General features: G+C 41.4%; 1 protein-coding gene across 1 annotated transcript; it reads right to left on the minus strand.

Annotated features, from left to right (window-relative positions):
- Positions 1–46,056: 46,056 nt before the first annotated feature.
- LOC137545995 (transmembrane protease serine 13-like) lies at positions 46,057–60,014 on the minus strand. Its single transcript, XM_068267874.1, has 10 exons — positions 59,994–60,014; positions 54,843–54,890; positions 54,701–54,760; positions 52,460–52,546; positions 51,974–52,075; positions 51,488–51,589; positions 51,078–51,137; positions 48,480–48,581; positions 47,253–47,316; positions 46,057–46,517 (listed from the first exon to the last, which is right to left on the minus strand). The coding sequence occupies exons 2-9, from the start codon at positions 54,881–54,883 to the stop codon at positions 47,253–47,255; spliced, it is 618 nt and encodes a 205-aa protein (XP_068123975.1). The 5' UTR covers positions 54,884–54,890; positions 59,994–60,014; the 3' UTR covers positions 46,057–46,517.
- Positions 60,015–60,948: the final 934 nt, after the last annotated feature.

A 60,948-nucleotide genomic window follows, 5' to 3' on the forward strand; every position in this document is an offset into this window, starting at 1 on the left:
CAAAAAGCGTGCGGATATAGCAGCAATGCTTTTTGCCGCCATGCAGTCATAAATGTAATACAGATGAGAGGTTCAATAAACAGGGACCGGAAACGCTACACCATCCCAGATGTTCATTGGTCATGTTACTTGGTTGGGGTCCTGGAGTGTTGCGTAGTCATTTCCAATCCAGGATTGATTCATTTTAATTTGAGTCAGACGGTCTGCATTTTCTGTGGAGAGGCGGATACGCCGATCTGTGACGATGCCTCCGGCAGCACTGAAACAGCGTTCCGACATAACGCTGGCTGCCGGGCAAGCCAGGACCTCTATTGCGTACATTGCCAGTTCGTGCCAGGTGTCTAGCTTCGATACCCAATAGTTGAAGGGTGCAGATGGATTGTTCGACACAGCTACGTCATCTGACATGTAGTCCTTGACCATCTTCTCCAGGCGATCGGTGTTGGAGGTGGATCTGCACGCTTGCTGTTCAGTGGGCTGCTGCTGCATGGGTGTCAGAAAATTTTCCCACTCCAAGGACACTGCCGATACCATTCCCTTTTGGGCACTAGCTGCGGCTTGCGTTGTTTGCTGCCCTCCTGGTCGTCCTGGGTTTGCGGAAGTCAGTCTGTCGGCGTACAACTGGCTAGAGGAGGGGGAGGATGTCAATCTCCTCTCTAAAGTCTCCACAAGGGCCTGCTGGTATTCTTCCATTTTGACCTGTCTGACTCTTTCTTCAAGCAGTTTTGGAACATTGTGTTTGTACCGTGGATTCAGAAGGGTATAAACCCAGTAATTGGTGTTGTCCAGAATGCGCACAATGCGTGGGTCACGTTCAATGCAGTCTAGCATAAATTGAGCCATGTGTGCCAGAGTCCTACCAGAATCCTCATCATCCTCTTGTGAGCGTTGTGATAGTTGTTGTGATGCATCATAGTCGTCACCTTCCTCCTGGTCTGCTTCTGCTGACCATTCGCGCTGAATTGTGGAAGTCCAACGTGCACCGCTCTGGCCCTCGTCAGTGGTGGCATGAAATTCCTGCTCCAACTCCAGCTGTTCCTCCTCCTCTTCTTCGTCATAGCTGCTGGGGCCAGCGTTCCCTGAGGCGGATGGCCTGATGTTGGTACCATCACGCTGATCGTTTTCTCCTTCAGATTCCCCCAGTTGCATCATGACAGCTGTTTCCTTGATTTTCAACATTGACCTCTTCAGTAAACACAGCAGTGGTATGGTAATGCTGACTGAAGAGTTGTCACTGCTCACAAGCAACGTGGATTGCTCAAAATTTTGGAGGACTTGGCAGAGGTCCAACATGTTGGCCCAATCGGATCCACAGAAGCTTGGCAGCTGTCCGGATGCGCCTCGGTACTGCGCCGTCATGTACTGGACCACTGCACTCTTCTGCTCACAAAAGCGGGCTAGCATGTGCAGCGTAGAATTCCAGCGCGTAGGGACATCACACAGCAAGCGATGGTGGGGGAGATTGAAGCGCTCCTGCATCTTGGCGAGTGCCCCCGAAGCAGTACTGGAATTTCTACAATGTTTGGCCACTCGACGCACCTTCAACAGAAGATCGGCCACGCCTGGGTATGTCCTCAGGAACCGCTGAACTACTAGGTTCATCACGTGCGCCAGGCAAGGGATGTGTGTCAGCTTAGCCAACCTTAAAGCGCGAATGAGATTACTCCCATTATCACACACAACCATGCCCGGTTTCAGGTCCAGCGGTGCCAGCCACAAATCCGTCTGTTCCTTTATTCCCTTCCAAATTTCCTCCCCTGTGTGCTGCTTATCCCCAAGGCAGATCAGCTTCAGCAACGCTTGCTGACGCATGCCAACAGCTGTGCTGCACTGCTTCCACGATCCTACTGATGCTGGGTTAGCGTTTCCGGATGAGGTACAGCTTTGAGATGCGTTGGAGGAGAAGGAGTCAGAGAGGTAGGTGCTGCTGTTGTTATCCAGTGGGAGGGACGGCGGTGCAGCTGTTTGCGGCGTGGGCAACACCCGCGCCGTAGCAGGTGAGGAATCACTGCCAGGCTCCACAAGGTTCACCCAGTGCGTGGTAAGGGAGATGTATCGACCCTGGCCGAACGCACTCGTCCAGGTGTCAGTGGTGAGGTGAACCTTGCAGGCAACGGCATTCTTCAAGCTTCGGGTTATTTTGCTGACCACGTGCTCATGCAACTCAGGCACTGCAGAGCGTGCAAAGTGGTAGCGGCTGGGAACCACGTAACGTGGGATGGCCACTGACATCATGCCCTTGAAGCTGTTTGTCTCCACCACTCGATATGGCAGCATTTCGCAGGCCAGAAGCTTGGCTATGCTGGCTGTTACTGCCACGGCCCGGGGGTCATTTGCTGGCAATTTCCTCTTGCGCTCAAACATCTCCGACACAGACAACTGAACCGTAGCGCTGCACACGGAAGGGCTGTTGGTTGTTGTGTTTGATGAACACTGGGAGACCTCAAGAGCACTACTCCGGAAAGTGACAGTGTCAGCGTCGTCTGATGTTTGTGAATGTTGTGAACCACGCAATGGCTGGGCTACTGCTGCTGCTGAGGCGGGTCTGGTGGTGAGTCTGGTGAACCCAAGGGAGGCAGTGTTGCTGGTACCCTGTCCTGCCGCGTTTGCCCACAGAGTGGGATGTTTGGATAGCATGTGGCGGCTCATGCTGGTGGTGGAGAGGTTGTTAATACTTTTCCCCCTGCTCAGGCGGGTCTTGCACACCTTGCAAATCGCCATGGTAACATCCTCAGTGCAGTCTTCAAAGAAAGCCCAGACTTTGGAGCACCTGCCTTGCTGGCGATTTCTGTTTGCTCCTCTTTTGCCTCTCACTTGAACTGCCTGAAATTGCGCGCCGCCTACCTTGTGACACAAGGCGAACTCGTGCAGCAGTGGGTTCTTCAACAGACTCATCTGTGCTGCTGCTACGACGGCGATGTTCTCGTTCACAAACAAAATCTGGGTCTCTGTCCACATTGTCCATACCCTCCTCTTCCATCTCCTGAAACTCGTCATATGTCATTGTGGGGGGCCGCCGCCGTGGAGTAGAGCTCCCCAGAACAACCTCTGCGCAGCTCACTCCAACGTCGTCTTCCAGATCTTGTCGGCCGACCTCCTGCAATTGCAACCCCTCCTGCCCAACTTGCTCTGGGATTTGGGTTTCCGAGTCCTCCTCGGACTCGCCTTGTATTTCAGTGCGCGGTGCATTTCCCACAGTTAATGGTTGTGAATCCGGGCACAACATTTCTGGCTGTTCCTCCATTGACCTTTGAAAGGTGGAAGTTTGTTGGGCTGGGAATAGCTCCTGCGAATACCCCATTGTGTCCTGAGGTAATTCATCGGACTGGTTATCTGGCAGTTGTGTGCGTGGTGTCGCTGCCGGTTGTGTCAGCTTTGTGCCCACTGGCTCCTTGTAACTGGCTGAGGACTCGGACCTCGTGCGTGATGTGCTGGTGCTGCTTAACCCACTGCTGGACGCTTGAGAGGTCATCCAAGTAATTATCTGGTCCTGTTCTTTTGGATTTGTGAGGGTTGTTGTCCTGGACAACATGGGCGGTATTGAGTGGGTTTTCTTGGGTGCTCCCCTGTGGCCTGTACATGAACAGTCAGGGGAAACACCTCTTCCCTTGCCCCTCCCTCTTTCACCAGATTTCGTCCTCATTTCACTTATCCTTACAGTACACGCTGACTGGCAGCAGTACAGTGGCAGTACAGAAATGCTATACAGTACCACTATTCCCAGCAGCGACACAGAGCACAATGCTATACAGTGGCGGGTGAGCGGTGTACCACTATTCCCAGCAGCGACACAGAGCACAATGCTATACAGTGGCGGGTGAGCGGTGTACCACTATTCCCAGCAGCGACACAGAGCACAATGCTATACAGTGGCGGGTGAGCGGTGTACTACTATTCCCAGCAGACACAGAGTGGCAGTAAACAGAATGCTATATAGTGTGGCTGAGCGAGGTACACGGAGTGGCAGTAAACAGAATGCTATATAGTGTGGCTGAGCGAGCGGTGTACTACTATTCCCAGCAGACACAGAACAGTAAACAGAATGCTATATAGTGTGGCTGAGCGAGGTACACAGAGTGGCAGTAAACAGAATGCTATATAGTGTGGCTGAGCGAGCGGTGTACTACTATTCCCAGCAGACACAGAACAGTAAACAGAATGCTATATAGTGTGGCTGAGCGAGGTACACAGAGTGGCAGTAAACAGAATACTATATAGTGTGGCTGAGCGAGCGGTGTACTACTATTCCCAGCAGACACAGAACAGTAAACAGAATGCTAAATAGTGTGGCTGAGCGGTGTACCACTATTCCCAGCAGCGACACAGAGCACAATGCTATACAGTGGCGGGTGAGCGGTGGACCACTATTCCCAGCAGCGACACAGAGCACAATGCTATACAGTGGCGGGTGAGCGGTGTACTACTATTCCCAGAAGACACAGAGTGGCAGTAAACAGAATGCTATATAGTGTGGCTGAGCGAGGTACACAGAGTGGCAGTAAACAGAATGCTATATAGTGTGGCTGAGCAAGCGGTGTACTACTATTCCCAGCAGACACAGAACAGTAAACAGAATGCTATATAGTGTGGCTGAGCGGTGTACCACTATTCCCAGCAGCGACACAGAGCACAATGCTATACAGTGGCGGGTGAGCGGTGTACTACTATTCCCAGAAGACACAGAGTGGCAGTAAACAGAATGCTATATAGTGTGGCTGAGCGACGTACACAGAGTGGCAGTAAACAGAATGCTATATAGTGTGGCTGAGCGAGCGGTGTACTACTATTCCCAGCAGACACAGAACAGTAAACAGAATGCTATATAGTGTGGCTGAGCGAGGTACACAGAGTGGCAGTAAACAGAATGCTATATAGTGTGGCTGAGCGAGCGGTGTACTACTATTCCCAGCAGACACAGAACAGTAAACAGAATGCTATATAGTGTGGCTGAGCGAGGTACACAGAGTGGCAGTAAACAGAATGCTATATAGTGTGGCTGAGCGAGCGGTGTACTACTATTCCCAGCAGACACAGAACAGTAAACAGAATGCTATATAGTGTGGCTGAGCGGTGTACCACTATTCCCAGCAGCGACACACAGCACAATGCTATACAGTGGCGGGTGAGCGGTGGACCACTATTCCCAGCAGCGACACAGAGCACAATGCTATACAGTGGCGGGTGAGCGGTGTACTACTATTCCCAGAAGACACAGAGTGGCAGTAAACAGAATGCTATATAGTGTGGCTGAGCGAGGTACACAGAGTGGCAGTAAACAGAATGCTATATAGTGTGGCTGAGCGAGCGGTGTACTACTATTCCCAGCAGACACAGAACAGTAAACAGAATGCTATATAGTGTGGCTGAGCGAGGTACACAGAGTGGCAGTAAACAGAATGCTATATAGTGTGGCTGAGCGAGCGGTGTACTACTATTCCCAGCAGACACAGAACAGTAAACAGAATGCTATATAGTGTGGCTGAGCGAGGTACACAGAGTGGCAGTAAACAGAATGCTATATAGTGTGGCTGAGCGAGCGGTGTACTACTATTCCCAGCAGACACAGAACAGTAAACAGAATGCTATATAGTGTGGCTGAGCGGTGTACCACTATTCCCAGCAGCGACACACAGCACAATGCTATACAGTGGCGGGTGAGCGGTGTACCACTATTCCCAGCAGCGACACAGAGCACAATGCTATACAGTGGCGGGTGAGCGGTGTACTACTATTCCCAGAAGACACAGAGTGGCAGTAAACAGAATGCTATATAGTGTGGCTGAGCGAGGTACACAGAGTGGCAGTAAACAGAATGCTATATAGTGTGGCTGAGCGAGCGGTGTACTACTATTCCCAGCAGACACAGAACAGTAAACAGAATGCTATATAGTGTGGCTGAGCGGTGTACCACTATTCCCAGCAGCGACACAGAGCACAATGCTATACAGTGGCGGGTGAGCGGTGTACCACTATTCCCAGCAGCGACACAGAGCACAATGCTATACAGTGGCGGGTGAGCGGTGTACCACTATTCCCAGCAGCGACACAGAGCACAATGCTATACAGTGGCGGGTGAGCGGTGTACCACTATTCCCAGAAGACACAGAGTGGCAGTAAACAGAATGCTATATAGTGTGGCTGAGCGAGCGGTGTACTACTATTCCCAGCATACACAGAACAGTAAACAGAATGCTATATAGTGTGGCTGAGCGAGGTACACAGAGTGGCAGTAAACAGAATGCTGAGCGAGCGGTGTACTACTATTCCCAGCAGCGACACAATGACTGGGGGGACCCTGGCTAGCGTGGCTGGAGCGCGAACTACCCTGCCTGCCTACCCAAAGCTAAACAAATAATAAAGACAAATGGCGGAAATATGACGTGGTTCGGGTATTTATTTACCCGAACCACGTGACAGTTCGGCCAATCAGAGCTCGTTCGGGTCCGAACCACGTGACCCGTTCGGCCAATCACAGCGCTAGCCGAACGTTCGGGGAACGTTCGGCCATGCGCTCTTAGTTCGGCCATGCGGCCGAACGGTTTGGCCGAACACCATCAGGTGTTCGGCCGAACTCGAACATCACCCGAACAGGGTGATGTTCTGCAGAACCCGAACAGTGGCGAACACTGTTCGCCCAACACTAGTTACAGGTTGTCTTTTAACAAAATGTGTATGATATAGCAAGATATTTCTTAACAGTTGTGTGAACAATGCATGCATGAAAAAGAAGGAAGTAAATAGACTACAAAAGCACTTTTTGAGTCTTTTTCATGAATTGATCATTTGCATGTGTACAGCATCTTTAGAATGATCAGTCATTCATACCTTCCTGACAATGGGGCCTGCTTGTCCTCCCCGACGTTGCCCTCCTGAATAAAGCAAAGTGGGGAAGATTAGAGGCAGCACACAAACACTCACCTCCTACTGGCTCCAGGTGCTGGAGGTCCTGTCTGTCAGCCCTGCACCACCGCTGCTCCGTACCTCCTGCTTCTCAGTTTGGGCTCTAATGCCGGTCTGAGAAGAAGGAAGTATGGAGCAGCGGTGGTGCAAAGAAGAAAGACAAATGGGACCTCCAGTGCCTGGAACCTGTAAAAGGTGAGAGGTGAGGTGTGTATATGCTGCCTCTAATCTTCCCTGTAATGCTCCAGTGGGAATGGGGGGGGGAAAGAAAGGGACACATCTAGCTACCATACTGGGGTGGACTGGGAGGGGTGAGGGAGTGGGGCACATCTAGCTACCATACTGGGGTGGGCGGGGAGGGGGGTGAGGGAGTGGGGAACATCTAGCTACCATACTGGGGTGGACGGGGAGGGGGGTGAGGGAGTGGGGAACATCTAGCTACCATACTGGGGTGGATGGGGAGGGGGGTGAGGGAGTGGGGCACATCTAGCTAGACTGGGGTGGACGGGGAGGGGGTTGAGGGAGTGGGGCACATCTAGCTACCATACTGGGGTGGACGGGGAGGGGGGTGAGGGAGTGGGGCACATCTAGCTAGACTGGGGTGGACGGGGAAGGGGTGAGGGAGTGGGCAGGGCCGGTTTAAGCAACAATGGGGCCCCAGGGCAAAATAAACCTGGGGGGCCCCCCCAACAGATACCCCGGAGCAAAAATTGGCATTAAGGGACCTTTTTTGCAGCTGGTATAGTCAGGGTTTGAAGCCCCAATCGGTCGGAGCTCCACATTCTGGCTAACCCAGCCTGCATGGGGGACAAGGGGTTAAAAAGTTTCAGGAGGGGGGACCCCACATAATTTAAAAAAAAAATTCCCACACTCTAAACATAAAAAAAAAAATTGGGAAAATAGGAAAAAAATGCCAGGGATCTTTATACAGCCATATTGCGGCTGTATAGCGATCCCTGGCCAAAGCGCTGCGGCTGCGTATGGACCCCCTGGAAACCCCATCAGTAAATTTATTGCTCTTTCTTTTGACACATGTAAAATTACACTACCGTTAGGTACTAAAAGTGACATTTACCGCACTTAAAAGTATACTTTTTTCCTTCGAAACTTTAAAATCGATTTTCTCAAAAACTATAAGGTCTTTTTGAAAAATTGTTTTTTCCTCTTATTGATTCCAATGATCTCCTTAACATATCGTGCAAATTGGTATGGTAGCACATCTGGCTACCATACTGGGGCGGGAGGAAGTACATCTGGCTACCATACTGGGTGGGGGGAAGGGGAAGCACATCTGGCTACCATACTGGGTGGGAGGGAGGGGGGCACATCTGGCTACCATACTGGGGTGGGAGGAAGGGGGAGCACATCTGGCTACCATACTGGGTAGGAGGGAGGGGGAGCACATCTGGCTACCATACTAGGTGGGAGGGAAGGGGCACATCTAGCTACCATACTGGGTGGGAGGGAAGGGGGGGGCACACCTGGCTACCATACTGGGTGGGAGGGAGGGGAAGCACATCTGGCTACCATACTGGGAGGGAGGGGGGAGCACATCTGGCTACCATACTGGGTGGAAGGGAGGGGGGAGCACATCTGGCTACCATACTGGGTGGGAGGGAGGGGGGAGCACATCTGGCTACCATACTTTGGTGAAAGGGAGCACATTTTTTAATGTAGGAATGAAAGAATGTGGGGGCCTGATCCAAATTCCGCATCGGGGCCCCATCTAGCTACCAGACTGGGCTGGACGGGGAGGGGGTGAGGGAGTGGGGCACATCTAGGTACCATACTGGGGTGGACGGGGAGGGGGTGAGGGAGTGGTGCACATCTAGCTACCAGACTGGGGTGGACGGGGAGTGGGGTGAGGGAGTGAGGCACATCTAGCTACCAGACCGGAGTGGGAGAAGAAGGCGGGTGAGGGGTTGAGGCACATCTAGCCACAATACTGGGGTGAAAGGGGAGCAGGGTGAAGGAGTGGAGCCCATCTGGTTATCATACTGGGGTGGGAGAGAGGGTGAGCCCATCTGGCTACCATTCTGGGATGGGAAGAAGGGGGGAGCCCATCTGGCTACCATACTTGGGTGGGAGGGAAGGGGAAGCACATCTGGCTACCATCCTAGGGTGGGAGGGAGGGGGGAGCACATCTGGCTACCATACTGGGGCGGGAGGGAGCACATCTGGCTTCCATACTGGATGGGAGGGAGGGGGAGCACATCTGGCTACCATACTGGGGTGGGAGGAAGGGGGAGCACATCTGGCTACCATACTGGGTGGGAGGGAGGGGGAGCACATCTGGCTACCATACTAGGTGGGAGGGAGGGGGAGCACATCTGGCTACCATACTTTGGTGAAAGGAAGCACATTTTTTAATGTAGGAATGGAAGGATATGGGGGCCCAATCCAAATTCCGCATCGGGGCCCCACGGTCTGTAGCTATGCCACTGCATCCTAACCTATGTGGCAGATTGATTCCTCGTTTTCCAAAGATTTATATCTGATGTGAGTACCCAGCTTAACTAATTCCAGAAGAGTGAACTGTGACAGCCTAACATATGTAAGGACCTGCAATTCTGCCTTATTCTGCACTGGCCCGGGAAAAGAAAGCCAAAAATGATCACCACTTCCTGTCAATCAGTTAGCCGTCAGCTGTGTTACCTGAAGCAAACGGTGAATAGGAGACAGTGCCATTAGTAATATGATGTTAATATTTGATGCGGTCATTCCAGAGAAGTTATTTTTGAAAAAAAAAAAGAATCACATGACCAAAGTATCTCTTCAGAAACAGAGATCAACAGACCCCACCCACCTCCTCCCTCTACTATCTGTTGCTGAGAGTTTCACTTTTTGTGGCAAGCACTGAAGCTACATGTCAGCAAAGTGTTATCTCCCTGTCCATTTCCCCTTGCTCAGCGTAATAAACCATGAAGGCCTTCTCACCACCTCCCCAGCATATTTATATGGGCCACATGTACCTCTCGCAACCCTACCCAAAGTGTAATAAGAAACCATTTCTCAGTGCATTTTATTTAACAATTTAATCAACACTACGGGAGGTGTGTGAAGGGTTAAATCTTTTCTCGCACACCGAGCAGGGAGCAACTGGACAGGAAGATAAGGCTCTGCTGATCTGCAGCTGTAGTGCTGGCCACAAAGACTTAATCTCTCAGAAACAGAAGGAGAAAGTTGTGAAGTCAAGTCTGTGCTCACAGGGAAAAATTGTCTACTGCCCCTCCCAGCTCATCATTTGTCACATGACTTTAGAATGCCGGTGACTGTTTTTTCAGCAGCATTAACATGAAGCCCTCCATCTCTGATACCTTCAACTCATGGGTGAGGAACATAATTCTGCAACAATGGGATTGAGAACTGTGTAAGAAGTTATGATAAATGTTTAAATAAAGGAGGCGATTATGTGGAGAAAAATCAGAAGATACTGCATGTCTAAAATAAAATCTTTCCTTAATTAATTAAATGAGAACAGCTGTTACTTTTCGGATGACCCTTGTATGAACAAAGTTGGATTAAAGTGATGGAAGAGGGTGCAGATACGATGTAATAAAAACTCTCAAGCTGATTTAACGGGCATAAGTTTGCAAGGACTGACTTCCAGTAATGGTTCATTATTGAATCCCATGGGATCTTAGTAAACACACCAAGTACAAGGTGTTCCTAAAGCACTGACAGATTCATCTGTACATATTACCTATGAAGCTATTACCCAGAAACACTTGCAATGCCTCAGGAAGCGATACTGCGGGCAGGTGTAGACTACTACCAACATTAAGCTGATATTTTAAGAAGCTCAATGCAGTTTCCAGCCTGAAATAGAAAGTACATTTAAATAACTTTAAATTACAAGATTGTCTAGCCATGATTTTTTTAAGGAAATGAGAGTTTTCCTGTAGAGCTCTTGTCTATGATAAAAAAGCACCTATCCCAAAATAACCTATCTATATCCAAATTAAGAATAAGATAACTTCAGCTGGGCACCCTTTTCTGTTGTAGAGGAAGTATTATTATTTCTTCAGGCCTGGAACCCACTACAAAACCCTATCGCTAATCGCAATCGCTAGCGTTTTATATGAGCAGTTTTTAAGCGATTTCATGAGCGTTTTAGGGAGCGATTTTAGAAAGTGTAATCAATTTGCCAGCGGTTGTGTAGCGATTAGCGTTTTAAAGTCTGATTGGTCCTTTTCAATTATTTTAAATTTTGTTACAGTGTACATTAACTTTAAAACGCTAGCAAAATCGCTCCGTGCAAGTTTTGATGAGCGATTACGCCAGTGATTATATTCTTTACATTGAAGCGCAAACGCTAACAAAATGCTGCATGTCCTTCGTTTGCAATTTTGCTAATCGAAATCGCTTCTGTGGAATTTGCACCATCCATTTACATTGGCAGAACGTTTAGGGAAATCGCTATCGATTTCTCACGCTCCCTAAACGTTTAAGAAATCGCTCTAGTGGGTTCCAGCCCTCAGAGTACCTTATTCAGGTCTGGTGACTGAATGGGATTATTAAGCATAAGTGCAGGTACTACACTTACTTGACACTATTATGGAGTTGTTAATAGTTTAAATGCATTAAGGCACGCTGACATAATGGTTAGCTCTCTTGCCTTGCAGCGCTGGCTCCCCGGTTCAAATTCCAGCCAGGGCACTATCTGCATGAAGTTTGTATACTGCCAGTGCGGGTTTCCTCTGGGCACTCCAGTTTCCCCCCACACCCCAAAAACATACAGAAAAGTTCATTGGCTTCCCCCTAAAAAAAAAAAAAATACACTACACAATACATACAGTAGTCATACTACTATAGTAATGATTAGATTGTGAGTGCCTCTGAGGGACAGTCAGTGACAAGACAATATACTCTATATAACTCTATATATAGAGTATATAGAGTTATATATAGTGTATACTCTATACACTATATAAATGATAAATACTAAAATTAAAATAACGTGTAGAGAGAAGTTGAAGAGATCCTGGTGCTGCTTGTTGCATTAAAATTAATTTTCTTTATTGAACATCTTTTGACAAGGGGCCCATGCACTGGTCGATTTCAGCCATTATTTAAGATAAAACAGGGCGCTCTTACAGCAAGCTATAGGTGTATAGTCCACAACTGATCATAGTACATAGTAAAAAACAGCAACAATACAGGGACAATAATGATTTTTTCTGATGGTATGGGGAAATTTGTGACAGAGTCCACAAAGTCCTTCTTCCAGCCCTCTTAAGGAAAATGCTTCAGACTTCCTGAATCATATGGTTAAAGTTTACGCTCACCAGAAATGACAGCTGCCCCTCTCAGGATCAGCCAAAAGCGCTTCTGGCCCAGCCAGTGTTTACTCAGTGTTCCAGCGTATCTTCCTTCCTCTGCTTTTTGCTCAAATCATGAAAGACAGAAGAGACACTCCAATAGTGTAACACTGTATGCTGCAAATGGATTCTATTTCACCCGTGCTCCCGGTTTAACCAACAGCACCCAGTGCTCCACCACCAAATGATCAACAAAGCCTCTCACCACAAAGTCTGGCTGACCCAGCACAGACCAGCAATAATCACTTCATAGATGACACCAGGCGTATTCCCTTATTGGCAACTCTCCTAGGGCTCAAACAAGGCCAAACATAGTGTAAAATCTTCTTTTATTAAAAGGTTTAAAACGTAGTGCACTTACAAATTAGTAGAAACAATTGCGCATATAAGATCCTGTAGAGCTCTCTCAGCGTCCCTCGCTCCTCTAGGCCACGCCCAACTAGTTTCGTCCTATGACTCATCAGGGGCTAGGGCCAATCAGAGCGAGAAGACGCTATATACATTCCCCCCGCATCACATGATACACAAATCAATGGGGCTCGACATAGTTCACTCGTCATATTCTCAGGCGCCACAATTGGCTGGCATTTCTAAAGCACAGCCCCTCCTGGGGATAAGGGCTTGTTATTGGCTGTGCATCCCTAGCTTATCATCCCCACATTGGATGTTCCCGCCCGAACTACATTTCCCATCTGCCCTGCTCCTTCCTTTTCCTTATTCAGCCAGGGTTGTAATAGGGTAAACTAGGTCACGCTTCTGCCGTCATGCTCTGCATCATCTGCACGGAAATGTTCCATGTCCGTGCTAGAACGCCAGATACATTGCGTCCCCGGCCTAAACTACATTACCCAGCATTCCTCTCCTATACCTCCCAACCTGATCTACGGTGGCTGGGAGATCCTTTCTGCTCTAGCCTTACCAATACAATCGTATGGAGAGGATTTCCTCTGTAGGGAGGAGCTCCCTTGTAGTTAACCCCTCACTGTTCCCACAAGGGGGCACTCTCCGCAATGACTGTGATCTAAACTTAACATTGAAATAGAGTAAAGGACTCAGTGTTTTGTTTTCAGGGTTCTGCTTAAACTTATATATGAGTCGTGTGAGGAGGAGTTCCTCTGTGAGGAGGGGTTCCTCTATGGTTAGCCCCACTATTCCTCTAAAGGGGCACTCTCCGCAGTGCCATTAATCTAAACTTAACATAAAAATAAAAGGGCTCAGTTTTTTATTTATTAGGATTCTGCTTAAAGCTTTTGTGGGGCCTCTTTTAGGGAGGGGGGGGAGAGGAGAAGGAAGAATAGAAATGGGGGGTTGAGCAATTTACATTTCCCCTTATTCTTATATTTCTACTTATTGTGCTCATAACTCATGAATCATGCTGAGCCCCTCCTCCATTACCATGTGTGGGTTATAATTACCCATCCCATCCCCCCAGATAGGTGCCAGCTACCACCAGTCCATCAGTACATAACATATTTGGTGCTAATTAGCACATATCAGCCGACAATGCACATCAATAACGTCCCACTGGTTCACCCATATGTCACCATCCCAACACACATTGCAGACAGCTAATGGGTGTCCCATGGTGCGATCAGTAACCCCACCACATTTCCTAATCATCTGCTATAAAACAATTGATGTCTAGCTCAACATTCAATCCACCTGGCACCATTGTGTGTAGTTCATAAATCCATTTTGTTTCCATTCGTGAGATTTCTCTAATTTTATGGCATCCTCGCCATTTGGTTGTGAGTTTTTGTATTCCACAGAATTTTAGTAGGGCTGGGTTACGTCCATGTTTTTCTAGGAAGTGCTTTGATACACTATGTCCCCCAAAGCCCCTCTTTATATTTGCAATGTGCTCACCTACACGTTTTTTAAGGGATCTTTTAGTCCGTCCCACATACTGCAGCCCGCATGGGCACCACAATAGGTAAACCACATGCGTGCTGCAGCAGTGGATAAACTCATTAATTTTGTAGTTTTTCCCAGTCTGGTTTGACATGATTTCTTTCAACTTAACTCCCTGTGCTTCCTCACATGTGGTGCATTGTCGGCAAGGGTAAAAACCGACATTACCCCATGCATCTGTCTTATTTTTTATACTTGGACCCTCTACATATGTTTTGACCAGTCTCTGCTGTAGGTTCTCCGCTCGCCTGTAAATAAATTTTGGTTGTTCTGGAAGTACTTTACCCAGAATGGGGTCATTCCTTAGCAAGCCCCAGTGTCTCTTATAAATTCTTTCTACTTGTCTATATTGGGAATTGAATTGTAACAATACCGCATGTTCGAAAGCGCTGGACCTACTATTCCCTTGATTCTTGGCATTCCTGGAAGTGTGTAATAACTTCTCTCTCCCCTCCCGCATGACATCCTCCGATGTGCACTCCAGCTGTTGTCTATTATATCCTTTGTCGACAAATCTTTCTATTAGCATTTCTGCCTGCATGATGTAATCACTTATATTAGAGCAATTCCTACGTATCCTGCTAAACTGACCCTTAGGTATATTCGCCATCCAGTTGGGATGGTGACAGCTCTGCGTTGGTATGTACGAGTTCCTGTCAGTTTTTTTGAAAAAGGTCTTAGTACCCAGAGTCCCATCTCTTTTCATTACAACGATGTCCAGGAAGTCAATTTCCTCAGTGCTACACTTCATAGTGAGCTCAATCCCCAATTCATTGTGGTTAAGCCACTGTACATATTGCTTTAATTGTTCAGCATCCCCCTCCCATATCCAAAATAAATCATCTATAAAACGCTGCCAATTTTTTACCTTGCTGCTTTGTGGCATTCCCAGAACCCTTCTCTCCCACTGGTCCATAAAAATATTTGCTACGCTGGGGGCATATTTAGCCCCCATAGCACAGCCAACCGCTTGTAAATAAAATTTCCCATCAAACCAAAAATAATTGTGTGATAAAGAGTATTGTAATATTTCCAAAATAAACTCAATTTGTTCCTCACCAAGTGAATTTTGTTCACCCAAAGCCCTTCTCACAGCATCCAACGCTTTCTCATGCGGTATTATCGTATACAGTGCCGTAACATCTGCAGTAACCAATATATTGTCATCATTGGCCCGAGTCCCGTTGATCGTCTGCAGGAAATGTTTAGTATCCTTTAGCAAGTATGGTAGAGTTCCCACAACCGGCTGCAGAAACTGGTCCACATATTCCCCTAGTCTCTGATTCAAACCCCCAATCCCACTAATAATGGGTCTACCAGGGGGCTGGGTCTGACTCTTATGGATTTTGGGGTTAATGTACATTACTGGTATCCGGGGTGCGTCTATCATTAGGTATTTGAATTCAGCATCATTTAATATGCCTTTATCAAGCCCTTTTCTCAGAATTTTCCTCATTTCCTCTTTATACTCACCTGTCGGGTCACCCTTCAGGCGCCTATAGGTCATGGTGTCCCCCAGGATGTTGTATACTTCCTGCTTATACTGAGATTCATGCATAATGACAACACCCCCTCCTTTGTCAGCCGGTCTGATGAGGATCTCCTTTCTCTTCCTCAGTTCCTTAATCTGTCTGCTTTCTGTTTTATTGCTGTTAATTTTTAATGTTTCCAGATCTTTTAGAACCATATTTTTAAAACTTTTCACAGTGCTATCTTTCGTTAGGTCCGGTGGATTGAATGTCGAGCGATTCCTCAAATTAGTATGGATGTACTGTTGCGTTGCTGCACCTATATTGGCCCTATTAGTAGGGCCCTCCTTGGATAAAAAATATTTCTTAATGTTCATTTTTCTAATGAACTTATGAGTGTCAATGTACACATCAAATTTATTTACACCTTGTTTCGGGGCATATTTCAAACCTTTGTCTAAAATTTTCAGTTCAGCTGGGGTTACAGTCACCCCGCTAATGTTGAATATACCTGCCCCCTTCACTTCCTTCTTTTCATATCCGCTCCCTCTGTGTCCTCTTCTATTTCTCTTTTTCTTGTATTCCGTATTTGATACTCTATTTCTTGCCACTGATCCTGTCCTCCCCTCCTGTCCCCTAAAAAATGATGGTGAACGACCTCATCCGTTTCCCGTTCAAGGGGTTCATATCTGTTAAAGGTTGGGAGCATCCCATTTCTTCTTTCCCTCTCTTCCCAGCTTCCCTTAGCAGGGTTCCTCCTATATGGGCTTTGAGCCAGCATAGGTTGCTGGCTACGGGGAACCCCCCCATATTGCCCTCTATTTGCTCTCTGCCCCCTTCCTCTACTGTACTTTGGTACCTCCCATTGCTCCTCCCGCTCAAATCTGGGGTGCCTCCTGTTAGGTGACCCATATGCTCTTCTCCCATATCTCCCAGCTGGGCCCCCTCTGTTCCAGTCAGTCTCCTGTGTCCTCTCTGGCTCAAACGTGGGCATCCCTCCCCCACTGTTCTCCATTTCATCACTGATCTCCTGATCACCCATACTCACCTTTTTAGCTTCCTCCTCTTTCTTTTTCCTTTTGTTGTTTTCCACTTGCCACTTATAAGCCACCTTTTTCTTATAATCCTGCCAATCATTTTGAAACCTGCTAATTCTAATCTCAGATACTTCTTTCTCACATTTTTGAATCACCTTGTTCAATGTGTTAGCATTGGTGTTAAATTCTTCATCCTCTTTGAACGGTTCTAGTCTACTTTTAATACTATCAATTTCTTTGCCTAGCCTCTCTAGTCTACTTTGCTTCCTTTTGGCTAGCAGTTTCAGAAGATTGATACCACAATTATTCAGGAATTCCCCCAGTTCTCTATCATTATCATCATTCTCCTCTCCATCATTGGGCAATACATCCCATCTATACCTTTTCGGGATAATTCCTTCTGCTGCCTGTTTCTTGAGGCTAGCTAAATCCCACCAGGTGTTAGTTTCCCTAACCATCAAATGTTGCAGCTGCTTAAATAAGCCGTCTGCATTTTGATGGTTAGGATCAGGTTCTTTTACAAAGATTTTGTCAATATCTATGGCTGCTCTATTCCTGATATTAAATACCTCCATCATAAAAACTGAGTGTGCTGCACAGGTATATCACAATAAAATATTAATCAAATTCTAAACCTAAAATGTGCGCTCCTCAAATGTTTCCCTTCTTACAGTGTAACACTGCTTTAACTGGATCGCACCTGTAGAAAGTGTGTGTATCACTCTGTAAAGGAATATTTAAGATAAAACAGGGCGCTCTTACAGCAAGCTATAGGTGTATAGTCCACAACTGATCATAGTACATAGTAAAAAACAGCAACAATACAGGGACAATAATGATTTTTTCTGATGGTATGGGGAAATTTGTGACAGAGTCCACAAAGTCCTTCTTCCAGCCCTCTTAAGGAAAATGCTTCAGACTTCCTGAATCATATGGTTAAAGTTTACGCTCACCAGAAATGACAGCTGCCCCTCTCAGGATCAGCCAAAAGCGCTTCTGGCCCAGCCAGTGTTTACTCAGTGTTCCAGCGTATCTTCCTTCCTCTGCTTTTTGCTCAAATCATGAAAGACAGAAGAGACACTCCAATAGTGTAACACTGTATGCTGCAAATGGATTCTATTTCACCCGTGCTCCCGGTTTAACCAACAGCACCCAGTGCTCCACCACCAAATGATCAACAAAGCCTCTCACCACAAAGTCTGGCTGACCCAGCACAGACCAGCAATAATCACTTCATAGATGACACCAGGCGTATTCCCTTATTGGCAACTCTCCTAGGGCTCAAACAAGGCCAAACATAGTGTAAAATCTTCTTTTATTAAAAGGTTTAAAACGTAGTGCACTTACAAATTAGTAGAAACAATTGCGCATATAAGATCCTGTAGAGCTCTCTCAGCGTCCCTCGCTCCTCTAGGCCACGCCCAACTAGTTTCGTCCTATGACTCATCAGGGGCTAGGGCCAATCAGAGCGAGAAGACGCTATATACATTCCCCCCGCATCACATGATACACAAATCAATGGGGCTCGACATTATATCCTTTGTCGACAAATCTTTCTATTAGCATTTCTGCCTGCATGATGTAATCACTTATATTAGAGCAATTCCTACGTATCCTGCTAAACTGACCCTTAGGTATATTCGCCATCCAGTTGGGATGGTGACAGCTCTGCGTTGGTATGTACGAGTTCCTGTCAGTTTTTTTGAAAAAGGTCTTAGTACCCAGAGTCCCATCTCTTTTCATTACAACGATGTCCAGGAAGTCAATTTCCTCAGTGCTACACTTCATAGTGAGCTCAATCCCCAATTCATTGTGGTTAAGCCACTGTACATATTGCTTTAATTGTTCAGCATCCCCCTCCCATATCCAAAATAAATCATCTATAAAACGCTGCCAATTTTTTACCTTGCTGCTTTGTGGCATTCCCAGAACCCTTCTCTCCCACTGGTCCATAAAAATATTTGCTACGCTGGGGGCATATTTAGCCCCCATAGCACAGCCAACCGCTTGTAAATAAAATTTCCCATCAAACCAAAAATAATTGTGTGATAAAGAGTATTGTAATATTTCCAAAATAAACTCAATTTGTTCCTCACCAAGTGAATTTTGTTCACCCAAAGCCCTTCTCACAGCATCCAACGCTTTCTCATGCGGTATTATCGTATACAGTGCCGTAACATCTGCAGTAACCAATATATTGTCATCATTGGCCCGAGTCCCGTTGATCGTCTGCAGGAAATGTTTAGTATCCTTTAGCAAGTATGGTAGAGTTCCCACAACCGGCTGCAGAAACTGGTCCACATATTCCCCTAGTCTCTGATTCAAACCCCCAATCCCACTAATAATGGGTCTACCAGGGGGCTGGGTCTGACTCTTATGGATTTTGGGGTTAATGTACATTACTGGTATCCGGGGTGCGTCTATCATTAGGTATTTGAATTCAGCATCATTTAATATGCCTTTATCAAGCCCTTTTCTCAGAATTTTCCTCATTTCCTCTTTATACTCACCTGTCGGGTCACCCTTCAGGCGCCTATAGGTCATGGTGTCCCCCAGGATGTTGTATACTTCCTGCTTATACTGAGATTCATGCATAATGACAACACCCCCTCCTTTGTCAGCCGGTCTGATGAGGATCTCCTTTCTCTTCCTCAGTTCCTTAATCTGTCTGCTTTCTGTTTTATTGCTGTTAATTTTTAATGTTTCCAGATCTTTTAGAACCATATTTTTAAAACTTTTCACAGTGCTATCTTTCGTTAGGTCCGGTGGATTGAATGTCGAGCGATTCCTCAAATTAGTATGGATGTACTGTTGCGTTGCTGCACCTATATTGGCCCTATTAGTAGGGCCCTCCTTGGATAAAAAATATTTCTTAATGTTCATTTTTCTAATGAACTTATGAGTGTCAATGTACACATCAAATTTATTTACACCTTGTTTCGGGGCATATTTCAAACCTTTGTCTAAAATTTTCAGTTCAGCTGGGGTTACAGTCACCCCGCTAATGTTGAATATACCTGCCCCCTTCACTTCCTTCTTTTCATATCCGCTCCCTCTGTGTCCTCTTCTATTTCTCTTTTTCTTGTATTCCGTATTTGATACTCTATTTCTTGCCACTGATCCTGTCCTCCCCTCCTGTCCCCTAAAAAATGATGGTGAACGACCTCATCCGTTTCCCGTTCAAGGGGTTCATATCTGTTAAAGGTTGGGAGCATCCCATTTCTTCTTTCCCTCTCTTCCCAGCTTCCCTTAGCAGGGTTCCTCCTATATGGGCTTTGAGCCAGCATAGGTTGCTGGCTACGGGGAACCCCCCCATATTGCCCTCTATTTGCTCTCTGCCCCCTTCCTCTACTGTACTTTGGTACCTCCCATTGCTCCTCCCGCTCAAATCTGGGGTGCCTCCTGTTAGGTGACCCATATGCTCTTCTCCCATATCTCCCAGCTGGGCCCCCTCTGTTCCAGTCAGTCTCCTGTGTCCTCTCTGGCTCAAACGTGGGCATCCCTCCCCCACTGTTCTCCATTTCATCACTGATCTCCTGATCACCCATACTCACCTTTTTAGCTTCCTCCTCTTTCTTTTTCCTTTTGTTGTTTTCCACTTGCCACTTATAAGCCACCCTTTTCTTATAATCCTGCCAATCATTTTGAAACCTGCTAATTCTAATCTCAGATACTTCTTTCTCACATTTTTGAATCACTCTGTCTCTCAGCACGTCTGTCAGCGGCGCATCGCCGGCTCACCCCCGCCCCTCTCAGTCTTCCTTCACTGAGAGGAGCGGGGGAGAGGCAGAGATCCGCCACTGACAGACACGTGTGAGGCAGGGCTGCAGCTCATAGCTCTGCCTCACACGGAAGAGTAGAGGGCAGCAAAATCCACAACCAAGAAAGTCGTGGATTTTGCGGGGGAGAAAGAGGGCGAGTTAGGGGGGATTTAGATAGATTACAGTGGCGGGAATGCGGTGGTTTAGTTAGGGCAAACATATTAAACACTTTTTTGAGACTTCAGTGTCTCTTTAAGCAACACTATATTATCAACTGTTGAGATTTGCATGTAAAGGACAACAATCTAAGTTAACTAAAATTCTAAATGCCACATATATTTCCAGTAATTACTAGCATATAGCAATACTGTAACGGGTCTGAGATCAAGAGCAAGGTTTGACCACAGTTTACAGTATACAGACACTGGAAACAGAGAATGAGGTGCAAAATGATGTTTTATTGATAAATGCTCATAAACCAATTTAAAGGCAATATCGTGCAATCCCATGCGCAGCATGCAATACATACAATAACTCAGAGAAGCAATAGTAGTAATAACCCAACATAAATGCGATGTCATGCAATATACATGATAATTCAGAAGTAGGGATAAATGTACACCTGACTATCTATCTAACTACAGAATATATATATATGTACAGTATATATATACACACAATCGTCATACACCAGGGATCAGACAGAATCTCAGAGTCAGCAGGAGAGCAAAGTCAGCAACAGGTAATCAGAGAACACGGAATCAGGGATTAAGCAGAAGACAAGATCAAGACAGAATACAGGTTCATAAACAGGAAGCCATCCACAGAATCTGGAGCAGGGAATCAGGAATCAGAATGTCCAGGAGCTCAGACCTAGGAGATCAATGTTCTGGCAACCAGCAGGTGGAAGAGGCAGACCTTAACCACTTGCCGACCGCCCACAGCCCATGGGCGGCGGCAAAGTGGATGCCTTAAGGACCGCAATACGCCTGACGGCGGCGGGTCCTTAAGGCGTGTACGGGGAGCGATCGCGTCATCTATGCCCGATACCCCGCCGGCCAATTAGCAGCGCCGGCGGGGTTTAAATTTACGATCTGGCCAATAGAAATGTATAATACACTTTGTTTACATGACAAAGTGTATTATACAGGCTGCCTCCTCCTCCTCTGCACGCAGCTTCGCACGGATCGTCCGAGGAGGAGGCAGCCCTGTAGTGAGAGCAGCAAACAGGTTTTTTGCACCCACAGACCCCCCGATCACCCACCTCAGCCCTCAGGACCCCCCCTGACCACCCCAGCACGCCCCTGTGTACACCCAAGCACCCCCTAATAAACCCATCAATCACCCCCTGCCACTTAGCGGAAAATTGATTTTTATTGTTTTTTTCACAAAGTGTCATTTTCCACTAACTTGTGACAAAAAATAAAATCTTCTATGAACTCACCATACTCCTAACGGAATACCTTGGGGTGTCTTCTTTCTAAAATGGGGTCATTTGTGGGGTTCCTATACTGCCCTGGCATTTTAGGGGCCCTAAACCGTGAGGAGTAGTCTGGAAATCAAATTCCTGCAAAATGACCTGTGAAATCCTAAAGGTACTCATTGGACTTTGGGCCCTTTAGCGCAGTTAGGGTGCAAAAAAGTGCCACACATGTGGTATCGCCGTACTCGGGAGAAGTAGTATAATGTGTTTTGTGGTGTATTTTTACACATACCCATGCTGGGTGGGAGAAATAACTCTGTAAATGGACAATTGTGTGTAAAAAAAATGAAAACATTGTCATTTACAGAGATATTTCTCCCACCCAGCATGGGTATGTGTAAAAATACACCCCAAAACACATTATAGTACTTCTACTGAGTATGGCAATACCACATGTGTGGCACTTTTTTGCAGCCTAACTGCGCTAAGGGGTCCAAAGTCCAATGAGCACCTTTAGGCTTTACAGGGGTGCTTACAATTTAGCACCCCCCAAAATGTTAGGACAGTAAACACACCCCACAAATGACCCCATTTTGGAAAGTAGACACTTCAAGGTATTCAGAGAGGGGCATGGTGAGTCCGTGGAAGATTTCATTTTTTTTTGTCGCAAGTTAGCAGAAATGGACAAAGTGTCATTTTCCGCTTACTTGTGACAAAAAATAATATCTTCTATGAACTCACTATGCCTCTCAGTGAATACTTTGGGATGTCTTCTTTCCAAAATGGGGTCATTTGGGGGGTATTTATACTATCCTGGAATTCTAGCCCCTCATGAAACATGACAGGGGGTCAGAAAAGTCATAGATGCTTGAAAATGGGAAAATTCACTTTTTGCACCATAGTTTGTAAACGGTATAACTTTTACCCAAACCAATAAATTTACACTGAATGGTTTTTTTTTATCAAAAACATGTTTGTCCACATTTTTCGCGCTGCATGTATACAGAAATTTTACTTTATTTGAAAAATGTCAGCACAGAAAGTTAAAAAAATCATTTTTTTGCCAAAATTCATGTCTTTTTTGATGAATATAATAAAAAGTAAAAATCGCAGGAGCAATCAAATAGCACCAAAAGAAAGCTTTATTAGTGACAAGAAAGGAGCCAAAATTCATTTAGGTGGTAGGTTGTATGAGCGAGCAATAAACCGTGAAAGCTGCAGTGGTCTGAATGGAAAAAAAGTGCCTGGTCCTTAAAGAGACTCCGTAACAAAAATTGCATCCTGTTTTTTATCATCCTACAAGTTCCAAAAGCTATTCTAATGTGTTCTAGCTTACTGCAGCACTTTGTACTATCACAGTCTCTGTAATAAATCAATGTATCTTTCCCCTGTCAGACTTGTCAGGCTGTGTCTGGAAGGCTGCCAAGTTCTTCAGTGTTGTGGTTCTGCTATGAATTCCGCCTTCCAGGCCCCTCTCTGCACACTGCCTGTGTATTATTTAGATTATGGCAGCTTCTCTCTTCTCTCTTATCTTTTACAAGCTGGATAAATCATCCTCTGAGCTGGCTGGGCTTTCACATACTGAGGAATTACAGACAAAGGCAAAGCTGTTTGCATGAAGAAACGAGCAGCCTGAAACTTCAGTGCATGAGAGATGCAGGGGGAAAGAAACACACAATGATCTCTTGAGATTCAAAAGGAAGGCTGTATACAGCCTGCTTGTGTATGGATGTATTTTCTATGTGTGGACATACTGTACATCAACCTACTTCCTGTTTTGGTGGCCATTTTGTTTGTTTATAAACAAACTTTTTAAAACTGTTTTTAACCACTTTTAATGCGGCGAGGAGCGGCGAAATTGTGACAGAGGGTAATAGGAGATGTCCCCTAACGCACTGGTATGTTTATTTTTGTGCGATTTTAACAATACAGATTCTCTTTAAGGGGTAGAAAGACTGTGGTCCTCAAGTGGTTAAATACTCCAGGAAGGAGACAAGCTGCCTGCTGTCCATCAGGGCTGCTCACAATCCACAGAGCCCTCTGCTGGTGGTGAGCAGAAGTCCATGACTGCTGTAAGTCCATAAACCCCCCTGCTGGTGGCAAAGTGCAAAAGTCCAGGCAGTCCAAAACACCACCACCAGCAGGCCAGAAAAGAACAGGACCAGGTTCCTTACAAATACAAAGGCTTTTTTCAGCTTTTCATGTTTTATTTGAAGAAAATATGACATTTACAGAGAACAGTTTTCACTGTGGGCATTACTATGGAGAACTGTGTCCAACACATCCAGCATACAGACACAATCTTCACTGGCTGTAATACTGTGAGTTCAGAGTGATAGAAAGCAGAAATATAGCTTCAAATGTGTGTAAATAATCATCAGCTGCAGTTCTGCGTGCCTGATCCTGCGTCTCTTATTCTGTGTAAAGTAAACAGTTTACAGCCAGGGAGATCTCATTGTGAAGGAGGGGGGGGGGGAGTACAGGTCTATGGTATAGCTCTAGCCTGACGCTGACACACTGTGTCACAACAAACAGCTGGTAAAAAGGCATTTTTTTTCACACAGGCTGTGATGAGAGACTTCTGAAAAGCTTTCTATTGTTGCTGGCTAAATGCTTTATAGGTATGTGAGGTTTACAGATGAACAATTTCTTTGAAAGTTGTTCTTTGTGGATTCCACCCATCTCAGAACATGCAGTCTACCAGCGAGATTCACAGTCTACTTGTGTGAGTCCAGCTGAGAGACCTAAATGAACTGTTCTTTTTAAAACACTGTTGGGAACAGTGTACCGCAACATATTCCAACACTTTATTGCAAGAATTAGTACTGTAGATATATAATACTACTTTAGGATTTAAATAGAGAGCTGAGAGATTGCATCATTTGAGTGATAGCTCTTTAGCGTCACAACCAGTGTGTGACTGCTGCTCCTGTAACTAGCTGTGCGTTTTCCCCTAAGACATTAGTGCTCCATTCCTGGTGCTCAGGGTACCAACCCTGCTGGTGCTTGGTCAGGTCACCGTTGGTCTTCTGAGACTCCTCATGTTTAATATTCCATTCCTTTATCACAAACTCATGCCCAAGTACATTAATGCCACCTGGAGAATTAAATTGTAACTGCAGGCTTCCCCCTAGCTTGCTAGCACAGTGGTGATAAGTAATGCAATGGATTTAGTATCTTTAACTTGATCAGTCTTTATCGAACTAAGCTGTTTAAAGGTGCCCATACACTTACCCGATTTCCCACCTATAGACAGCAGATTCGATCACTGTGATCGAATCTGCTCAGAAATCGACGCGCAAACGCTGCCCAATCGACCGATTTCCGTCCAAAATCGATTGATCTTGTCCATCTGTCCGCGCGGAAAATTTTGCTCGATCGCCGGCGGGTCGGGAGTGTGTCGATAGCAGCGTTCGAATGTCCGACGACCACCGCTAGCAGCAATACATTACCTGTTCCCCCGGCACGTGTCCCCGCTGTCCCCGCAGTCTCTTCTCCATGCTGGGCTCTGGCTGGCTTCACTTACTTCCTAAGAAAAAACCTGTAGCGCCCCAATAGACTTTAAGTAGGTTGCTGCTGTGTAGGGATGAATCCTCACATCCAATAGATCAATGTAATATTACTGTTTCACAGCGCAGGTATACTCTTCTGGTGTATCTCTCCACTTCACCACCTGTATGCACTAAATGTGCAAAATAGAAAAACAGGGATGCTTTCAGTGGATGATAAAAGTTCATTTATTTCTGGATTTCTGTAGTATGAGGGTCAACAGATATGGAATACTATGAGCACATTATGCAGGTAAACTCTTATACTACATGATGGCGGTGGTAACATTGGTCAGTCATTGGCCAATCATAATTAGAGATGGCCTGAATGGTTCGGCCGGCAGGTAGTTCGCGTGGATATCAGCTACCCGCGCCTGCGGTGTGTAGCGAATACATAGCGCGTTCAACCCGCCTCCTATACCTCATCATTGGGCTAAACGTTGACCCTCTATATCACAGTCAGAAGACACATGGCAGCCAATAAGGCTGCGCTCACCCACGGACCCCCGCCCCCCTATAAAAACGCTGCAGCGTCGGCCATGTTCTCAGTCAGCTGATGCTGCTATAGTGAGAGCAGGGAGAGCTTGCTGGAGAGCTAGGGAAAGCGTTAGTTAGGCTGTTGTTAGCTTGCTCCTCACTCAATCTTGTTGCTGAAAGCACTCCACAAAAAGCTCTTTTGAGAGCTATATTCTTCTGATCTGTTTTTTTTTTTTTTTTTTTTTGTGACCACCACAGACAGGCAAAAAGATACAGCCCTGTCGCAGCTGGGCCTAGTTGCTGTACTGTGCCAGGCCCACACTCTGTATTACCATTGCATATCTTTTCACTGTATTTGTGATTTAGCTTACTAAAGCATAGCTGTCTTTGTGGGTGACACTGCATACATAGAGCCCACAGACAGTTGCCACTCAAGCCAGCTGGGATTTGTAGTCCAACCACTGTATTACCATACCATTGTATATCTTTTCACTGTATTTGTGATTTAATCTACTAAAGCAGAGCTGTCTTTGTGGGTGACACTGCATACATAGAGCCCACAGAGAGATGCCAGCCAGGCCAGCTGGGATTTGTAGTCCCACCACTGTATTACCATACCATTGCATATCTTTTCACTGTATTTGTGATTTAACTTACTAAAGCATAGCTCTCTTTGTGGGTGACACTGCATACAGCCCACAGAGAGACAGGGACAGTTAGCTAGGCTGTTCTTTATTGCTGAAACCACCCCAAAACAAAACCCCTTTTTGAGGGCTCATATTCCATTCTTATTCTATGTGTGTGTGTGTGTGTGTGTGTGTGTGCGCGTGCGTGCGTGTGTGTGTGTGTGTGTGTGTGTGTGGCCTGCATACAGGGTAGGCCACAGTCATTGCTGGGCCTTGCAGTTCTACTATTGTCTTCTATTACAAGCCAGCACACTATCTATCATCATAAACTGTGCTTAGCTTTCAACTGTATCTGTTATTGATATCTGTGTGGGTTACACACTGCATACAGGCCACAGTCAGTTGCTGGCCCTTGTAGTTCTACTGTACTATTGCAAGCAAGCCAGCACACTGTCATAAGCAGTACTTAGCTTGCAACTGTATTTGTGTTTGAAAGTACTATATAGGATATCTCTGTGTGTTTGTTAAAGTACACAACCCAGTGATACACACACACACACACACACACACACCTGCGGACATCGCGGATTATGGCCCAGATAATACTAAGATCGCCCACTATGCTGATGATGCTTTTCTGTTCCTAACCAGGCTGGTCACCACTCTCCCCAACTTATTCAGACTTCTGGATCACTTTGCTACCTTTTCAGGTCTCAAAGTCAACTCCTCTAAATCCACCGCCCTTCCGGTTAATCTTCTTCCTCACACACTAAAATTATTGGAAGCAAATTTCGACTTTACCTGGTGTAAATCTAAATTTGAATACCTTGGTATATATCTTACCCCTCGCTATTGCAACCTGTACGAGGCTAACTTTCCACCTACATACAACACAATTACGCAACTTTTGAAAGGTTGGTCCTCACACAAGGTCTCATGGCTAGGTAAATGTCTGTCTTGCAAAATGATTATACTCCTAAAAATTTTATATCTGATTCGTATGCTTCCTATTACTCTTAAGAAGCGCTCTTTGGCTAGGCTACAATCTCAGATAAATAAATTTATATGGGATAATAAACCAGCTAGAATTAGAGCCCAAGTGATGTATAAGCACCCTTTGCAGTTGGTCTCCCTAGCTTGTGGCATTATTATTACTTGGCAGCTAAATTGAGTCAAATAATGGACTGGGGCCTGGATGCCACTCCTTCTTTGTGGTATAATTTCGAGCCTTTATCCATTTGCCCTTTCCATTTGCTTTCTTTAATTACTGTGGTGACTGGCCGTGATATGATTTCTCTCTCACGTAAGAAAAGAATAGTATCATCATTGGCTAAACTCTGGTGGTCTATAGCCCCCCAACTTGGTTTAATATCCCCCCCTCCTCCAGGTTATCCTTTTTGGGCAACCCTCGATTCCCCCCAGCCTTTCACAGCCCACAACAGTTCTCATGGTGGAGGGAACGGGGACTAACTACCGCTAACAAGTTCTGGATGGGTGGTAAATTTATCTCCTTTTCTATTTTTAGGTTTGGACGGGATGCCCCTCTCAGTGAATCTCTACGTTACTGTCAAATCAGGCATTTCTTCTGTTCCCATTTCCCCTCCCCCCAATAATGAACTTAGGATGTTTTAAACCCTATGTTATAGTCCTTCTAGGCCTAAAGGTCTTATCTCTTTACTCTTTACGCTTTATTACTGGGTCGCAATATAGATGAGAAAATGTTGTATATGAAAGCCTGGGATTAGACTTGGGTATCCAGATTTCACAATCAGATTGGTCGGCCACTTGGGCCTCAATCTCGAGGGTTGTTAAGTCTAATATTGTTAAAGACACAGCTATCAAGCTTCTTTTTCTTTGGTATTATACCCCTGCTAGTTTGCATACATTTTACCCATCTGTGCCTGCTGATTGTTTTCGCGTTTGTGGGTCTGTGGGCACCCTTGTACATGTCTTTTTGGACTGTCCCGAGGCTAACAGGTTCTGGTATCATTGGAAAACTATGGTCCGTGAGGTGCTTGGGTTTCCAATTCCCTTATCTCCCTCCCAGGTCTGTTTATATACCCCAAATGATGATGTCCCTGGTATCCATCACACCTTGTACAGATATATGCTTCTTGCTGCCCAGTGGTGTATTGCCTTCCAATGAAAATCCTCCAGCCTTGATTTCTCTCTAGTACCACAGCGACTCGATATGCTTATGCTCACTTACAGAGTATATTACTATAGTGTTGAGAATTTGACTAAGTTTGACTCTATCTGGGATAACTGGAAGTCATATAGACAGCTATAACGATCTCAACTAATATTCTTCGTTCCATGCCTCATGCTCTCTGGACTTTCCTTCCTTATTGTCCTCTGTAATTTCTTTGTCTATTAGGATCCATTTGATGCTCTTTTAGTTTTGTTTTGTTCCTTTGTTTTCTTTTTTCTTTTCTATTCTTTTCCTTTACACAGGTTGATGGATTTCAAAGGACTTTGTTGGACGTGGTGTTTGTGGTGCTCCCAGGAATCCAGTATCAGTAGGGTGGTGTGGAACCCCCATTTTCCAGGTTGAGATGCCCTGTACCTCAATTTAAGATATGATATATACCCCTCCTGTGTTTACTTTACTATGTGTTTGCCTTCTGTTTTAGGCATAGTCTTGATTGACTGTACACAATTCACTACCTAGTGTTTGTACTATATTTTGTTTACCGCTTAATAAAGCTTTCTTTAATAATACAAAAGAAAAATGCGGGCACTGAGATTACACAGAATACATGTAAACTTCGCCTTGGTTTATTTTGGCACCAAGTGGTTTAAGCCTAACTGTCAGGTGATTTTTTTTTTTTTTTTTAATTTTGGAATTGGAAGGAGGTTATGGATAGCTACTGGAGATGGTGGAAGTGAAGGTGGTTGTTTTGACATGGAGGGGAATAGTTTTGTTACATTAAAGGGATCCAAGCAGCTTTTTTTTTCTGCAGTTCGTCCTGGTTTCTAATAGCTGTAGAAGATGCCATTTCTCCTCCTTCCCTCTGCCCTTGTTTATCCAGGGGAAGGTGTTAATGTTATCAGGTGTGACTTCTCTAAACTGTTTGAAGTTTGAATACTCTCCCATTGATGAGAGCTTTTTCTTTGCTTTTTGCTACTGCTAATTACAGCAGTCCTTATCTTCCTGCTCTTTCTGGGGTCAGCAGGCTATGAAAGTAGAGTAATAAACACCTCCAACAAACATTTAAATGTAAAAAGAAGATGTGAAAGGGAATTTTGTTTAGTAATGAGCCACATTGTTGGCATGCAATTTGAATGTGCTATTGTGATGTCCTGGGGGCTAAAAACACTGTTCAGTTTACTTTAAGAGGTTTATTTGGCGAAAGAGGGTTAACTTACAATAAAGTAGAAGATTTCTAGAACATAAAGGAAGAATGGTTTGTCCCATTGGGAGAACTTATGCTGATCTTGGACCATGCTTTGTCTGAGGATGCAATGATACAACAATCTTTTAAGCAAACATTGCGCAGTGTACCATATGGTCTGTTAACGTGAAGATCAATGTGCTCTTAACATCCATTCAGTAACTTTCCTAGGAAAGTCTACTAACACCTTTTAAGATCATTTTTATTATTCATCGCCGCAGGTTGTTTTGGCCAGTACCTGATTAAACGTAAGCAATGATCGCAAACTGATTTGAGAACTAATTTGGAATGGGAGTAAATATATTACACTGATAAGGAATTTTGATTAGTTCATTTAAATACATTCTCAATAGGTTACGGAAACTGTTATATATGTAGCACAGGATGCAAATTAATTATAATGAAGTAAGTGCCATTGACAAGTTGTTATCCCAGATTTAATGACAGTTGGTGAAGTAACCCCTCCATAACAAATAAGCCTTTGTCAATGTTTCCTTGTGAGGAAAAAAATGTTTTCCATAAATGTTAGTTTGTTAACGTCATCATTCACATAAAATGGTGTATCCACATAAATGGCCATATTAAGGTGTATCCATATCAATGGCCCACCATGTAGTTATCTGTTAACACAATGCCATCGACTAAGTATGGTTTAAAGGAACTCTGTACAGTTATTTTGTACAAGAACTAGAGGTGCCTTCAAGTTTTCATTTTCTGAATCTTGGGGCCCTATAGCATATAATCAGCAACTTACTGAGACTTCTTAAGAGCGCCACCTTTTCTTTGGAATTCTCTCCCACAGTCTATCCATCTGAGACTGAAAACCTTCAAAATTACTCTCAAAACACACCCTTTCAGACAAGCCTATCATTTGGTAGTATGGGAGGCTCACTGCCTTATCCTATAATCCCTGTGTCTCCTCCCCTAGTGTCTCCCCCCACTACCCTCTAGATTGTAAGCTCGCAAGAGCTGGACCTCTTCCTGGTGCTTCTTATTTTGCCCTTATTTATATAAACATGTACCAGTATTGGTGATGCCTCAAACTACACATCAACTATGTATTGCATGTTTGTGTACCTGTAATGCTGTATGACCTGATTGTACAGAGTTTTGAACCTCTCATATATCTATGTTCTACGATATTTATTTTGTACTATGAACAGCGCTCCGGAAGATATTGGTGCTTTATAAATACAAAAATAACAGAAACGATAAAAGGTGCTTCTTCTTACCCACTTTGTTTTCCTTACTAGTGCCTTTTGGGCTGTCCTATCACATTTGTAGCCCAATAACAAGGCTTCGGAAAGCCTTGCTATTGGACTGGGAAAGGTGGGGTAAAGTTTTACTTTTTAATCAAAGCCCCCATCATTTGCATATTAGGACTTCCTGGACTGCTCCCAGCCTAAACTAAAACTAAATGCAAGTACGTCTGGGACCCCATACATATACCTGTACATACATACTGTACGTTTGTATGTAACTAGCCCGCCACAAGTTTCTTTAAAGCTTAAGGGAGCCCCAGGTACAGTGGCTTGCAAAAGTATTCGGCCCCCTTGAAGTTTTCCACATTTTGTCACATTACTGCCACAAACATGAATCAATTTTATTGGAATTCCACGTGAAAGACCAATACAAAGTGGTGTACACGTGAGAAGTGGAACGAAAATCATACATGATTCCAAACATTTTTTACAAATCAATAACTGCAAAGTGGGGTGTGCGTAATTATTCAGCCCCCTGAATCAATACTTTGTAGAACCACCTTTTGCTGCAATTACAGCTGCCAGTCTTTTAGGGTATGTCTCTACCAGCTTTGCACATCTAGAGACTGAAATCCTTGCCCATTCTTCTTTGCAAAACAGATCCAGCTCAGTCAGATTAGATGGACAGCGTTTGTGAACAGCAGTTTTCAGATCTTGCCACAGATTTTCAATTGGATATAGATCTGGACTTTGACTGGGCCATTCTAACACATGGATATGTTCTGTTTTAAACCATTCCATTGTTGCCCCGGCTTTATGTTTAGGGTCGTTGTCCTGCTGGAAGATGAACCTCCGCCCCAGTCTCAAGTCTTTTGCAGACTCCAAGAGATTTACTTCCAAGATTGCCGTGTATTTGGCTGCATCCATCTTTCCATCAACTTTGACCAGCTTCCTTGTCCCTGCTGAAGAGAAGCACCCCCAGAGCATGATGCTGCCACCACCATATTTGACAGTGGGGATGGTGTGTTCAGAGTGATGTGCAGTGTTAGTTTTCTGCCACACATAGCGTTTTGCATTTTGGCCAAAAAGTTCAGTTTTGGTCTCATCTGACCAGAGCACTTTCTTCCACATGTTTGCTGTGTCCCCCACATGGCTTGTGGCAAACTGCAAATGAGACTTCTTATGCTTTTCTGTTAACAATGGCGTTCTTCTTGCCACTCTTCCATAAAGGCCAACTTTGTGCAGTGCACGACTAATAGTTGTCCTATGGACAGATTCCCCCACCCGAGCTGTAGATCTCTGCAGTTCGTCCAGAGTCACCATGGGCCTATTGACTGCATTTCTGATCAGCGTTCTCCTTGTTCGGCCTGTGAGTTTAGGTGGACAGCCTTGTCTTGGTAGGTTTACAGTTGTGCCATACTCCTTCCATTTCTGAACGATCATTTGAACAGTGCTCCGTGGGACGTTCAAGGCTTTGGAAATCTTTTTATAGACTAAGCCTGCTTTAAATTTCTCAATAACTTTATCCCTGACCTGTCTGGTGTGTTCTTTGGACTTCATGGTGTTGTTGCTCCCAATATTCTCTTAGACAACCTCTGAGGTCGTCACAGAGCAGCTGTATTTATACTGACATTAGATTACACACAGGTGCACTCTATTTAGTCATAGCACTCATCAGGCAATGTCTATGGGCAATTGACTGCACTCATACCAAAGGGGGCTGAATAATTACGCACACCCCACTTTGCAGTTATTGCTTTGTAAAAAAAATGTTTGGAATCATGTATGATTTTCGTTCCACTTCTCACGTGTACACCACTTTGTATTGGTCTTTCACATGGAATTCCAATAAAATTGATTCATGTTTGTGGCAGTAATATGACAAAATGTGGAAAACTTCAAGGGGGCCGAATACTTTTGCAAGCCACTGTAAGTATGGAACCTGAGACCCTTCTCGTCTCAGGTTGCCTTTAAAAGGCATTGATTAGGGAGGCTGTGATTATGCACCGGCACCCATTGCTACCTATCATGCCACTCTCATCCACAACTGTATGTTTCAACTTTTAGCATTGATGTTTCCTTGTTTTCTATGTATGATATTCAATAAACCAACGATTTAGCAGTGGCGGCATTCCTCTTCTCTTCCAGTGTTCCAGTACTATACTTGCACGCCAGAGCACACTAGAGCTGAGTAACCAGGAAGGAGTGTGAATAATCAAGCGAAGCCAACCCCCATTCTGTTTGCAACACAGACCGCAGTAGTGCCAACCCACTATGCTTTTGTATGTTGAAGTGTCTTTTAATTGCCTGGGACCTGAGCATAGCATCCCCCAAGTTAGCAGCTAGGTGTGATCTCTAGCATGAAAGGGACTATTTGGTCCTGTTGCTGTCTGGGGAAGCCTGGGCACAGCAGGATGCAGACAACCATGAGCCAAGAAGTCCTGGCTATATTTCTTAGCTGTAGTTTATTATTATAAGAGATACTGTACTTGTGATCTACTGTATATGAAAAGCATATTGTCTGATCCCTAGCAACATGACGGTCATTTTCACCCCTCTTGTACAGGGCTGACATAAGCCCCAGCCCCATTACTTCACTTTTCAGTTCTGGAATGCCACACACTAGTCATATCTGGTATTAATGTGATCCATGTTCTTTGAGGTTGCAGAATTTGCTATTATTATCTGTGTGCAATAAACGTGCCCTGAGATATGGAATTGTCACATATTTTGGAATTAAGATTCCCACCAAAACAAGATAAAGTCCACACCTCCAGCACAGGGGCTGGCCCTGAGTTCCACCCTCAAGAGCTGAGTCCTATATAATAGCAAGGGACTGAAATCTGATAACAGTTCTTTATTTTACTAAATCTGATAACAGTTCTTTATTTTACCACCTGACCGAAAGCCAGCGAGAGCCATGAGGCTGGTTTCCCTGCTATTTTCCTTTTGAAGCAAAGGAACTTTGAATTTCTTGGATTTCCACACAAAGGACTTATTTCTTTCAAAACTTTAAGTATTCTTTTTTCTTTGTTTTGACCTTTTATCTTACCCGTGGCTGTTGTTTCTATAATTGTTACTTTGAATAATTTGATGTATACAGTATATGAACTATTTATATTGCATTTACAATAAAAGACTCAATGTCATTTTTTCAGCTACATACCGGGTTTGAGCACTGCAGAAAGAATCCTAGCCTTTCTGAAGATTCACTACCTGAAGTACTGTATTGTTTCAGTCAGTTAAAGTGTAACTGTCAGGCATAAAATCAAAAATCAATTCTTTATTTTTATCTGGTCAACAAGTAATAAGGATGCTAAGCAGGAAATCCAAAAGTTAAAATCACTATTACTTTTCATGTTGATAAATGATCATTCCCCAGTTTACCTGACTCTTATTTGGTACACAAAAAGGAAGTTGCAGGGCCTACTGGGTTGTCCTTTTTGGCTTCTCTATTTCCCCTCAGACTTAGCTAATGCAGCCTGATTGGCTGAAGCCTCATTTGTTCCTGTTTTCCCCTCCCACACCTCTGTTCCTCTCTGATTGGCCAATATTTCTCATGCTGAGACAATGCACTTTCTATAGTGAAGGGCGGGCAAATCAGGTTGAAGAGGGTAAGGGAGGAAATTACATCAGGATTGGCTTCAAAATAGCCACACTTAAAATGGGAAATGCTAAGAAGGATTTTCTCTTTTTTTTTACTGTTGAAAAACTAAAAAATCAACTAAAATCAAAACGTGGACAGTGCAATACATATGTTATGTAAATAGAGCAAGTATGTATCTAATTAATTATGTGATTTTTTTTTCTGAGATAAAATGGCTTACAGCTCCTCTTTAACAAATTCCATTCACAAGTTTAAAATAGTCAGAGTAGGTCCTCTGTCTCACCTACCGAGGTGGTGGCAGCTACCTGAAATATTGTGCATCAAAGTGTTTGTGTTGCTCCCATGTTCCCTCTTGGCCTGTCTGTCTGGCCAATTCCAGCAGTTTCAACGCATCGGTCGAATCCACGATATTGGATTGCCTGTGCCTTGAAACAGATTGGGAGGTATTGACCCGTCCAGCCACTAGGAGGCCTGTGACAGAGAGTTTGCTGAATGGCATAGCTCAGACCTAATTACCTTGCCCCATTACAACCGAGTCTCTAGTTGGGTAAGTGTGGGTACAGGCACCTATAGGTTGTTAGGTGTGGGAATACATTGGAGATGCAGGGTGTGTAGAGATTTGGGTTACGGTAAGTTCTGCTAGTCTGTATGATGATGGCTTAAGGATTTTGGTATGTTTCTTTTTTGTCTCCCCTTTCCTCCTCCCTCCACCTCTGTCTAGCTCCTGTGTGGACACGAAAGACACAGAGCACCGGCTGGAGATAGACGGACACCTCGGAGTGCGTTACTAGATAAGAGCTTGTGGGAGGAGGGGAGACACTTGGGCACACCTTTAGCTCATAAGACGCATTGGCATTTTCTCCCCACTTTAAGGGGAAACAATTTGGACTCCAAGGCCACATCGTACACTTACAGTAGTAATGGGGTGGCCCTTAGCATACTCTTTTAGGATTCTGTGGAGAAGCCATTCGGGCCTGTTTTTTGTTTTTTTTTTAATTTAAATACTGTAGTTTTTGGGTCAATTTTTGGGTCAAAAATTACAATATGTAAAAAAAAAAAAAAAAAAAACAGGCTGGAATGGCTTCTCCACAGTATCCCAAAAGAGTATGCTAAGGGCCCCCCGTCCCCCATTACTACTGTAAGTGTACGATGTGGCCTTGGAGTCCAAATCTTTCCCATCATGCATAATGGCAAAGATCCACTACTTTTTAAATGAGTGTTGGCTAAAATTTTGTTGACTCACCTAAACAAAGGGATTACATCTTTAATCTATTGTGACCAGTCAGGCTTCATGCCTGGGAAAGGTAGTTGCATAAATGCAACCAAAGGCCAATATAAATGCCACCCATAATTATTCTACTTTTAGCTGTTGACATGGAAAAGGTCTTGGACTCAGTGGAGTTGCCTTCCCTTTGGGATCCATTGGGTAAATTTGGCTTCAGTGGGGTTTTTTTTATTGATTTTTTTTGCACTGGGTAGAGAATAGAATATAACTCCAAAGTTGAGACAAACCTACAGATTTTTAGCAAACTGATCAAACAAAATAATCATTAACATTAAACATCACTCTGTTCTGTTCACACATAACACAATTGAAAATTTTTGTTGTTAAAGATTCTTTATTTAAGTTTTAATTTTTATACAATATAACAAAAATGGAGTTACAATTTATATAATTGATGATAATAAAATACAGATCTTGATAGATAGATCCTCAAGTCACAGATGAAACACTTCCTGAAGCCTCTGGAATCGTATCTTGTAGAAGTATAGAGCTCCAAGATGGCAGACACAGTCTCAAAAATGAGATTTTTATGGGAAGAAGTTGTTAGGCTATTGGCCAACCACCAGACTTGGAGGACCAAGGTATCTTACTAATGCTGGATACACACGTTGATATTTCCCGCTCGATTCTCGGGATCGATTTGATTATTTCCAACATGCTGGATTCGGATTTTGATCGTTTGTGCCGTCGATTTGGCATACTTAATATGCAAATCGACGGCAGAAACGATCGAAATCCGAATCCAGCATGTTGGAAATAATCGAATCGATCCGTTCGATCCCGAGAATCGAACGGGAAATATCAACGTGTGTATCCAGCATTAGTCTGGAACATCACCTTCGACCTGGCCGGCCTGGCCGGCTTTGTGTTTTTTGTTATTTTTTCTTAGTTTTTTGTTTTTTGTGTTTTAGTTTTTTGTGTTTTTTTTAGTTGTTAGTTTTTTTAGTTTTTTTTTTAGTTTTTTTTGTGTTTTGTTAGTTTTTGTGTTTTGTTAGTTTTTTGTTTTTTGTTTTGTGTGTTTTTTTAGTTGTTAGTTTTGTTAGTTTTTTCAGTATTTTGTTTTGTTAGTTTTTTGTGTTTTGTTAGTTTTTTTAGTTTTGTTAGTTTTTTTAGTTTTGTTAGTTTTTGGGTTAGTGTGTTTTTTTAGTTGTTATGTTTTTTTATTTTTTTGTGTTTTGTTAGTTTTTAGTTTTATTTATTTTTTTTTATATTTCTGTGTTTTTTTAGTTTTGTGTTTTTTTTTAGTTATTAGTTTTGTTTTTTGTTTGTTTGTTTTTTTTTTTTTTTTTTTTTAGTTTATTGTGGTTTTTTTAGTTTTTGTGCTTTTTTGTTAGTTTTAGTTTAGTTAGTTTTTTTTGTTTTTTGTGTTTTTATAGTTTTGTTAGTATTGTTAGTTTTAGTGTTTTGTGTGTATTTTGTGTTGTTTTAGTTTTGGGTTTTTAGTTTAGTTTTTTTAGTTTTTTTTTTAGTTTTTATAGTTTTTTTTGTCTTTTAGGTTTTATAGTTTTTTTTAGTTTTTGGTTTTTTTAGATTTGTGTTTTTTTAGTTTTGTGGGTTTTTTTAAGTTTTTAGTGTTTTTTTAGTTTTTTGGGTCTTTTTTAGTTTTTTGCGTTTATTTAGTTTTTTTGTGTTTTGTGTGTTTTTGTTAGTTTTTTTGTTTTGTTAGTTTTTGTGTTTTTTTAGTTTTTGTGTTTTTTGAGTTTTGTTAGGTTTTTCTTTTAGTTTTTTGTTTTTTTTAGTTTTTTGTGTTTTTTTTTTAGTTTTTTGTGTTTTTTTTTGTTTTTTAAGTTTTTTGTGTTTTTTAGTTTTGTTAGTTTTTTTATTTTTTTGTGGGTTTTTTTTGGGTTTTTTAGTTTTTATAGTTTGTGTTTTTTTTAGTTTTTTTTTAGTTATTATAGTTTTGTGGGTTTTTTTAGTTTTTTGTGTTTTTTTTTTGTTTTTTGTGTTTTTTTTTAGTTTTTAGTGTTTTTTTATTTTTTGGGTTTTTTGTTAGTTTTGTTTTGTTTTTTAGTTTTTTGTATTTTGTTTTTCAGTTTTTTGTTAGTTTTTGTTAGTTTTTATAGTTTTGTGTTTTTTAGTTTAGTTTATTTTTGGGGTTTTTTTAGTTTTGTGGTTTTTTTTAGTTTTTTGTATTTTTTTGTTTTTCATTTTTTTGTGTTTTTTTTAGTTTTTGTGTTTTTTGTGTTTGGTGTGTTTTTTTTTTAGTTTTGTTAGTTTGTGTGTTGTGTGTTTTTTGTTTTATTTAGTTTTTTGTGTTTTTTTTGTTTCAGTGTTTATTGTGTTTTTTTTAAGTTTTTATTTTTTTGGGTCTTTTTTAGTTTTTTGCGTTTATTTTTTTTTGTGTGTTTTGTGTGTTTTTGTTAGTTTTTTTGTTTTGCTGGTTTGTGGTTTTTTAGTTTTTTTGTTTTTATAGTTTTGTTAGTTTTTGTGTTTTTTTTTTAGTTTTCTGTTGTTGTTTTTTTATTTTTTTGTGTTTTTTTTTATTTTTTTATGTTTTGTTAGTTTTTGTGTTTTGTGTTTTTTTAGTTTTTGTGTTTTTTTTTTTTTGTTTTTTTTAGATTTTGTGTTTTTTGAGTTTTGTGGTTTTTTTTTTTACTTTTTAGTGTTTTGTGTTTTTTAAGTTTTTTTTTTTTGTTTGTTTTTTAGTTTATATAGTTTTTTGTGTTTTTGTAGTTTTTTTAAAGTTTTTTTTAGTTTTGTGGGGTTTTTTTAGTTGTTAGTGTTTTGTTAGTTTTTGTGTTTTTTTAGTTTTTGTTTTTGTTTTAGTTTTTAGTGTTTTTTTTTTTTAGTTTTTTGTTATTGTTTTTTTAGTTTTTTGTGTTTTTTTTTACTTTTTTGTGTTCTTTAAGTTTTATGTTTTTTAGTTTTGTTAGTTTTTTAATTTTTTTGTGGGGGGTTTTTTTTTTGTTTTTTTTTTTGTTTTTTTAGTTTTTTGTGGGTTTTTTTTAGTTTTTATAGTTTTGTGTGTTTTTTAAGTTTTGTGTTTTTTTTTAGTTTTTATAGTGTTGTGTTTTTTTATTTTTTAGGGTTTTTTTATTTTTGTGGGGTTTTTTTTAGTTTTTTGTATTTTGTTTTTCAGTTTTTTGTGTTTATTTTAGTTTTGTTAGTTTTTTTAGTTTTGTTAGTTTTTGGGTTTTTGTGTTTTTTTAGTTGTTATGTTTTTTTATTTTTTTTGTGTTTTTTAGTTTTTAGTTTTATTTAGTTTTTTTTTAGATTTCTGTGTTTTTTTAGTTTTGTTTTTTTTTAGTTATTAGTTTTGGTTTTTTTTGTTTGTTTTTTTGATTTTTTTTTAGTTTATTGTGGTTTTTTTTAGTTTTGTTAGTTTTTTTGATTTTTTGTTTGTTTTTTCAGTTTTTGTGCTTTTTTGTTAGTTTTAGTTTAGTTAGTTTTTTTTGTTTTTTGTGTTTTTATAGTTTTGTTAGTATTGTTAGTTTTAGTGTTTTGTGTGTTTTTTGTGTTGTTTTAGTTTTGTGTTTTTAGTTTAGTTTTTTTAGTTTTTTTTTAGTTTTTATAGTTTTTTTTGTTAGTTTTTGGTTTTTTTAGATTTCTGTGTTTTTTTAGTTTTGTGGGTTTTTTTAAGTTTTTAGTGTTTTTTTAGTTTTTTGGGTCTTTTTTAGTTTTTTGCGATTATTTAGTTTTTTTGTGTTTAGTGTGTTTTTGTTAGTTTTTTTGTTTGTTAGTTTTTTTAGTTTTGTTAGGTTCTAGTGGGTTTTTTTTTAGTTTTTTGTTGTTTTTTTAGTTTTTTTTGTTAGTTTTTTTGTTTTTTAAGTTTTTTGTGTTTTTTAGTTTTGTTAGTTTTAGTTGTTATAGTTTTGTGGGTTTTTTTTAGTTTTTTGTGTTTTTTTTAGTTTTTTGTGTTTTTTTTAGTTTTTAGTGTTTTTTTATTTTTTGGGTTTTTTTTAGTTTTGTTTTTTTTTTTTAGTTTTTTGTATTTTGTTTTTCAGTTTTTTGTTAGTTTTTTTTAGTTTTTATAGTTTTGTGTTTTTTTAGTTTTTATAGTTTTTTGTGTTTTTTATTTTTGGGGTTTTTTTTAGTTTTGTGGGGTTTTTTTAGTTTTTTGTATTTTTTTGTTTTTCATTTTTTTTGTTTTTTTTGTTTTTGTGTTTTTTGTGTTTGGTGTGTTTTTTTTAGTTTTGTTAGTTTGTGTGTTTTGTGTGTTTTTTTAGTTTTATTTAGTTTTTTTGAGTTTTTTGCTTTTTTTTTTAGTTTTTGTGTTTATTGTGATTTTTTAAGTTTTTATTTTTTTGGGTCTTTTTTAGTTTTTTGCGTTTTAGTTTTTTGTGTTTTGTGTGTTTTTGTTAGTTTGTGTTTTTTAGTTTTTGTGTTTTTTTTAGTTTTGTTAGTTCTTAGTGTTTTTTTAGTTTTTTGTTGTTTTTTTTTTTAGTTTTTTGTGTTTTTTTTAGTTTTTTGAGTTTTGTTAGTTTTTGTGTTTTTTTTTTAGTTTTTTTAGATTGTGTTTTTTGAGTTTTGTGGGTTTTTTAACTTTTTAGTGTTTTGTGTTTTTTAAGTTTTTTTGTTTGTTTGTTTTTTCAGTTTTTATAGTTTTTTGTGTTTTTGTAGTTTTTTTTAAAGTTTTTTTAGTTTTGTGGGGTTTTTTTAGTTGTTAGTGTTTTGTTAGTTTTTGTGTTTTTTTAGTTTTTGTTTTTTTTTTAGTTTTTAGTGTTTTTTTTTTTAGTTTTTTGTTATTGTTTTTTTTTAGTTTTTTGTGTGGTTTTTTTTTAGTTTTTTGTTATTGTTTTTTTAGTTTTTTGTGTGTTTTTTTTGAGTTTTTTGTGTTTTTTAAGTTTTGTGTTTTTTAGTTTTGTTAGTTTTTTTATTTTTTGTGGGGTTTTTTTTTTTATAGTTTTTTGTGGTTTTTTTTAGTTTTTATAGCTTTGTGGTTTTTTTTAAGTTTTTTGTGGTTTTTTTAGTTTTTATAGTTTTGTGTTTTTTTATTTTTTAGGTTTTTTTTATTTTTGTGGGGTTTTTTTTGTTTTTTGTATTTTGTTTTTCAGTTTTTTGTGTTTTTTTTAGTTTTTTTTTTAGTTTTTATAGTTTTGTGTGTTTTTTGTGTTTTTTTTATTTTTGGGGGGTTTTTGTAGTTTTGTGTTTTTTAGTTTTTATAGTTTTTTGTTTTTTTTTTATTTTTTTGGGTTTTTGTAGTTTTGTGGTTTTTTTTAGTTTTTTGTGTTTTTTTTAGTTTTTTTGGGTTTTTGTAGTTTTGTGGGGTTTTTTTAGTTTTTTTTTTATTAGTTTTTTTTTTTTAGTTTTTATAGTTTTGTGTGTTTTTTTATTTTTTGGGTTTTTTTTAGTTTTGTGTTTTTTTAGTTTTTTTATGTTTTTGTAGTTTTTGTGTTTTTTTTTTAGTTTTTTGTGTAATTTTTTTTTTGGGGGGGGGTTTAGTTTTGTATTTTGTTTTTCAGTTTTTTGTTAGTTTTGTGTTTTTTTTAGTTTTTTTTAGTTTTTTGTGTTTTTTATTTTGGGTTTTTTTTTTAGTTTTTTTTTTTTTTTTAGTTTGTAGTATTTTTTTGTTTTTCATTTTTTTGTGTTTTTTTAGTTTTTGTGTTTTTTGTGTTTGGTGTGTTTTTTTTAGTTTTGTAGTTTTTTAAAAGTTTTTTTTAGTTTTGTGGGTTTTTTTTAGTTGTTAGTGTTTTGTTAGTTTTTGTGTTTTTTTAGTTTTTGTGGTTTTTTTTAGTTTTTAGTGTTTTTTTTAGTTTTTTGTTTTTTTTTAGTTTTTTGTGTTTTTTTTTTAGTTTTTTGTGTTTTTTAAGTTTTGTGTTTTTTAGTTTTGTTAGTTTTTGTAATTTTTTGTGGGGTTTTTTTTTTGGTTTTTTAGTTTTTATAGTTTTTTGTGTTTTTTTTTAGTTTTTATAGTTTTGTGGTTTTTTAAAGTTTTTTGTGGTTTTTTTAGTTTTTATAGTTTTGTGTTTTTTTTTTTTTAGTTTTTTTTTATTTTTGTGTTTTTTTTTTAGTTTTTTGTATTTTGTTTTTCAGTTCTTTGTGTTTTTTTTAGTGTTTTTTTTTAGTTTTTACAGTTTTGTGTGTTTTTTGTGTTTTTTTTTATTTTTGGGGGGTTTTTGTAGTTTTGTGTTTTTTAGTTTTTATAGTTTTTTGTGGTTTTTTTTTATTTTTTTGGGTTTTTGTAGTTTTGTGTTTTTTTTAGTTTTTTGTGTTTTTTTTAGTTTTTTTGGGTTTTTGTAGTTTTGTGGGTTTTTTTAGTTTTTTGTGTTTTTTTTTAGTTTTTTTTTTAGTTTTTATAGTTTTGTGTGTTTTTTGTAGTTTTTAGTGTTTTTTGTGTTTTTTTTGGGGGGGGGGGTTTAGTTTTGTGTTTTTTTTAGTTTTTATAGTTATTTTTTTTTTTGGGTTTTTGTAGTTTTGTGGGTTTTTTTTAGTTTTTTTTTAGTTTTTATAGTTTTGTGTGTTTTTTTATTTTTTGGGGTTTTTTTAGTTTTGTGTTTTTTAGTTTTTTGTGTTTTTTTATTTTTTTCAGTTTTTGTAGCTTTTGTGTTTTTTTTTAGTTTTTTGTGTTATTTTTTTTTTGGGGGGGGGGGGGGGGGGGTTTAGTTTTGTATTTTGTTTTTCAGTTTTTTGTTAGTTTTGTGTTTTTTTTTGTTGTTATAGTTTTTTGTGTTTTTTATTTTTGGGGGTTTTTTTTAGTTTGTAGTATTTTTTAGTTTTTCATTTTTTTGTTTTTTTTTAGTTTTTGTGTTTTTTGTGTTTGGTGTGTTTTTTTTTTTAGTTTTGTTAGTTTGTGTGTTTTGTGTGTTTTTATAGTTTTATTTAGTTTTTTGTGTTTTTTTAGTTTTTGTGTTTATTGTGTTTTTTTTAAAGTTTTTATTTTTTGGGGTCTTTTTTATTTTTTTGCGTTTATTTAGTTTTTTGTGTTTTGTGTGTTTTTGTTAGTTTTTTTTGTTTTGTTAGTTTGTGTTTTTTTAGTTTTTGTGTTTTTTTAGTTTTGTTAGTTTTTAGTGTTTTTTTTTAGTTTCTTGTTGTTGTTTTTTTTAGTTTTTTGTGTTTTTTTTAGTTTTTTGTGTTTTGTTAGTTTGTGTGTTTTGTGTTTTTTTAGTTTTTGTGGGTTTTTTTAGTTTTTTTAGATTTTGTGTTTTTTTGAGTTTTGTGGGTTTTTTTTTTACTTTTTAGTGTTTTGTGTTTTTTAAGTGTTTTTTTTTGTTTGTTTGTTTTTTATTTTTTATAGTTTTTTGTGTTTTTGTAGTTTTTTTTAAAGTATTTTTTAAGTTTTTGTGTTTTTTTTAGTTTTTAGTGGTTTTTTTAGTTTTTTGTGTTTTTTTTTTGTTTTTTGTGTGTTTTTTTTTTAGTTTTTTGTGTTTTTTAAGTTTTGTGTTTTTTAGTTTTGTTAGTTTTTTTAATTTTTGTGGAGGTTTTTTTTTTGTTTTTTTTTTGTTTTTATAGTTTTTATAGTTTTGTGTTTTTTAAAGTTTTTTTGTGTTTTTTTAGTTTTTATAGTTTAGTGTTTTATTTTTTAGGTTTTTTTTATTTTTGTGGTTTTTTTTAGTTTTTTGTATTTTGTTTTTCAGTTTTTTGTGTTTTATTTAGTTTTTTTTTTGTTTTGTTTTTATAGTTTTGTGGTTTTTTTAAGTTTTTTTTGTGTTTTTTTTAGTTTTTATAGTTTTGTGTTTTTTTTATTTTTTAGGGTTTTTTTATTTTTGTGGTTTTTTTTAGTTTTTTGTATTTTGTTTTTCAGTTTTTTTTAGGTTTTTTTTTGTAGTTTTTATAGTTTTTGTAGTTTTTTTTAAAGTTTTTTTTTAGTTTTTGTGTTTTTTTTAGTTTTTGGGTTTTTTTTAGTTTTTTTAGTTTTTTAAGTTTTGTTTTTTAGTTTTGTTAGTTTTTTTTATTTTTTGTGGGGGTTTTTTTTTTTGTTTTTTTAATTTTTAAATTTTTTTGTGGTTTTTTTTTAGTTTTTTAGTTTTTTAAGTTTTGTGTTTTTTAGTTTTGTTAGTTTTTTTTATTTTTTGTGGGGGTTTTTTTTTGTGTTTTTTTAGTTTTTATAGTTTTTTGTGTTTTTTTTATTTTTTGGGTTTTTTTTAGTTTTGTGTTTTTTTTTAGTTTTTTGTATTTGTTTGTTTTTCAGTTTTTTGTGTTTTTTTAGTTTTGTTACATTTTGTAGTTTTTGTGTTTGTGTGGTGTTTTTTAGTTTTGTTAGTTTTTGTGTTTTGTGTGTTTTTTTAGTTTTATTTAGTTTTTTTGTGGTTTTTTTTAGTTTTTGTGTTTATTGTGGTTTTTTTTAGTTTTTTTATTTTTTATTTTTTGTTTTTTTGTGTTTTTTAGGTTTTGTGGTTTTTTTAGTTTTTTGTGTTTTTTTTAGTTTTTTTGGGTTTTTGTAGTTTTGTGGGTTTTTTTAGTTTTTTGTGTTTTTTTTAGTTTTTTTTTTAGTTTTTATAGTTTTGTGTGTTTTGTGTGTTTTTAGTGTTTTTTGTGTTTTTTTTATTTTTGGGGGTTTTTTTAGTTTTGTGTTTTTTTAGTTTTTATACTTTTTTGTTTTTTTTTTATTTTTTTGGGTTTTTGTAGTTTTGTGGGTTTTTTTTAGTTTTTATAGTTTTGTGTGTTTTTTTATTTTTTGGGTTTTGTTTTAGTTTTGTGTTTTTTTAGTTTTTATAGTTTTGTGTGTTTTTTTATTTTTTGGGTTTTGTTTTAGTTTTGTGTTTTTTTAGTTTTTATAGTTTTTTGTGTTTTTTTATTTTTTTGGGTTTTTGTGTTTTTTATTAGTTTTTTGTGTTATTTTTTGGGTTTTTTTTTTAGTTTTTATAGTTTTGTGTGTTTTTTGTAGTTTTTTGTGTTTTTTGTGTTTTTTATTTTTTGGGGTTTTTTTAGTTTTGTGTTTTTTTAGTTTTTATAGTCTTTTGTGTTTTTTTTATTTTTTTTGGGTTTTTGTAGTTTTGTGGGTTTTTTTTAGTTTTTATAGTTTTGTGTGTTTTTTTATTTTTTGTGTTTTTTTTAGTTTTGTGTTTTTTTAGTTTTTTGTTTTTTTATGTTTTTGTAGTTTTTGTGTTTTTTTTAGTTTTTTTGTGTTATTTTTTTTGGGGGGCGGGGGGGTTTAGTTTTGTATTTTGTTTTTCAGTTTTTTGTTAGTTTTGTGTTTTTTTTAGTTTTTATAGTTTTTTTGTGTTTTTTATTTTTGGGGTTTTTTTTAGTTTTGTGTTTTTTTTTTAGTTTTTAGTATTTTTTTGTTTGTCATTTTTTTGTGTTTTTTTAGTTTTTGTGTTTTTTGTGTTTGGTGTGTTTTTTTTAGTTTTGTTAGTTTGTGTGTTTTGTGTGTTTTTTTAGTTTTATTTAGTTTTTTGTGTTTTTTTTAGTTTTTGTGTTTATTGTGTTTTTTTTTAAGTTTTTATTTTTTTGGGTCTTTTTTAGTTTTTTGCGTTTATTTAGTTTTTGTGTTTTGTGTGTTTTTGTTAGTTTTTTTGTTTTGTTAGTTTGTGTTTTTTTAGTTTTTGTGTTTTTTTAGTTTTGTTAGTTTTTAGTGTTTTTTCTTAGTTTTTTTTGTGTTTTTTTTTTGTTTTTTGTGTGTTTTTTTTTAGTTTTTTGTGTTTTTTAAGTTCTGTGTTTTTTAGTTTTGTTAGTTTTTTTATTTTTTGTGGAGTTTTTTTTTTTTTTTTTTTAGTTTTTATAGTTTTTTGTGGGGTTTTTTAGTTTTTCTAGTTTTGTGTTTTTTAAAGTTTTTTTGTGTTTTTTTTTTAGTTTTTATAGTTTTTTGTGTTTTTTTATTTTTTGGGGTTTCTTTAGTTTTGTGTTTTTTTTTAGTTTTTTGTATTTTGTTTTTCAGTTTTTTGTGTTTTTTAGTTTTTATAGTTTTGTGGTTTTTTTTAGTTTTTTTAGTTTTTATAGTTTTTTGTGTTTTTTTTATTTTTTGGGGTTTTTTTTAGTTTTGTGTTTTTTTTTAGTTTTTTGTATTTGTTTGTTTTTCAGTTTTTTGTGTTTTTTTAGTTTTGTTAGGTTTTGTAGTTTTTGTGTTTGGTGTGGTTTTTTTTAGTTTTGTTAGTTTTTGTGTTTTGTGTGTTTTTTTAGTTTTATTTAGTTTTTTTGTGTTTTTTTTTAGTTTTTGTGTTTATTGTGTTTGTTTTGTTTTTTTTATTTTTATTTTTTTGGTTTTTTGTGTTTTTTAGGTTTTGTGTTTTTTTTTAGTTTTTTGGTTTTTTTTTAGTTTACCTACCCTCCTTTTTTTGGTGTTGAGTTTATGCATTTTTTTATATATTTTCTAGAGGAATTACCTCCTTTTTAATCTTTTTTTGGTAGAGGCCCTAAGAAGTGCCGATTTTTTATTTTTTTAGCACTCCCTACATACTTATTCATGCCTAACCCCGCCCTTTTTTTGTTTTTTTCTGATGCTGCCTACTTTTTACATTTTTTTTTTTTAGCACTACCTACATACTTATTAATGCCTAACCCCGCCCTTTTTTGTTTTTTTCTGATGCTACCTACTTTTAAATTATTTTTTTTTAGCACTCCCTACATACTTATTAATGCCTAACCTCGCCCTTTTTTTGTTTTTTTCTGATGCTACCTACTTTTTAAATTTTTTTTTTTTTGCTTTCTTTGTAGAGTTTCAGCATTGACGATCTTCCTGCAAAATAGAACAAAAAAACTGTTAAATAAACTATTCTAGTTGTAGACAACATGGATGATTTTTAGCAAGCTGTAAAATTCTGCATCTCAGTACTGGCTTTATTATAAAGTCTGTTACACAAGCTTGGAGGTCAGGATGTCACTATACAGGCATGGTCAGGTCACACAAGCTTAGAGGTCTGCATGTCACTGTACAGTCTATGCCAGGCATGGCCAGGTCACTCAAGCTTAGAGGTCAGCATGTCACTATACAGCCTATGCCAGGCATGGTCAGGTCACACAAGCTCAGAGGTCAGCGTGTCACTGTACACAGCACAGCCTATGCCAGGCATTGTCAGGTTTTACAACTCAGCATAAATAATTGAGGTTTCTCTCTTCCAAGTAAATATTGTAGAACCCATCCACACACCCTCTAATTCTGATTGTCACGGGTCACCAAGCCCATAGGAAATGCTGCAGATCACCTGCAGTAACACTGCTGCCAAACAGCTCTGATATTCCTATTGCTTAGAGGGACACTGGGGTTTCTTCAGCAACTCCCAGCCATCCACTCCCAGCAATTGCCAGCCATCCACATGGGTGTGGCCTGGCCTTGCAGAGCCATGGAAAAGCAGTATGTCTCTGCAGAGGGGCTGTATGTGCTGTATATATAGGTCAGATCAGAGGTAGGTGTGTGCGTGTGTGCGTGTGTGCGTGCGTGCGTGCGTGCGTGCGTGCGTGTGTATTTACTTACTTAGTCCTCCATCCTGCTCCAGCAGCACAGGGTCCACTTAGTTCTTCTCCAGGCTTGCTGAATCCTGTGAAAGAATAAAGGTACACATTTTAGTGGCAACCAAGCTGTCTAACTAAGCTATATTGGTCTTTCTGTTATATCTTTATTCTTGTCTCCAGAACTGACCACCTCAGACCACTGTCCTGCCTGGAATCACACTACAGATAACATGCTAGTACATGCTGTTCTCGCTCTTCCTCTGCAGCTCCTCTCTGTCAAGCTTTTCATTGGCTGCCATTAACCAGAGCAGTGGCGTAGCAATAGTAGAGGTAGAGGTTGCAGAGGTCTCGACTGCACCGGGGCCCTTAGGCCCCCCATAGGGCCATCCCTCAACCGCAGTATTAGCTCTTTATTGGTCCTGTGTTTGTAATGGTCACTTCTATAAATGCTTTGAATGGCAATAATGATTAACAAGCTGTTCCCCATCCCCTTCTTGCACCTCTGACACGGTGGTTGTCCTTGGCAGGTTTGTTACGTATAGATTGCTTGGGGGGCCTCATGTGAAACTCACACCAGGGCCCACAGCTCCTTAGCTACGCCACTGAACCAGAGGATACATTTGAAATTCAACCTAACAAGCTCTTCCACAGTCTCTCTCCCCTGTATGTCCCTCACTAGTTTCCAGATGCCACCCAACTGCAATCTCAGATCTGCACACAACCCTCTTCTGTCCTCCTCTAGAATGTCCTAATCCCATTCATGTACACAGGATTTCTCACACTCCTCACTCCTTCTCTGGAATCCGCTTCCAAAACACATCTGTTCACTTCAACCTTTGAAATCTTTAAGCACTCCCTCAAAACTGACTTTTTCTGGTTAAGCATATGCTCTAACTTAGGCCATTCCCCTTCAATCTCCTCACTACATTTAACGTAAATACACACTACCTCTAGCTATACATATTGTATTCTGCATATTGTATACTACCCAACCTCTTGTTTCCTCCCTATTCCTGTACACTAAGCTCGCAAGGGCAGTGTTCTCTCACCCTTTTGAGTCTTGGAATTTGCTATACATTTTGTTGTTACCTTTGCCACCGTAATAACTGTCTCTACCAAATATGTATTACGTACCAGTGTCTATATTTTGTGTATACTATTTGCCTGTATTATTATGTACCCCATGTGTGTTTCTTACTCTGTACAGTGCCAGGGAATCAATAATATTGTAATAATAACTCATATTTACCTTGCTACCAGGGATGCCCTGCGTGGCTCTACAGGTGGGGGCGTGGCTGCTGGAGGCGTGGCTTCTAGAGGCGTGGCTGCTGGGGTTGTCGCTGCTGCAATGCTGGAGAAAGAAAACACAGGTAAATGGAGAATGCTGTAGAAATATTTAATGGATGTAATATAGAGGTTATATGTGATGTATACAGAACATTTCCCTACATGTATAAAGGTTATCATATATCCCCCAGTGATCATATAAGCTCAGTGTTTGGGAAATTCTGGACGCTGAGCTGACAGGTAATCACCACTGATCTCTTCCAGGTGATGGAGGCCCCAGTGACTGGATCATCTCATGGCAGTTATAGGTTTAGGCAGAGCCGGATCATCCACAAGGCAATCCTAGGTAGTTGCCTAGGGCCCAGAGAAAGTCAAGGGGCCTGGTGGATGCTACCCCCCACCAAATCTTACTAAAAACACTAGGTGATCATCAGTGATGGGCAGAAACTGCTATCTTGCCTTGGGCCTCATTTCATCGTAATCCTTTTCTGGGTTTAGGTGGCCACAGAGAAAATGACTGGAGAAAAGATCAAGAACTCTGCCTGGATGCCAGTGGAGGTGATGCATCATCCAGCTATAGACACATTCTTCATACACTTACACATACCACTTAACGCCGATGGGCGTGACCGCAGCGGCAGCCCCAGGACCACCTAATGCCGATTGGCATCCAGTCCTGGAGCTGCAGTTTGCCAGGGAACACGCACGCACATGCGCGATCGTTCCCTGCCGGTTCCCAGAGAGGAGCCTGCTAGCCGTGATCACGGCTAGCAGACTGTTCAGAGCCGAAAGGGGAAAGAAATCCCCTTTGTATACATTTGTACAGCGCTGCGATCTCCTGCATCACTGTACGGGGGACTCTCAGCTGTCCCTCAGAGCGGCTCTAATGTGTGTCCTCTCATAGGCTGATGTCTGAGAGGCGGGGATGAGTGCCGATCGCCGTCCTATGGTGATCAGGACAGCACAGAGGGGAGGGAGGAAGAGGGAGGGAAAAGGCTCCCTTTTTTAATAAAAAAAAAAACAAAAACAAGGATCGCAGCAGCGATCAGAGACCTCCTACAGAGTGTCATATTAAGGACAAGAAAATGAGGTTAAATTAATTTGTGTGCTTCGTTGTAGGGCTGTGCCTCTATTGTGAAAGATGGCCTGGTCACTAGGGGGGTGTAAGCCTGTGGTCCTGAAGTGGTTTAAGGGGTCATAATTCACTACACAGGCGATGTTTCACCCCCCTCGACATGCAGCCATGGTGCTTTTTTTTCCAAGTTTGTCACAGTTCTGGCCCACCTGTGTTGCCACAGCCCTCCCCCACCTCGGCAGCTGTGGCCTGATAAGCATGGAGCGAGCCACTGTAACGCAGGAGGGGGTGGTCTCAGAGCTTTGGAAGACTTTGGAAAAATGGCTGCGGCTGTCTTGCCACTGGAGGAGGCACCTGTCTAGTGAATTATAACTGAGCAGGTGAGTTATTTATCCAGAAATCCTGGCATGCTGCACCATTAAGACAGAGCCTGACATGACAGTTACTGTCTTTTACATTGGAGGTACTCTTTATGGCCAATTCACACTATGGGGTGTATACACTGAACTGTGTTACGCAAAATGACATGTGTAAAGACTTACGCTGGATGAGTAGAGAGTATGCATTGTATGTAATGTGTTGCATTCTGCTCTGCTCATCATGTGATAAGACATTGGCCTCAATTCACTAAGATCATGCTGGAGATAATAAGGCAAGAGAAAACTTACCACCACACAGTGAGAGAGTTATCTTATCTCTTCATTCCTTAAGTTACCTCCTCTGTAGTTATTTTACCTCATCTGTAGTTAATTTACCTCCTCTGTAGTTATTTTCACACGCAGTTAATTAACAGCCTGTCTTTAACTCTAGAGTTATTTTAAGGATTGGAGAGTTAACTTAAAGACAGAAGAGTTAACTTTAGGCTTCCCTGAGGTAAAATGTTTCCTGAATACTACATGCCTTATCACCATGGTAACAACTCTAGAAGAGTTATTAAAGACAGGAGATAAGCTTAGTGAATTGAGGCCATTATGCATGTTATTCTGCTGACCTCCATTCAGTGCTACACCCCAATGTCCCCTGCCCTGCCTGTTGCTTCTGCAGTAACAGGCATGCAGAGTGCCCATGCTATCCTATTGGCCCTTTCACTGAGTGCAGGAGGAAGTATGGAGGGAAGTTACAAAACTGCTTGAAATCGATCACAATTACAATCAAGTGGCTAAATTGTGGGATCAATCTCTGCCAGATTCGGACATTATGATCGAATCTGCTGGATATCGATACCGCAAATCAAGTAATGTATGTGCACCTTTAGTGATGTCTTAGTAAATCAGGTGCATTATCTTGATGATGATGATGATGATTAGCACCTGTCTGGTATAAGCATTTGATTACCTATTGGATGACTGCTATTGATATGATTTATTTTCTATTTATGCAGCGGATTTATTGATAGATCAAATTTATTTACTGAATCATATGTGAAAGTCCGCCCACTTTACAGAATTTTACATAAAAGTCTTTTACTTAAAGAAGGATACTCACATTTCGGAAACCATTGCCAGCACATATTGTTGTAGGGCTTCGGAGAGTTCAGGTCCATTTCTATATAAGAGAAAAGAGAGGATGGATGAAGCAAACAGTAAAGGGATTGTATGGAGAGACGTTTACAAACTACTTTACTTACTCTTCCTCCTCCTGCTGATGATGGTCCTCTGGAACGTCGTCTTTTTATAAAGTAAACCATAAACTTGTGTTTTTTTAGTTTTTTGTGCTTTTAGTTTTTTGTGTATTTTTAGTTTTGTGTTTTTTTAGTCTCTACCAAATATGTATTACGTACCAGAGTCTATATTTTGTGTATACTATTTGCCTGTATTATTATGTACCCCATGTGTGTTTCTTACTCTGTACAGTGCCAGGGAATCAATAATATTGTAATAATAACTCCTATTTACCTTGCTACCAGGGATGCCCTGCGTGGCTTTGCAGGTGGGGGCGTGGCTGCTGGAGGCGTGGCTTCTGGAGGCGTGGCTGCTGGGGTTGTCGCTGCTGCAATGCTGGAGAAAGAAAACACAGGTAAATGGAGAATGCTGTAGAAATATTTAATGGATGTAATATAGATGTTATATGTGATGTATACAGAACATTTCCCTACATATATAAAGGTTATCATATATCCCCCAGTGATCATATAAGCTCAGTGTTTGGGGAATTCTGGACGCTGAGCTGACAGGTAATCACCACTGATCTCTTCCAGGTGCTTTTAGTTTTTTGTGTATTTTTAGTTTTGAGTTTTTTTCGTCTCTACCAAATATGTATTACGTACCAGAGTCTATATTTTGTGTATACTATTTGCCTGTATTATTATGTACCCCATGTGTGTTTCTTACTCTGTACAGTGCCAGGGAATCAATAATATTGTAATAATAACTCCTATTTACCTTGCTACCAGGGATGCCCTGCGTGGCTTTGCAGGTGGGGGCGTGGCTGCTGGAGGCGTGGCTTCTGGAGGCGTGGCTGCTGGGGTTGTCGCTGCTGCAATGCTGGAGAAAGAAAACACAGGTAAATGGAGAATGCTGTAGAAATATTTAATGGATGTAATATAGATGTTATATGTGATGTATACAGAACATTTCCCTACATATATAAAGGTTATCATATATCCCCCAGTGATCATATAAGCTCAGTGTTTGGGGAATTCTGGACGCTGAGCTGACAGGTAATTACCACTGATCTCTTCCAGGTGCTTTTAGTTTTTTGTGTATTTTTAGTTTTGTGTTTTTTTAGTCTCTACCAAATATGTATTACGTACCAGAGTCTATATTTTGTGTATACTATTTGCCTGTATTATTATGTACCCCATGTGTGTTTCTTACTCTGTACAGTGCCAGGGAATCAATAATATTGTAATAATAACTCCTATTTACCTTGCTACCAGGGATGCCCTGCGTGGCTTTGCAGGTGGGGGCGTGGCTTCTGGAGGCGTGGCTGCTGGGGTTGTCGCTGCTGCAATGCTGGAGAAAGAAAACACAGGTAAATGGAGAATGCTGTAGAAATATTTAATGGATGTAATATAGATGTTATATGTGATGTATACAGAACATTTCCCTACATATATAAAGGTTATCATATATCCCCCAGTGATCATATAAGCTCAGTGTTTGGGGAATTCTGGACGCTGAGCTGACAGGTAATAACCACTGATCTCTTCCAGGTGATGGAGGCCCCAGTGACTGGATCATCTCATGGCAGTTATAGGTTTAGGCAGAACCGGATCATCCACAAGGCAATCCTAGGCAGTTGCCTAGGGCCCAGAGAAAGTCAAGGGGCCTGGTGGATGCTACCCCCCACCAAATCTTACTAAAAACACTAGGTGATCATCAGTGATGGGCAGAAACTGCTATCTTGCCTTGGGCCTCATTTCATCGTAATCCTTTTCTGGGTTTAGGTGGCCACAGAGAAAATGACTGGAGAAGAGATCAAGAACTCTGCCTGGATGCCAGTGGAGGTGATGCATCATCCAGCTATAGACACATTCTTCATACACTTACACATACCACTTAACTACCTAACGCCGATGGGCGTGACCGCAGCGGCAGCCCCAGGACCACCTAATGCCGATTGGCATCCAGTCCTGGAGCTGCAGTTTGCCAGGGAACACGCACGCACATGCGCGATCGTTCCCTGCCGATTCCCAGAGAGGAGCCTGCTAGCCGCGATCACGGCTAGCAGACTGTTCAGAGCCGAAAGGGGAAAGAAATCCCCTTTGTATACATTTGTACAGCGCTGCGATCTCCTGCATCACTGTACGGGGGACACTCAGCTGTCCCTCAGAGCGGCTCTAATGTGTGTCCTCTCATAGGCTGATGTCTGAGAGGCGGGGATGAGTGCCGATCGCCGTCCTATGGTGATCAGGACGGCACAGAGGGGAGGGAGGAAGAGGGAGGGAAAAGGCTCCCTTTTTTAATGCACAAAAAAACAAAAACAAAGATCGCAGCAGCGATCAGAGACCTCCTACAGAGTGTCATATTAAGGACAAGAAAATGAGGTTAAATTAATTTGTGTGCTTCGTTGTAGGGCTGTGCCTCTATTGTGAAAGATGGCCTGGTCACTAGGGGGGTGTAAGCCTGTGGTCCTGAAGTGGTTTAAGGGGTCATAATTCACTACACAGGCGATGTTTCACCCCCCTCGACATGCAGCCATGGTGCTTTTTTTTCCAAGTTTGTCACAGTTCTGGCCCACCTGTGTTGCCACAGCCCTCCCCCACCTCGGCAGCTGTGGCCTGATAAGCATGGAGCGAGCCACTGTAACGCAGGAGGGGGTGGTCTCAGAGCTTTGGAAGACTTTGGAAAAATGGCTGCGGCTGTCTTGCCACTGGAGGAGGGACCTGTCTAGTGAATTATAACTGAGCAGGTGAGTTATTTATCCAGAAACCCTGGCATGCTGCACCATTAAGACAGAGCCTGACATGACAGTTACTGTCTTTTACATTGGAGGTACTCTTTATGGCCAATTCACACTATGGGGTGTATACACTGAACTGTGTTACGCAGAATTACATGTGTAAAGACTTACGCTGGATGAGTAGAGATTATGCATTGTATGTAATGTGTTACATTCTGCTCTGCTCATCCTGTGATAATACATTATGCATGTTATTCTGCTTACCTCCATTCAGTGCTACACCCCAATGTCCGCTGCCCTGCCTGTTGCTGCTGCAGTAACAGGCATGCAGAGTGCCCATGCTTTCCTATTGGCCCTTTCACTGAGTGCAGGAGGAAGTATGGAGGGAAGTTACATAACTGCTTGAAATCGATCACAATTACAATCAAGTGGCTAAATTGTGGGATCGATCTCTGCCAGATTCGGACATTATGATCGAATCTGCTGGATATCGATACCGCAAATCAAGTAATGTATGTGCACCTTTAGTGATGTCTTAGTAAATCAGGTGCATTATCGTGATGATGATGATGATGATGATGATTAGCACCTGTCTGGTATAAGCATTTGATTACCTATTGGATGACTGCTATTGATATTATTTATTTTCTATTTATGCAGCTGATTTATTAATAGATCAAATCTATTTACTGAATCATATGTGAAAGTCCGCCCACTTTACAGAATTTTACATAAAAGTCTTTTACTTAAAGAAGGATACTCACATTTCGGAAACCATTGCCAGCACATATTGTGGTAGGGCCTCGGAGAGTTCAGGTCCATTTCTATATAAGAGAAAAGAGAGGATGGATGAAGCAAACAGTAAAAGGATTGTATGGAGAGACGTTTACAAACTACTTTACTTACTCTTCCTCCTCCTGCTGATCAAAGGCAAGGTTCTTCTCCATGATACTCCTGCAGAGAAACATGTGACAAGAGTCAGTTACTGGACACACTCATGTTTGCTCATTTACTAACAAGACATTTATTTTCTATCACATAAGAAGCAGACGAGCAAAACCCCCAGTGCCTGATTTACTATGATTCCACATAACTGGAGATCACTGGAGAACATAAAAGATCCTATAATCCTATTATGGACTTGAATCGATTCGAATGAAAGTAGAAAATAATCTTTTTTTTTTATATTAAAAAAAATCCAAAAGAATATCCCATTTTTTCTATAAAAATCTGATCGGACATCTAACGGACTCACAGATGTATGGAGGCGGGACAGGGACTCACAGATGTATGGAGGCGGGACAGGGACTCACAGATGTATGGAGGCGGGACAGGGACTCACAGATGTATGGAGGCGGGACAGGGACTCACAGATGTATGGAGGCGGGACAGGGACTCACAGATGTATGGAGGTGGGACAGGGACTCACAGATGTATGGAGGCGGGACAGGGACTCACAGATGTATGGAGGCGGGACAGGGACTCACAGGTGTATGGAGGCGGGACAGGGACTCACAGATGTATGGAGGCGGGACAGGGACTCACAGATGTATGGAGGCGGGACAGGGACTCACAGGTGTATGGAGGCGGGACAGCGACTCACAGATGTATGGAGGCGGGACAGGGACTCACAGATGTATGGAGGCGGGACAGGGACTCACAGATGTATGGAGGTGGGACAGGGACTCACAGATGTATGGAGGCGGGACAGGGACTCACAGATGTATGGAGGCGGGACAGGGACTCACAGTTGTATGGAGGCGGGACAGGGACTCACAGATGTATGGAGGCGGGACAGGGACTCACAGATGTATGGAGGCGGGACAGGGACTCACAGGTGTATGGAGGCGGGACAGGGACTCACAGGTGTATGGAGGCGGGACAGGGACTCACAGGTGTATGGAGGCGGGACAGGGACTCACAGATGTATGGAGGCGGGACAGGGACTCACAGATGTATGGAGGCGGGACAGGGACTCACAGATGTATGGAGGCGGGACAGGGACTCACAGATGTATGGAGGCGGGACAGGGACTCACAGATGTATGGAGGCGGGACAGGGACTCACAGATGTATGGAGGCGGGACAGGGACTCACAGGTGTATGCAGGGCCGGCCCTAGACTTTTTGCCGCCTGAGGCAAGATTCGAAAAAATCGCCCCCCCCCCCCCAGCCGTGGGGAGTGCCAAGCTGGAGGGGTCGCTGGCAGAAAGGGGGTATTGGGCCTAGCGGCGGGGAGGGGGGTAGGACTCCCCCCTCCCTCGCCTGGGTCCCCCGATCTGCGCTCCTCCTCCAGCGTAAAGTACCAGGCGCAGGCAGCCAGCGTGCATATCATTAAGAGGCAGCGGGCGGGGGAATCACTCACCTCTTCCGCGTTCCATCGTGCGCTCCACTGACGTCACTTCCTGCAAGGCCGTCCACTTACAATACAGTGGGCGGCGTTGCCGGAAGTGACGTCAGTGGAGCACGCGATGGAACGCGGAAGAGGTGAGTGATTCCCCCGCCCGTTGCCTCTTCGTCATATGCACGCTGGCTGCCTGGTACTTTACGCTGGAGGAGGAGCGCAGATCGGGGGACCCAGGCGAGGGAGGGGGGGGTCCGACCCCCCTCCCCGCCGCTAGGCCCAATACCCCCTTTCTGCCAGCTACCCCTCCAGCTCGGCGGGCGGCCCCAGCGTCCATGCAGAGGCGGGTGCCGCCCCCCCAGATTTGCCGCCTGAGGCAAATGTTTCACCCCGCCTCATGAGCGGGCCGGCCCTGGGTGTATGGAGGCGGGCAGGGACTCACAGATGTATGGAGGCGGGCAGGGACTCACAGATGTATGGAGGCGGGCAGGGACTCACAGATGTATGGAGGTGGGACAGGGACTGACAGATGTATGCAGGCGGGACAGGGACTCACAGATGTATGGAGGCGGGCAGGGACTCACAGATGTATGGAGGTGGGACAGGGACTGACAGATGTATGCAGGCGGGACAGGGACTCACAGATGTATGGAGGCGGGACAGGGACTCACAGATGTATGAAGACGGGACAGGGACTCACAGATGTATGGAGGCGGGACAGGGACTGACAGATGTATGGAGGTGGGACAGGGACTCACAGATGTATGGAGGTGGGACAGGGACTGACAGATGTATGGAGGCTGGACAGGGACTCAAAGATGTATGGAGGCTGGACAGGGACTCACAGATGTACACAGCGGTGATATATTTACCTACCACGATCCTGCGTATCCGTTGTACTGCACAGACGCAAAGGACTTGCGCCTGCGCAGTAGAGCGGATACGATTGGGTTCGGTTATTTCCACCTTACCTGAATGAAGAGCCGCTAGTGTGCCTGCGCAGAATTGCGGTAGGTAAATATTTACCTCGCCGCACTTTGGGGAGTCCTGGCGCTTGAACAGAGGGATGGAGGAGCATGGGAGAATCCTTGTCAGGATCCCCCTCCCGAGGTAAGTATCCCCCAGAGGGTTTTTTTTTTCAGTTACAGATTCTCTTTAAAGGGCTGTTTGGGGAACAGCGGTATATACATACAGGGGGCCCCACATATGCAGACTTGTTTTTTATTGATGTCATTTTAATCTAAGAGCTATAAATAAAGAAATTTGAACCTTTGACGGTGCGGACCTTCGGTGATTATTGCAGTCGATACATGAACATTAATAATAATTATAAATATTACAACTATTTGCTACAAAACATAATAAGCTTCAATTCCCAGTGTTGCCAGCAGGGGGAGGCAGCTAACCAGAACAGATCCAAGTATGCAGCAGTATTACTATACAATAGTCAACCATTATTATTATTATTACTCTTTTTGTATTGATGAAGCACTGACATATACTTTATAGATAACTAGCAGACGCAGACCCAGACCCATTTAAAAACGGGCTTTAGAGTCTGTGTTTTTCGCCGCTGCCCGCACGCGCGCACACCCGCCTGTCTCCTTGGCCCCGTCCTCCTGTCGCTGTGAGGCTGGGTCCGTGCTGCGCACATGCGTAGTAGCAAAAAGCACGGACCCAGCTACGCAGGGACAGTTGCCTATTATTATATAGGATATGATTATACCAGAAACTGTCCCTCAATGAAGCTCACAATCTAATCACTGACATATTTACAATCAGATTTCACTACTGAAAAAAAAAACCTGATCAGTGTGACTGGCTGGAAGAAACCCATTCTACAATAGTCAGCTTGGTGTAATTGCCTTCTTAAAACAGAAGGAAATTTGCAATAATTCAGTTATAAATGAACATTTGTGGTTACCCACAATGCACTACTACTAAATATGCAAATTATCCCTTTTCACCCTTGTTAAGCCAAGCAAGCATCCAGAACCGCTTGGTGTATAGCAAGCCTATAGCTTTAAGTTTTACACAGCCATATCAAACCCACAAGTAGACATCCTATTTCGGACTTTTGGTCCTCATCAGTACATAGTAGAGATTGATAAGGCTGTATGAAATAGGGCTTGGACGAGTACAACAGAGTAACCAAGCAGCTCAGGGTGACCCAAACTACTAGGAATGTATAGGGGGATAAAAGGAACCAAAAAGCCCTTCTACTAAAAAAGCAAAGCTTGGTGTAATTGCCTTCTTAAAACAGAAGGAAATTTGCAATAATTCAGTTTAAATGAACATTTGTGGTTACCCACAATGCACTACTACTAAATATGCAAATTATCCCTTTTCGCCCTTGTTAAGCCAAGCAAGCATCCAGAACCGCTGGTGTATAGCAAGCCTATAGCTTTAAGTTTAAAAAAAACAACAACATTTATATCGAACTTTTCTCCTGGCGGACTCAAAGCGCCAGAGCAGCAGCCACTAGGACGCGCTCTATAGGCAGTAGCAGTGTTATGCTGGGTACACACTATGAGATTTTCTGGTCGATTTACTGTCAGATCGATTATTTCCAACATTTGCTTTCCGATTGTTTTCCGATCAGGTTCCCATTAAAGTGCACGGAAATCGATCTAAAAGCACATCAAACATGTTGGAAATAATCGGTCTGACAGTAAATCGACCAGAAAATCTCATAGTGTGTACCCAGCATTAGGGAGACTTGCCTAAGGTCTCCTACTGAATAAGTGCTGGCTTACTGAACAGGCAGAGCCAAGAATCAAACCCTGGTCTCCTGCGTCAGAGGCAGAGCCCTTAACCATTACACCATCCAGCCACAGCCATTTCACACCCACATGTAGACAGCCTGTTTCTGACCCCTGCCCTAAAGTCTGTAATATAGATGGAGCCTCTGTGGAACCAGAAGGCTCAGCATGTCCTACATTTCAGGTCATGCTGAGGAGTTGCAGGTTTATTGCTCAAACATACATGAATGTTCTATGTAACACTGCAAGCCTCAGTCTGGTCTAAGAGGACATGCTGGCTGGCCCTTGTGATTCCAGGGGCTTGGTGTATCCATAGCAAGGGTTAATAAAGAAGGAAGGAGGAGGAAGATATCTGCAGGGGTAGAGCGTGCTGTGCTAACAGCCTGAGGTCACGGCTTGGCCGGACAGAAGCTCCCGGCTGTCTGTGCACGTGCGTAGTCGTACCAGCAGCATCTCCCGGCAGCCTAGCTTTCCCCTATCTCTGCAGATACAGAGTGCGGCTGAGGCATGCTGGGAGTTGTAGTTCAGACCCTGGCAGGCAGTGCTGGGATCAGGAGGAAGATATCTGCAGGGAGAGAGCGTGCTGTGCGAACAAACTGAGCTCCCGGCTGTCTGTGCACGTGTGTCCCAGCAGCATCTCCCGGCAGCCTAGCTTTCCCCTATCTTTCAGCCAGGCAGAAAGTCATTATTAGCCGGTCACTCGCCTAGCCTACTATTGCTGCTGCACTTCAGAGGCGGGAGAGGGACGCGGGGCGGGGACTCAGGGCGGGGCGGGGACGCGGACTCAGGGCGGGGCGGGACTCTGCCGGGTCTCACACTCGCATTGGTGTCGGGAAAAGGGGTGGAGGTGGAGAATGTCGCTCGGCTACACAGCTCTGTCTGTATACACTACAGTTGGGAGACACACACTGCCCTAGAATGTAGGCGGGGAACATAGAGGCGGGATTACATACCAGAAATGTCCGTCCTTTTCGAAGCTCGGAAGCGAAGTGGGCGGGGTTAAGTCCTGCGCAAGCTAGGACTTAACCCCGCCCACTTCGCCGCGAGATAGTGACACGATACTACCCAGAGAGTGCTGAGAGATGGGAAGTTCGGATCTTTTCAATGATCCGGATGATTCGAATCGGATCATTGAAAAGATCCGGATCTTTGATCCGAATCTCGGATCATTTTACTACCGAAGCATTCGGGGTGAGATGACTAGCAGGACAGGTCTTTCCCTGCTGTGGACAGGAGAAGGGGAGGGGGGTGGACACACAGAGAGAAGGGGAGAAGATGGACAGAGGGCAGGGAGTGGACAGAGAAGGGAGGAGGGACGAGCAGAGAGCAGAAATGTTTGTGCACACAATACCCACATGCTGCAACCATATGCTTTACATGTATTTATTTCACCTATATGCTCATCTGTGTACTTTCCATGCAAACGTCACACAGTGAAGGAAAGCATTCCCAGAAGATAAGTGCAGCTGTTTAGTGCCGAGTGGAGGAGGATTATTTTGCCCTGCAATCACAGTGCCTGCAAAGTTACTGAGCTGTGCTGAGCCAAAAGCTTCAAATGTGATCACTGTGCAGCACTACGGAACAGCCAGCCTATAATGGGCAGCACATTATAGCCAGTATGTGTGCTCTACACATATCTGGCAGTGGCACCCATGTCCCCTCTCTCTTATCTACCTGCTGTCCCTACAAGGCTGCCTCCCATCCAACAGAGCGATACATCTCAGCTCTACTTCCAGGACCCCGCTGCCCGCTGAGAGGGGGCGTGTCGCTCCTGGCCCCGCCCCTTTCGCGATCCGAATCGTTCATTTTGATGATTCGGATGATCGACTCATTAAATAGATTCGGATCAAAGATCCGAATCGTTCATGATCCGGACAACACTATGAGGCACGCTGGGAGTTGTAGTCC

Source organism: Hyperolius riggenbachi, chromosome 1 (assembly GCF_040937935.1).
Source record: "Hyperolius riggenbachi isolate aHypRig1 chromosome 1, aHypRig1.pri, whole genome shotgun sequence".
Lineage (NCBI taxonomy): Eukaryota > Metazoa > Chordata > Amphibia > Anura > Hyperoliidae > Hyperolius > Hyperolius riggenbachi.

What these genes read in the sequence shown, in the direction of transcription:
- LOC137545995 (XM_068267874.1), bottom strand. Translation starts at nt 54,883, where the DNA reads ATGGAGAAGAACCTTGCCTTTGATCAGCAGGAGGAGGAAGA. An exon ending in GATCAGCAGGAGGAGGAAGA is followed by an intron (nt 54,761 to 54,842) that starts GTAAGTAAAGTA and finishes TCTCTTATATAG; the next exon opens with AAATGGACCTGAACTCTCCG. An exon ending in CTGGCAATGGTTTCCGAAAT is followed by an intron (nt 52,547 to 54,700) that starts GTGAGTATCCTT and finishes TTCTTTCTCCAG; the next exon opens with CATTGCAGCAGCGACAACCC.